This window comes from Camellia sinensis, chromosome 10 (assembly GCF_055761805.1).
Source record: "Camellia sinensis isolate YWXY chromosome 10, ASM5576180v1, whole genome shotgun sequence".
In the NCBI taxonomy this organism is placed as follows: domain Eukaryota; kingdom Viridiplantae; phylum Streptophyta; class Magnoliopsida; order Ericales; family Theaceae; genus Camellia; species Camellia sinensis.
This window is the reverse complement of record NC_138970.1, coordinates 65,848,248-65,920,336: the sequence shown is the minus strand read 5'-3', so window position 1 is coordinate 65,920,336 and position 72,089 is coordinate 65,848,248. Positions and strand designations below refer to the sequence as shown.

General features: G+C 37.5%; 1 pseudogene; it reads left to right on the top strand.

Moving 5' to 3' along the window:
• Nucleotides 1-54,227: 54,227 nt before the first annotated feature.
• LOC145801149 (syntaxin-71-like) lies at nucleotides 54,228-68,289 on the top strand (annotated as a pseudogene).
• Nucleotides 68,290-72,089: the final 3,800 nt, after the last annotated feature.

Here is a 72,089-nt window from a genome sequence, read left to right as displayed (position 1 = left end):
CGGCGAAACACTAGGGCGAACAAAACCCTTATCTAGCAATTTCTGGATCTGAGTCTTCAACTCACTAAACTCGACTGGGGCAAAACGATCAGGTGCCATAGAAATCGGCGCTGTGCCGGGCACTAAATCAATAGAGAACTCTATCTCTTGGTGAGGTGGCAAACTAACGAGATCCTCGGGAAAAAAGATCCGAATACTCACAAACCACCCTCGGTAAAACAATTTGGGTCTCATCACACTCACCACTCATAAAGCTAGCAAGTAGACCACTAAACTCATTCCGCCCTCGCGGATCATACATCGGTGGCAACACACTACCAACCCTATCCCCCAAGAAATGGAAACACTCCCTGCTCAAGGTACAAACCGTGACCCTCTGGTGGTAGGAATCAATAACAGCCCGGTATGACGATAGCCAGTCCATACCCAAAATAACATCAAAACCCTTCATGGGCATGACAACAAAAGGAAAAGGAAGCCTGTGGTTGGCGACCTCTATATCACAACCTCTAACACCTTGTTTCAAGATAAACTCACCACCAACAGGCGATACTACACATATAGGAGATGCTAACTGTGCCAACTCCAATTCCAAAACAGATGCAAATGCAGCAAACACAAAAGAATGAGATGCACCCGTACCAATCAATACACTAGCAACCGAGTTGCAAAACAGAAAGGTACCTCTCACTACTGATGGAGCCGGTACTAGGTCCTGCGCGGTAACAGCATACACGCGCCCTGTAGGCCCCTGATCCACCTGCTCACCTCTAGGAGCAAAAGACTGCTGCACTGACTGGGACGACGAAGCTCCCGGATTGGCCCTCGAGGCCTGCACAGACTGAGCTGGCTGATAACCCTGCGTCTGCCTAGAACCAGACGAGGCCGAAGTGGCACTCAACTGTGGGCAAAACCTCTTCTGGTGCCCAAGCTGACCACACTGATAGCAAGACAAAGGCTGGCCCCTGCCCTGACTCTGGCCCTGAGGTCTAGCTGAAGAAGAAGCAGCTCGCTGACCTCCTCCCTTCTGCGGGCAAACCGAAGACTTGTGACCCAGCTGGCCACACGCAAAACAAGTCAAGCCTCCCTGACTACCTCTCCCAGAGCCCGCACTCGGCGTTGGAAAGGTCGATCTAGCCAAACCGCCCTGAGACTGCTGAGGGTTAGAACCCCTCTGTCTCCTGCCGTCACCCTGACCATCTTGGCTCCTCTTGGAGCCTCTCTGCCCCTCGTCTTCCTCCTGCATCATAATCTCTATATGAGCAGCAGCATCCACCAAACGTCTATACTCCCGGATAAATGACCCTCCATCCCTCAGCTTGAGCCCACACCTCAACTTCCGCTCAAACTCAAAGCAACGGCGTTCCTCGGACGCCACCAGTTCAGGTGCAAACCTGGATAGACTAGTAAAAGTAGCCTCAAACTCGGCCACTGACAAGCCTTGCTGTTTAAGCTGGCAAAACTGCTCCCTCAGCTTCTCCCTTGCAGCTGAAGATAAAAACTTCTCTTGGAAAGCATTCACAAACGCCTCCCATGCACCACCAACACAGCCCTTCTCGTACTTCCACCATTGACCCGCATCTCCCTTCAGTTGGAAGGATGCCAAGGTCACCTTCAAAGTTTCGTCCTCGATGCTCAACATCTCGAACGTTTTCTCCATCTGTTCTAACCACTCGTCAGCCTTAAGTGGCTCTTTCGAATCCCCAACAAACTCGTCCGGGTTAGACCAGAAGAATTCCCTCTTCAAGAAAGAAGGCCCTGCCTCAACAACCTGATTCTCAGCTCTGAGAATCCCCAAAGCTCCTGCTATCTCTCAGGCCAAGGCGCCCATAGCCTGCTGATGCGCTGGCTCGGCTACATTGGCCTGGCCAACTCCTTCCTACACTGCCGGAACGTCATCCGGTAAAGGTACCTCCTGCCTACCATGCCTGCCACGCCTACCACGCCCTCGTCCTGACATCCTAATAAAGGTAACCAAGACTATTAGCACATTCACAAATGTGCCGGAGCTATAACATTCGCGTCCTAATGCATGGACAACTGTAATTCATTCCACGTAAGCACATAAACACATAAGCACTTACGAATTTCATTTCCGGATAATGATAGTCCCGAGGCGTTACTAGGGTTCCGGTTAGAAACAACATTGATCAAGTGCTTTTCCAACAAGACTCCCAGAAACCCAGGGATCCAATCAACATCCTAGAAACTATATCCCATACCCACATAGTCACATAAGCATGTTATCAATTAAGCACATAGAATATGACACTACATCTAAGTCTCTATCAAGCGAGACAAACCCATTGTGATCCTAATCACTTCCCACGTACCCAAAGTATTCGAACCCGGTACGCTCTGATACCAAGTTGTAATGCCTTCAAAAAAATACATAATACCCAACATTTTAGACATGCATTGATACAAAAGAAATCAACCATTTCTATTCATCAGAGTAATTCTTACAACTGTATTACATGTTAACAACAAAAGCAAATGCCCTATGGGCTCATAGCTTTCCAAGTTAACACTTGGTCACAAAAAGGAGAGTACTAACTCAATACATATTAAGCCCTTGGCTTGAATTTACATATAGTAAATCAAAATAAACAAAACAAAAAAAGGAGTCTTCAACTCTCATCATCATCCAAGCTATGTCCTTGGAGGTGGCATACTACCTGTACCTAAAAATAATGTCCCATAAAGGGTGAGCCAACGCCCGGTAGAGATATGCTAAACACAGTATGAGCAATGACTAAGATATTAGCAATTGATAAATGTTCAGTTTTCATAAACCAATTCATAACTCATTTCCATTTCACTTCAGTTTTACAATTTACATCAACGGCTCAGAACCTGGCTAACCACTTATATGAGACAATGACTGATATTAAACATTTCCCATTTTTACAATAGATAGACATACAAGCTGTATCCACATTTTAACAGATATGCATATTAGCTATATCAACACTTCCAATGACAAGCATATGAGCTGTATCAACACTTCCAAAGATAAGCATATGAGCTATATCAACACATTATCTGACAAGCATATGAGCTGTATCAGTGGAGTCCATCCCTTATCTCCTCCCAAACGACATTCGGTTTAGAGGTCCATCCCCTATCTTCCCCTAAACTGTGGAGTACTTCCCTTATCTCCTCCCACACACACAATGTATATACACATAGGTCATATACACAGTCAATCAAAACATAATGTTAATGTATTCTATCAACCGTCATACTCTATGACATATCCAATTGATTAGTTTTAGTTTGCCTAATCATCATGCATTGTCTACAACAATCAAAACTACCCTCCACCGGTAGCCCAAGCAATTATTTCTAAACAGATAATAAAAGCTCCAACAGATAAAATGTCAATGTTTTCAAAAGTGAGCGATTAATAAATCCAACTCCACTATTCAATCATATAATGAGTCAATTTCATTATTCCCAACTCAATTCCATATAACCATCATTTTCTCAAATTAATCATACAATTAATTTATACAACCAATTAGGGTTTTCTAACCCACTTCCCAATATTGACCCAATGGCCTATATATCAACAACCAACAACAACATCATTATTTTGAAACCCAAAATACATATTATGAGCCCAAAATCACAAAACCATGTTTAACACATTTTGAAACCCTAAGTCCCAAAATCACTCAACTACAACACTTTATCAAAACTACCAAAAAATCTATGTCAAAAACCATAAGAGTGAGTAGGAATCCCTACCTCAAAATATGACACGAAAAGAAGAAGATGGCGAAAATGAAGTTGCTCCAAACCACGAGTTTCTCGGATCAAAAGATAGCCCTCGACGATCAATAACCTTTTTGTGAAGACCCAAGGTGAGGAAAACACCCTAGCTAGATCAATACTTAGAGAGAAGTTATGGTATTAGAGAGTGGGGCTCTCAAATGGCTTTTTGGAAAAGTAAGAGAGAGAGAGAGAGAGAGAGAGAGAGAGAGAGAGAGAGAATGCAAAAAGTGTTTTTAAAATGCCCAGCAGCCAACTGATATACGACATTCCTGCTCGAGCGGAGAACACAATGCTCGAGCGTCAAGAACAAAATTTGGACACGCTCGAGCGCAAAAAGGCCTGCTCGAGCGCCAAGACACAAGAATAGAGCACATCTGCTCGAGCGCGAAAACCAGTCCGCTCGAGCGTAGATTTCCCCCTCCTAGAACTTACACCAAAAAGGTACTACCCGCTCGAGCGCCAACAAACCCGCTCGAGCGCTACCGCTCAAGCGTAAAGAAACCCGCTCGAGCGTAAAAATCACACCTGCAGAAGTTTTGCAGGGACACGAAATACTAGGGGTGTGCAATCCCCGCTCGAGTGCAAGAAGACCCGCTCGAGCGGACCGCCTAAAAACTGGGCAACAAGGAATTGAAACCAAGGCCTAACCCACCTGTAACAACCCTGCCCAAAACATCCTAAAACTCAATCAAGTGGAATTAAAGGACGACAACAAGATAGATACAACTACCAACTTCACGGAACCGAGTCCGGAATACAACAAAACAGTAAAGGGACAACCGGGATCGCTATAACATATTTTTTGTTTGGTTACCATGAAAATTGGGGAGAAAATTCACCAATTTTTTCTTGATCTTTGGATTAGAAGTGGCACAATCTTTTCTTGAAGGGAAAGCTAGGGGAAAAACATCGGCCTTGTTTGGTTTGTGTTTTGAGATGTTATTTCTAAAATAATTTTTTGGAGAAAGTTTAGAAACTTTGAAAATTTGTTTGGTTGTATATTTTGAAAATAGTTTTAGAGTTCGGGAATTTTGGATGAATTGATTTTTTTTGTAGTTGAACAGATGGGTGTGAGAGAAAAAATGATTGGAAAGGAAAGAGGAGAGAGAAAAAGTGATGATTGATGTTGAGTAGACAGAAAAGTGATTTTGGAATTTGTTTTTAAAAAAATTCAACCAAACATGTTTTTGAAATTTTTTCTCCAAAAGAATATTTTGAGATTCAAACCAAACATGCCTTATGGTGTGTGCGAGCATGGGCAATTTTTTTCTGAGGAACTTCATTGTATACATCAAGTATCGCTCATAAATGTAAAGCATAAAGCACATAAACCCAATCGAGATGTGATAAGAAAGGTTGGTTTCCTCTTCTGGACTTGCCAATTTGCCATTTTAGAGTAACCACAAGATATCTAGTGATATGGAAAGATGGATGATTGCTTAAAATAACTAGAAGGTTTTCAAATTCATGAGTGCAAATGTGATTGTGGTATTGTCATTCAAATGACTTTGGAAATTTGGGGAAGAGTGCGAAGTTAGTGAAGACTCCATAATTTCATTTTCAGATGAATGATCTCTGAGCTTCTAGGGCCATATGCATTTGACAAAGTAATGAAATTATGGGTACAAGATAACGACAAAATTTTACTAGTTGGCATGAGATCCTACCATTAAGATTTTGTTTACTAGATTTCTCAAAAAAAGAATGCATCATCAGTACAAATAAATGCTAGGTATATTAAAATTTTCTACCCATCTTTGCTCATCTAAAAACTGTAATAGAAATCTTGAATTACTAGATAAATCAAACACTTGAATTTTGGGTGCTAGGTATATTAAATATATATATATATATTTGATAAATAGGTACATTAAATATTTCTAACCGTCTTTGCTTATCTATTGACTGTAACAGCAGCCTTCAATTACTTAACAAATCAAACACATTATTTTTTCAGCTTAAACAAGGATTGTAACAATCCAATGCACCGAGTAATTGCCCTTGTATATTTTTTTAATGCTTCTAGCATAATTCTTCATTAAGAGTATGTATTCCCAACTAAGAATGTTGTCACAATACACAGAAATCCACATGATTGCAATTTGGATTACGATGCCCTTGGCATGCACATATTAGAGGTCCTTCAATTGAAGAAGAGGTAGCAAGACATGGATTTCCTCAATCAAATTGTGCCAAAGCCTGAGATAGAAAGTGGCTACTGAACTCTTGACCAAATTGGATCAGACATACCCAAATCCGTATATAACTGCCTTTATTATTCACCACCCGTGATTAATTGTTGTTTATCACTACTTACATTTCCTGCCTATTTCTTACCAAATTTTTAACTAAAATAATGAATTATCCCTTGCTAGAGCATATTACCATATTATTATTCTTAGGGTCAGATTAGGACGTTCTTTAACACAATCAAAACCACTTTCACTTTTCAATATTAACAACAAGACCAAACCATGTCAGATGATGGTGGTGAGGGAATTTAAAGACCACGGTTAATATCATAGTTGTGGTGTAGAACTACATACAACACAGTCAAATGGGCAGTTGATTTCCAGTTCAGTATGAAGTTACAGCATTCTATGAAAACTTCATACTGAAAATTACAGCTTATGCAAATTACATATATCTATGATTACACCTATTTTGATCAACTTAAACCAATTAAACCAAAAACAACACAATTTCTGCATTTAGTATTGTAACAACCCTCATTTCGACTTAGTCCCACTTGCATACATTTATGTATGATCTTGTTTTGATATGTGCATTTGTAAATCTTGTCTTGTTTTGCTCGAATGTTGCTCGCTTGCTTTGTTCTTGCCTGGTGTGTTACCGAGGTTTTCTTGAGCCTAGACACCTTCGAAACCTTTTCCACTTAGAACTATCTTGGAACCCCATCGGTTGACCTCATCTCTATCCTGGCATGTTGGCCGAGATGTCACCATCTAGGCCGAGGTTCGCGTCACCTAGGCCGAGATGTGCATCATCTAGGCCGAGATGTTAATATCTAGGCATGGTAGATCCTTGATCCTTGCACTATCGATTTTGTTCCTGGAATGGAATGACCTAGACCGAGGTGTGGCACATCTAGGCCAAGGTGTGGCACAGCTTAGTCAAGTGTTGTCCTTCCAAGCCGATGTCCTTGCCACTTGCTTGCTGGAGTCTTGTTGTTAGCCGATGTCACTACTTGCCGGAGTGCTCTTGCTGTTTTGCTTGTTGAATACACCTTGTCATGGTCTTGTCTAATCATTCAGTCACCTTTTCGAGTAGAGCCAACCAACCGGTGCCACGTGTCCCAGCAGAGGGATTAAGTCAGTGACTGTCAGGAGAAACAGATCATTTTGTGTCAAACCTTGCCTTTTAGAGAGAGAGACTCTAGGAAGGAGGAGGAGAAGTTTGAGCAAGAGAGAGAGTGAACTTCCAAGCTTGATCGTGGGAGCTTGAACCGTTAGATTCGAGTTTTGAGGTTAGAATCTTAACCTACTCTTGTTGTCCTTATTGATCATCTAGCTGCATTGCACGATCAAACCTGTTTGGCACGTCATGCATTGATTTAAAGTTAGTTTTAGAAAGAGAAAATGGTTTTCATGTGTTCTTGAAGAAAAGCCTCGTTTGATCCGAAAGTTTGCATTAAGGCTCATGTTTTTGTGTTTGTTTTGATAAGATCCTTGAGTATGGGTACCCAGGTCCATGTTTTTGAATTCATAGCATGAAATCTCAGCTTTTGTAATAGCAAGTTTTAATCTTTGCATTCATCTTCCTTATGTTCATGTTCTTCATGTTCTTCATGCTCATGTTCTCAATGTTGTCAAATGGGGGAAACCCAGATTTTCCCGACTTCGCTTTTGAATGTGGCCGTCGAGGCCACACCTCGGCAAGGAGGTGTGGGACCTCGGCCTAGACCTGGTAGTTGCCCAGCATGTTTTCCAGAAATAAGAAACGGTGTTTTGATTTGATTTGACTTAGTTTTTGAAGAATGCCGAGGTCATTTGCATGCATGCAAGACTTCTTTTGAGAAGTGCATTCAATAGACTTTGCCATGTGTTTGTAGGACTTGGACTTGCCTTGATCCCGACGATTGACGAACTATGTGAGTGGTATTTTTAATAAGGTTATGTTATCAATGTTTTGATGAGCTTTGCTTTGCTTTGTTTTGAAAGGCATTTGTTAAGCATGAATGATTGTCCTTAGTTTTCTATCTTGTATTATACTTGCTTCGAATGACCTTCTCGGAAAGTCCCTTGTGCTGGAGGACTCTAACTTTCGCAGCACATCTCATTTTGAAAGTCCCTTGTACTGGAGGACTCTAAACTTTCGCAGCACGTCTTGTCTTGAAAAGTCCCTTGCGCTGGAGGACTCTAAACTTTCGCAGCACTCTCGTGTTAAAAGGCTACGGGCCTTTGTAACGTAGGTCCCTTATGCTAGAGGACTCTAAACTTTTGTAGCACCCCCCACTACAACAAAAAACACATTTTATAGCATTTTTTTATAACATTCTTTTGAAAATGCTATAAAATGTGATGCACTTGTGGCATTTTGTAATAAAATAGCACCTGCGGAGAACATTTCAATTTTATAACATTTAATATAATTTTAATAGCTTTTCATACATGCTGTGAAATAATTCGGAAATTCAAAATTTTAATTACAATGTATAAATGCTATAAATAAAAATATAATGCTATCAATTATATTAAAATGAAAAGGCCCAGATTTTTTGCGCTAAAATCTGGCGCCCTTATTTTTCACCAAACCCACTCCCAAATCTATTTCCTATTTTTCCTTTCATTGTGATGATCAACGACAATGCTTCTAATGATTCTAGGACTACTTCTTACTCTACGATTCTGTGATTCTGTGAAGCTTTGTGTTGTTTAAAGGTAATGTTCTCTCTCCCTTGCGATTTCCTTAATCAATTATTATATATATATATATATATGTATGTATTGATTATAGTTTCTATTTTTTTTGTTTATATGAAATCCTCTAAATTAATCTCAAGTACAGCAGAAAGAGAGGATTTTGGGAATATGAAATCCTCCAAATCCTTGGCGATCTATGTCTGCAAACTCTAGGGTTCTTGAAAGTTGAGCATTCTTCAATATATATTTCAGGTCAGATTTTCGATGAGATGAGAACCGTTTAGCATTCGGATTACACATTGATTGTCAATTTGTTTTCTTTTTTGTGTTCACCATTATTGCCATTGTCATTGGCATTGTGCGACCATCTACGCTCTACAGTTTCCAGATCAGAGTACTAGTGTGTGTGTGTGTGTGTTGGTGTGACTCGCTGAGAATTGAATGTTTCATCATTTTTCATTGTCTTCATATATGCTAATTGACGGGAATTTTCTTAAGTGTAACTGTGGAAAAGTTTTTTTGATAAATTTTCTGTGTCATTAATAATGACTCATTGTTTCATTTAATATCATGTGGGAATTTGGAATGACGGTTTCATTCAGACCAGTTGCTTAATGAATTTGGAACACTTTCTTTATCTCTGTTTTGAAATGCAATACAGTTTCCTTCCCCTCCTCTCCCCTCTCCTTGAATTCATGGTTTAGGAACAATGTGGCTCTTTTTTGTGGGCTTTTTGTGAGCCAACCAATTTGGTAGCAGCCTTTACAATTTGACAACATTAGAATCAATTATATAACTTTGAAATTATCCACTTCTTAATGTAGTCCACCTTGCTTTAAGTTCCACAATATTATCTGAAAAGATAAACAGAAACTTACACCAAGGGTATAGTTGTATGAAAGCTGGGAAAAACACCTCTACAATTCTTGCTCCGCGATACTTGAAAAAAAATAAAATTGAACGCACTCCAAATTATAAAATAGAAAGAGTAAAAGACTAGATTCTTTTTTATTTTGATTTTCATTTTTCGTGATTTTGGAAATGCTTTGGACACTTGGAATCCATTGTTTAAAACATACATAAAGTTAATTATAAGTTTGAATAAAATATCTTAAGATACAATGATAGAAGAACAATAATGCGTATTTATAAGAATTAGTGTTATGTTGTATTTAAAAAAATAAATAAATATTTGAATGATTATAGGAATATTTGAATGGTGTACATTTTTTGAAAATTGTTGTGCCGCATGCCCGCGTAGTTTCTCGTGTCCATGTTTCTTAGATTGAAAGCCGTGTGAATGGTTTATTTGTTAAAAAAGGGTTTTGAATGAAAACCGCTCCCAAATAATGCTTTGTTTTTTGGCATCCAGTGGGCATGTTATGCAATGGGAGGTAGGTTCACCTTCGTCATAAACCTTCTAATGTTGACAGAAGTAGAACCCATTTCCCATGTTATCATTGGTAGTACAATTACTTGGAGACGGCAATTTCACCTACTCATTTAGTTGCCAACTTCTGATTTGGTATATTAATGTAAACTATTCACTTGGGTTGTTGGCATGGTTGAAAACGTGAAAAGCATAAACACCAGTTTTATACTGGTGTTAAAGGGGTTGCTATGGAGGAGGAAGCAATTGGATTAGCAGCTGAAAAGTTCTGAAACGTGCTTTTCATGGAACTGCATTTGTTTTGATGGATGCTAGGCATAGTCTCCTTTCAAAGAGTCCCTACGGATATGTGATTGGTTGTAAAGGCCCTTTGATGATGTGGAGGGTTGTGAGGCTTATGCAAAGATGGGTAACAAGGCCCTAAGTTCCAGACAGATTCACCATCACATTTTATAGAAAATGTTGGGAGATGGTGGTCAAGGTCATTGAATGATCTGCTTGTCTCTGACTAAAGTTAAATGTAGCGTTTATGATGAAAACATAGAAAAGATTAAAAAAAAAACTAGGTTATTTTGTATAGATACCTGCAAAGAAGGCATTGAGAATAAATTTTTTCTATGGTTATGTTATTGGTCTGAAGAGCTTTATATGAACTATTGTCTTGGAGGTTAATTTGAAACTGATACTTCTCTGACTAGCTAAAGTCGTTACTTGTTAGCAACTGTTAGACGAAAAGCAGTGAAGGAATGATTTCTGAAGAATTTCTTATGATTCTTCTGTCCATAGAAATAATTAGAAGATTGGTAATTTTTGCCGAACAGAATCGGAGAAATCCCAAAGAAACCTTGGATAGGTTGCTGGCAGTGCATGGCTTAGATTATTGTACGGCAGGAAAGTATAAGACTCTTCTTACACAGTTTTTTAAAAGGTTTTTGGAACCTTTCTCATGTTTTCACCTACATAGATTGTTTTGAATCATGTCTTGGCCTCCCAAATTTTTGTAATGTCTCAAAAGTGCAATTTCCATTTGGACCCTTAACCATGAAGTTATGTTCAATAGTAATTGTAGAAAAGCATTTACAAATTGCTTGTTATTTTGCTTTTCCTCATAAGATTGTCTTACATTATTTGTGATATCTGCTTGAAAACAAGGTCCTTTTTTGGTTGAGAATTTCAAATATTTTGCATCATTATGCTCTCCATTTCATTCTTTTCCAGCTCGTACCAACTTCAATGTTGTGCACTTGGCATTCTGATGATCATTGCTTAAGGGGATGAATGCCTGCTCTTTAATTAGATAACTGCGGCTTGTATATCTCAAAAAACTATTGTGGAATCCTATTTATTTCTGGTTTCAGGTGGGGTGCCTGGGTTCTTAAGAAGCTTGGCAAGCTGTTAACTGCCAATAAAAGGGGTGCCAATAAAGCAGACAACATGATCAACAGACAGCTTTTGTTGACGTATCTTTACCTTCTAGTTTATATATTGCTTTCATCAGGAGTAATTCTGTACAACAAGGTAAAATGACACAAACAATTCTACCTATTTTATTTGATTTGTTTCATTATTTTTGGTGTAGAATTGAATATTTTAAATTACTCTACTTCATTTGATGTTGTTGTTGTTGTTGTTTTTTTTTTGTTTTTTTTATTTTTTATGGGAATTTGATTTGACAGATCTTACTATTTTGAATTGCACAAAGCTTCTAATATACCTAAATCTATGGACTTTGCAATAAATTAGGTTTCACTTGATTGAGCTTCTCTTTCTGATGTGGTTATCCAATGTTTTATTATTAAGTTTTATGTGCATGGATGCAATTTATGAGCATATTTTTAAGTTTTGGTTTTGAAAGGGAAATTATCTCCCAAAAGTATTATTAAGCAAGCGAGGAAGGATCAACAAGACCTATAGTTTCTCCCTCGGTGAAAAATGTTATTTGCATTCCATTTTTCATGAAAGTAGTGTGCGCACAAGCACACACACATACATTTCCATTCTATGAGTATATTTATCTTTAGAGATCAAATTTAGATTACCACTTAAGTATCCATCTAACAAGAATAGTAATAAGTTAAAGAAAAACGCAAATGCAATGACATATACAAGGAATTGTAACTTTGAAAGTAGAAGATATGCTTTTGAGACAAAGCTAAGTAAAATATATGTGCTACAACAATGTTTTCCTGATTTATTTGCTAGGAAAAAAATTTGAAGAATTGAAGAGGAAAAACATAAGAAAGTTTCAATAGTAATCACCAAATTGGAGGGTTTACATAAACATAGTGTATATATGTAGAGAAAGAGGGGAGCTAACAACCATATATGAGTGACAATTTCTCTTGTTTGTCGTTGCCTTGTTACTAACTAGGTCAGAACACTAACACCCCCAACAAGAAATGCAAGTTGCTGGATTGGATGGGGTCAGGGGAAGTAGTTGCTGAAGGGCGTTGGTCTTCAAGTGATCCGAAACAGCTTGTCCATCACATTCCTATTGGACCTAATGCCATGAGAGTATGGGTGGATCTCGCAAGAGAATTTGGAGCCTATTTATGGAGGCCTACTGTTGACATGACTAACATCGAAGACGCTGTGGGTACTACAGTTGCATGGCCAACTGACAAAGTTGTTATGGGGCAATGATCGCTTCTACAGGTTGGTAATTTTTTAAAAGATTAAAAAAAATACTCTTCATGAACAATTTAAATCTTATTATATTCGTTTTTATTTATTACACCTGGAGAAATGTATTTGTAGAGAATCTAGAAATGTTTTTTTTTATGAATAGACGGGTCGGATCTAAACCAGAATCCTTATAATGCAATAGAAGTACACTTTATTAAGAGATAAAGACAATACAAAGTGAGCAGAGGGGCCATGGCCCCTCACTGTCTCTTCTATGGTCCATCCTTGCATGTAACAGCCACTAGGTTTCAGGAGGATGGCAGTGCATCCTGAGCCCATATAAAGTCAAGGTAATTGAAACAATGCCCATAAAACAAGATCATTTTGGCTTTAAAGACAAATACAGCATTATGTTAAGTAACATTCACATTTAGGACATTTCAAGTCAGTTCAAAAAGGAATTCAACTCCAGTAGACTAGGAATCAGAGTTAGTTCTTTTGTTCTTTTTCCTTGTTTTGGAATTTTAATTGATTTTTGTGAGCAAATTTATGAAGAGCAACAATAGAATATAAGATCTCCTCTCTAATACCATGTGTGGATCTAAGGTCTTGAAAAAATGGTAATTAAAAGATATCACTTTTTCCAGTTCAAGAAAGCCAATCATGACTCAACCTATGCTCAGTGGAGTTCAATACTAAACTTGGCAAACAACAAAAAGACTTCTTTCTTGCTCATAAATTGCAATAACCAATAGCAAACACATATTAAATCAATAACAGAGTATAATTCTTTATCTATAGAAAGCTGATATATCCACAAAATGCATCACAAAGAAACAGAGAATGAAAACAAAAAAAATCAATCTAAGGCAATGACACAATGCAAATACTAAAAAGATAACCATGATGATGAAGATGTAGCAAAAAAACAATACCCCACAGTTATAATCTCAAGCATCTGATTTGGGTTTTGCTTAGGGTCGTAGGAGATTAATGATTTGTACCTAGCATTTGATTTGGTTGCTGCTGCTAGTGGATTGGGTGTTCTTTTTACCTAGCATCTGATTTGGTTGCTGCTAGTGGATTGGGTTGCATCTGATTTGGTTGCTACTTCTGCTTGTTTTTGTCCTAGTGGCTTTTTAATTTGCTGCTTTTTTTGTTGCTGTTGGTGCTGATTGATTTGGTTGCCACTAGAGATCTATGTACTGCCATGTTTCTTGAGGTCAATGCTAGGGTGTGGCACTATGGTGGTTTGCCTATTAAAGATCAGGCTCATGCTTTACCTTTGCAACTAAGTAACTAGTTATATTTGGAGGCCATAATATCTTTACAATGTACAAATGACCTTATTTATACCATGAAAAATCTGCAATTAAATGGATGGAATGCCATACAACTTCGGCGTACTTTACATGAGGTAAGTGATTAGTACATATCAAGGAACTTAATGACACTATTAGTATATGCAAACCAGTTATGATGTGACGGTGACAGTAGTAGAACCAAAGTTCAAAAGTTAATCCAATCATTTGCAGGAATAATGGAAGCAACACAACTTCGCATACTTTTAACAGGTTATGGTGGCATACATATGTAGCCAAGTGAGCCATGAGCCTTTAAAGAGCAATGTCAATAGTATTTTTATCCTTTAGATAAGCATTCTAGCAAATAGTATATGACTTCTGTGTTAAGCATGTATAATCCAAAATATGTGTGGCAAGGTGACAAGTTATGCCTCTACTGACAAACCAACAAAAGTTGGTAAAGCATACGTGATCAACAAATTATGCACAGCAACATGTTTATGTTAGTAAATACTTCAACTTTTTGTTAGTTGGTTTGCTCTTTTTGGGCCAAGTTCTTTTTTTTTTTTTTTTAATTTTTGTTTCTTTGTTTGTTGGTCCCTCACCAACTTTTTGGCTTGAGCTAGCATATGATTAGGTGTTCTTTCTTAGTGCCAACTTAGTTGGGATTAAGAAGTAATGCTATGATGCTTTTTGCTCTCGCCTCCCTTTATTGATGTATTGTCATGGTTTCTGTATGTTAATTTCATCAATAAAATTCCTTTTTTTCCTGATAAAAAAAAATAAAATAAAAATAAACATTCATTTTGAAAATTTTTAAAAAAAAATTCTTAATGGCAATTCTCTTTTGCATTTACTGTGTCACTTTGTATTTCCTTACATGCTTTTGAAAAGGAAAGAGAGTAGAGATATAAGCATTAGGTGTAAATATGTTGTTTATTGATATAATTTTATTTTTATTTTTCCTTTTTAATGATATACACTCTATTTTTAAACTGATTATACTTACTGTGATGTGTTGATTATTGTTTTACAGTTATTAGGTTTGGAAAGAAGATGGAATCAATAGAAGTCAGCTTGGAAGTTTGTGGGTGCAAAAAAAGGAATTTGAATGTGTTATTATGTCTTGTACATACCGACATTATGGCTTTAAGTTTTTGTTTTTATTTTTCTGAACGTAGTGAGAGATTGTGTTTTGGTACTTTATTAAGACAATGTTATGATAATTTTATTATTTCTTGAAATTTGTGGTGATGAGTTATTTTTCAACGATGATATTGTTTTGTATGTGATGGATGAAAATGTGTTTGTGGCATTTACAGGATTTAGGTTTCCAATAATATTGGTGTTGGAATGGATTTTTATTATATTTATAAATACTATATGATAGCATTTAAAATTGCTATCATAATGAGGTGTTTGTAGCATTAAAAAAATGTTATCAAAAAGTTTGTTGGCATGCTTTATTATAACATTCTTAGTTAGTTATGATATGGTAAATTGTAACATTACTAGATTGCTATTAAAACAATTTCATAGCATTAACAAAATGTTATCCTTTGGTATTTTTAGTAACTTTTAACTATTTCATAGCATTCAAAAATTGTTATAATATATTTACGATAACGTTCAACGATAACATTCGATAACTGTTATTAAAAACGATACACTTTTAATAACATGGGCAAACATAGCGTTCCAACGAATGCTATTTCTTACTTTTGATAGCATTCATCGAATGCTATAAAATGTGGTTTTTGTTGTAGTGCCCGTTTGAGACGTCTCCCTTGTTTTGTCTTGTTTTGCCACTGACGGTTTACCGCGTGGATATGGTTGCCAGAATGTTATCATTTGTAATATGTTGATGCTTGTAAGCAGCCCTTGAAACTTTGAAGATTTGTTAGATGGACGAGGTCCATCCCTTGTTATCTAAAGTTTTGACTTGTATTTTTTTGAAAGGACTTCGGCTATTATTCATGCAAACCCCTTTATTATTTGTGCCATTCACTGAGTATCCTAGCTCACCCTCTCTATATATATGTAGGTGACGAGCAGGAAGGCGATGACGCCTAGATGTGATTCTGGAGCTTGTTTCGGATTTTTGATTATGTCGGCTTGACTTGTATTTACGTCGACAGTCTTGAAAATTATGCTTCTCGATTTGTAATACTTGTATGTTGCATACGTCGGCTTGGGAAGCCTTTTGATCAAGATGTGTGTTTTGCATGCATGTTATGTCGGCAGTGAGGATGTCGGCAATCCTGAAGATTATGCTTTTAGTTGTATTTCATGTATTTTGTTATGTCGGCTTGTGAAGCCCTTTTGTAATATGTATTTTTGGTACTTCATTTTATTTGTATTTAAGTTGTAAAGCTATGTAAAGTTGTATGCCATTCCATCTAACTTATGCACTGCTCCTATGGACCACTTGTATTTGTATATTTTGCTTCCACACTTTTGAGCCCCGTATATTTATACTTTGATTGTGTGTGAATTTTGTCAGTTGGCCTTCGGTAATCTCGGATTACTGGCCATCACGCCATCAAACTACTGTAGACACCCCATTTTTGACCGTCCTCAAGACTTGGACGTCACCGCTTGAACACTCGGTGATCATCCATATTTGTGTTCGTCTTGAGTTCTCGGAGGTCTCGGCTACGCACCTTGCCTCAGGACCTCTCGACTCGACTGTTTTGTGTTTGGTTTTGCACCAAACACTTGTGCTTTGCCTTGGAGGGGCAGGGAATGGCTTGTGGGCCATCCCCACACATCACCGGCCAGGGCTTGAGGCCACCGGCTGTGTTTTTCTTCTACCGGCCAAATGTTTGGCCGGCCGGCACTATATATGGCCAGCCGGCCACCTTTTTTGGGTCAATTGCATTTTTGGCCGGTCGACTACTGTGCATCTGCTTTTGCAGATATTTTTGTGCAGCTGGCATACACTTTCACCCCCTCCATACATATGGAGGGATTGCCCTCTTGTTAGCTTCCATTGGAAGCTTTACAAGACCATTTTGTCTACAAAAGAGAGGCTCTTCTCTCTTGTTGAAGGGTTAGACAAAATTAGACAAGTTAGGCATTATTTTTCAGAGCTTTGAGTTCTAGGGTTAGGGTTTGTGTATATCCTATCTCTATATCTCTCTTTCTTGGTGTATTTGTGTGTGTTTTAAGCCTTAGTATTGCACACAAACACCTACTACTACACCTTTCTCTTGGAACTAAGGTTCTAGAGGGTTGTTTTTGAAGTTTTCAAGCTGGTTTGGACCTAAGGAGACTGCTGGCCCACCATTTGTGAAGAGGGTCTACAAGGGTAAGAAACTTGTCCCTTTTCTCCCATTTTTGCATAGCTTATTTACCTATCTTGCATCTATTTTTGAGCTTAGTGTATAACATATAAAAGTTGTGTTTTTACTCGCTCTAAGTAGTTGTTTAAGGGTGTTTCAAGCTTTGGGGTTGTTTGACCCCTCTTAAGCCTTGAAAGGCTCCATTTTGTGCCATTTTGGTTGAGCTCCGGGATCATTGTGTTTGGGCCTCCTCACCACTGAAATCTTGAGGGATTTCAGAGGTGAGGATGGTGCCTTGAGGTCCCAAGAAGGAGAGGGCCACCCCCTCTCCTTGTTGTCCTTGAAAATGATCATTTTTTTTGCCTCTTGAGGGAGCACCTAGCTTAGGCTCATGTTGACCATGCCTTGGCTGTTTTTTTTACGCTTATTATGCTATGATATAGCATTGTTTTAATTTGGTTTTGGTACACCATGTTTGCTTAGCATACATGCCTTGTAATGCCATTTTGTTGCCTTAACATGCCTTAGGTTGTAAACCACTGTTCTAGCATGCTTTAGGCTTAGCTTTGTGAAGCTTTCATGTTTATTTTGCCATGTTTAAGGTCTGTCTTTAGTTGTTTGGGTCGACTTTAGCATGCATTGCATAGCCTCTTTGCATTTTAGCTTGTAGGCTTCAAGGGTGTGAGTGTGTAGCATGCATCCTTGCCTCATTTCAGTGGTTTGGAACCACTTGCCATGTTATTTCAGCCCACTTAGCATGCTCGTGTGGTTGCATTTGATGTCCCTTAAGTGTGTTCAAAGGTTGACATTCCATGCTTCATGTTTAGCCTCTTTGGTGCGCTTGCATGTTTAGGCCTCTTAGATATCATCTAAGTAGTCTTTTGGCTTTGTTTTAACATGCTAGAAATCTGATTTTAGTTGTTTAATGCATGCCATGTTTGGTTTTGTCAAGGGTAGTTTAATGCCCCTTAGCTTACTTTGAGTTTTGGGACCTTGGTTGCATGCCTTGGCTTGTCATGTTTAATTGATTTGGTATCATATTTAGCATGATTTTAAAGCTTCCAATGTATGCCATATGTCCGTGATTATTCCCCTTGAAGTGTGATTAAAGGATATCCTTTGATGCTTAAGTGTTTAGGTCTTAACATGTGCATGCGTGTATGTGTGTTGGCCCTCATGTTTGAGCACTTTGGCCGCTGATTTAGGCTTGTTTGAGAGTGGCCTAATTTAGTTTAAGTCTGTCTCCTTGCTTGTTTGCATCCTCCTCTTGTATGTCTGCTTGCATACTTGCATGTACACATTGCATTGCCTATGTTCCATACTAGCTCACATGCTTAGGATTGCATTGCATTAACATGCATGCTATACCTCTTGAGTTGAGCATGATAGAGGTTGAGCCCCTTTGCTTGTTTATTTGCATTGCTTTACATTTGAAATTGAAGTTGCACACTCGATTCTTTGGGCCATCATGCATCGAAATGCGTGATTGGTGGCCCGAGAATCGAGGATCATGTCCCTTGAGTCATAAACATGATAAGGGATATGGTTGGTGCATACATTGCTTGAATTGCATTGCCATGCAAAGCTCTGTCCTCTGCTGCTGTCAAACGGATTCTGTTGGAACCTTTTGCCGATCGACTTCACAGAGTGCCGACCGGCAATCCATCGGTGGCCGATGGATTCATTTTTGGCCGATCGACACCAAATCACAGCCGATAATGATTCCCTCCAGCTGGTGGCATTCCCCAACATCTAGTGAGCACATACTGAGACTTTGGCAGTCTTCAGAGAAGCAGAGCAGGGAAAATAGAGGCGGCTTGTGCATGGCACTGGACTTCTGAGCAAGACCCGAGCATGCGTGCATTGGACCCTCTTCCCGAGGCCCCTTTTTTATTGTTTTTCTTAGCTTAGTTAATTTGTTAATTAATTAGGTGATTTGTAATAATTAATTAGCTTGCGAGTTAGTTAATTTGTATTATTCTTTCGGTCCCTCCGAGCGAGGGCGAATTTGTAATAAGTGTGGGTGAGTGTGTGCATGTCTTCCAACCCCCACTTCTTTCTCCCTTTTACTTACCTGCTTTGATGGTTAGTAATAGGTCATGTTTAATTTAGCATACCTTATGCTATGCATGCGTGCATCATTCATCAGTATTGCATGCACCGGGCTCGGCGCATCATGCTAACTGTATTAGTATTTCAAAGCCACTTCTAGATTAGCCAAGCCTATTCTAGTGACATTTTGTATGCGTTGCATTAGGCACTTAACATGGACTTGGATCATACATTGATTTGCTAACGAGTTCCCTGTTTTGGCTTGGAGTACTATGTAAGTATTTATACTTTAGCATACCGCATGCGTGTGGATGTTGACATGACAGCATGCTTACCATGTGGTTAGATGCTTATGTGTTATAAATTGCCTGAATGCCTGTGGGTGAAGGTTGGATTGTCTGAGTTGGAATAGCTCATTGAAATCCGTGTTTTAGCCTACTTGCGAGTAGCAAATTCCAAAACATTTTTCAAAACAAATGGATATGCAATGCTTATTTCCAAATTAGGCGATCTAGTCTATACTTTTGTGCTGTGCGCATAACATAGTAATTCTAGGCTAATAATCGGGATAAGAACACATAATGTTTTCAAAACAAGATATCATGGTAGTAGAGGCCGATCTTTGATCGGGCGAAAGGGGGTGCTCATAGCTGACCTTCCCCAATCGTACCCAAGTTCCCGAGCCGAGGCAACTTTGGTGATGACGGACACGTGGCGTTGGGCAAACGAGTCAGGGTTTCCTAAATTCCCCCAAAATAAAATATTTAGGAGGCGACTCTGTATTTGGCAAAGTAGTCCCTGTTTGGCACTTCTTTCAAAATCTGTTTTCTCAAAACGATTTGCCGGATTTGGACTCTTTGGTTCAGATTTAGAACCATGACAATTTGAGAGTCTGAACTGTAGTAGACCCACAAACAAACAGAACGGGACTCATCCTCCCGGGATGTTCGGGGATGTCTACAACTACTAGGGGCGGTTTGGGGTCGTGACAGAATGGTATCAGAGCACAAGTTCCTTAGTATACGTTATTCACACACTTTGAGTCCTAAAGAGCATAGTATTGCATCATATTGCTTGCTATGTGGACAAGGTGTGCATTATCTTGGCATGCTTAATTGTTACTGCCTGCGTGTTTATTTGTTTATTTTGTTTTAAAGTCGCACTCCTCATACTCATAGCATCATAAGGAGAGGTAGACCTCCAGTTGGCCGAGATCAGTCCGAGGACAGATTAGACAGACTGGAGAGGTTGGTTGAAGGTTTGGCCCACGAGTTAAGGCAGACCAGACAGCAGTACGCTAGTGCTACCTCGACTCAGGCCGAGCAGACAAACAGCCGAAATGCAATTCCGCCTCCACCTCCACCTCCTCCAGTACCACAAGTGTCCCCACAGCCAACTTTATATGGGGACGGCACGATAGCTCTGATCAGGGAGTTCAAGAAAATGAAGCCACCAAGATTCCAAGGGGGTATAGAACCGATGATGGCCGAAGCGTGGGTTTTGGAAATGGAAAAGCTGTTCGAGATCTTTCCCAGCACCGACACCCATAAGGTGACATTAGCAGCTTTTACACTAGATGACGACGCCCGCAGATGGTGGATGATGGTTCGAGAAGGCAATCCAGACTTGACCTGGACCCAATTTTTGGAGTCGTTTTACACCAAGCATTTTCCTTTAAGTGTTCGAAACCGCAAGGCTACCGAATTTCAGACTTTGACGCAAGGCAATAGAACAGTAGCTGAATATGACCGTGCCTTTACCGAGTTGGCAAGGTACGCACCCCACATGGTTAATGATGAATATATGAAGGCTAGGAAGTTCGAAAGTGGGCTCTGTGGACCGATACAAGACCGGGTTAACATGCTCAACATGCCGACTTACGCCAAAGTATTGGACAAAGCCATTCTAGCCGAAGCTAACTTGAACAGATACTAGAGTTCGGGAGAGAGCCAGAGGAAGAGGCAGAGTTATGACAATCGCCGAGCACAGTTTGGTACCAAGAAGAAAGTGAATGTTTGCAGTTCCAGCAACCCAAGGCAGGAAAGTGGAACTAAGCCGACCTGTTCTAGTTATGGGAAGCCACATTTCGGGGTTTGTCGTCGGGCGTCTGGGGCTTGTTACGAATGTGGTGAAATAGGTCATTTTGTGAGGGACTGTCCAAAGACAAGGGCTGATGAAGGTAAGAAAGATGAGAATACCTCGGGTTCCGTACAAAAGGGTAACATTGGGAAAGGATAGATGAGGCAAGGCAGAGTTTTTGCACTGGTACCAGGAGACACTCAGAATGCTGAGACAGTGGTGTCAGGTATACTTCCAATTTTCTCTCAAAATGCATTTGTATTGATTGATTCGGGTTCTACGCATTCATTCATTTCTGCTAAGTTTGCCGAGAAGATTAATAGGAAACTAGAACCCCTCGACTATGTGTTATCTGTATCTACTCCATCTGGGAGATCTATGAATGTTGCATCCATCTATTGAGCATGTGTTGTTGTGATTGAGAATGTTGAATTGTTAGCTTATTTAATGCCATTGGACATAACTCATTTTGATGTTATATTGGGGATGGACCGATTAGTGGCAAATCACGCATCTATAAATTGTGTTTCTAAGAGTGTCACGTTAAAGCCCCCAAACCTAGCCGAGGTCACGTTTCAGGGAAAAGGTGTAATATCCCCACCTTACTTAATTTCATCCATGAAAGCCTATAGGTTGGTCCAAAAAGGGTGTCAAGGTTACCTGTGTAGCATATTAAGTAATTTGAATGGAAGTGTTGAGTTAGCCGACGTCCCAGTGGTCAGTGAATTCCCCGACGTCTTCCCAAATGATCTGCCTGGTCACTTAGTTGATAGAGAGGTAGAGTTTACTGTTGACATCATATCGGGAACCCAGCCCATCTCTAAAACACCCTTTAGGATGGCCCCCGCCGAGCTTAAGGAATTGAAGCTTCAACTGCAAGAGTTGCTAGATAAGGGTTTTATTAGGCCAAGCACTTCACCTTGGGAAGAAGAAGGATGGAACACATCGTCTTTGTATTGATTACCGGGAGCTGAATAAGGTAACCATCAAGAATAAGTACCTATTGCCGAGGATAGACGATCTGTTTGATCAGTTACAAGGAGCACGAGTCTTTTCCAAAATTGACCTTAGGTCGGGTTATCATCAGCTTAAGGTTAAAGCCGAGGATGTTGAGAAGACCACTTTTCGAAAGAGATATGGCCACTACGAGTTTTTAGTAATGCCTTTTGGAGTGACCAATGCCCCTGCAGCATTTATGGATTTGATGAACAGAGTCTTTAAGCCATATCTAGATGAGTTTGTGGTTGTTTTCATCGATGATATATTGATCTACTCCAAGAGTAAAGCCGAACACGAGGAGCATTTGAGACTTACCTTACAGACTTTGAGGGATCGGAAATTGTATGCTAAATTTGACAAGTGTGAGTTTTGGCTTTCCACTATTTCATTTTTGGGTCATGTAATTGATGAAGAGGGTATTTCGGTCGATCCTAGTAAAATTGAAGCCGTTGTGAATTGGCCGAGGCCGGTTAATGTGTCCGAGGTTCGTAGCTTTCTGGGATTGGCTGGTTATTACAAAAAGTTCGTAAAGGATTTCTCAAGGATTGCAATTCCGTTGACACAACTGACTAAGAAGAGAGTGGCTTACGAATGGACTAAGGATAGAGAAGCAGCCTTCCAGGAGTTGAAGACGAGGTTAGTCGCAGCACAAATTCTGGTACTACCATCAGGCAATGAAGAGCTTCATGTTTACAGTGATGCTTCGCATAAGGGTCTGGGTTGCGTATTAATGCAAAAAGGTAGGGTTATAGCATATGCATCTCGTCAGTTAAAGTCACATGAAAATAACTACCCCACCCATGATTTAAAGTTAGCAGCTGTGGTATTTGCTTTGAAGATTTGGCGCCACTACTTGTATGGAGCTTCTTGTTAGGTTTTTACGGATCATAAGAGCTTAAAGTACTTGTTCACTCAGAAAGAATTGAATATGAGGCAGAGAAGATGGCTTGAGTTGTTGAAAGACTACGATATGCAGATTCAATATCATCCAGGTAAAGCTAACACCGTAGCCGACGCTTTGAGCAGAAAGGCGGTTGGAAATTTGGCATGTCTAACCACGATCTCAGTGGAGCCGACTATTGTTGAGGAAGTAAAGACAAGACAAATGGAGGATGAATTCTTCAAGAAGGTAGCAGATGAGATTGTCACAAAGCCGAGATCAGGGTACACCATAAAAAATCAAGTGCTCAAGTTTGAAGGAAGATTGTGTGTGGCCGACATCCCAGAGTTGAAAAGGAAAATTTTGCAGGAAGCTCATGGTTCCAAGTTTGCTGTTCACCCAGGGAACACCTATAGCGATCCCGGTTGTCCCTTTACTACTCTATTGTATTCCGGACTCGGTTCTGTGGAGTTGGTAGTTGTATCTATCTTGTTGTCATCCTTTAATTCCATTTGTTTGAGTTATAGGATGTGTTGGGCTTGTTTCGAACAGGTGGGTTGAACCTTGGTCTGAAATCTTGTTGCCAGGTTTTTGGTCGTTCCGCTCGAGCGGGTCTTGTTGCGCTGGAGCGGATATTGCACGCTCCCAGTTTTTCATGTCCCTGCAAAACTTCTGCAGGTGTGATTTTTACGCTCGAGCGGGTTTCTTTACGCTCGAGCGGTGGCGCTCAAGCAGGTACTCTGGCGCTCGAGCAGGTAGTACTTTTTGGTGTAAGTTCTGGGAGGAAGGAATCTACACTCGAGCGGACTGGTTTTCGCGCTCGAGCGGATGTACTTTATTCTTGTGTCTTGGCGCTCGAGCGGGCCTTCTTGCGCTCGAGCGCACCTAGTTTTTTGTTCTTGACGCTCGAGCGTAGTGTTCTCCGCTCGAGTAGGAATGTCGTATATAAGTTGGCAGCTGGGCATTTTAAAATCACTTTTTACATTCTCTCTCTCTCTTACTTTCTAAAAAGACATTTTGAGAGTTCCTCTCTCTAGAAACTCCCTTCTCTCTAGGGTTTGATCTAGTTAGAGTGTTTCATTTTCCTTCGGCCTTTGTAAAAGTTGAGTTGATCGTCGAGGGCTACACTTTGATCCGAGAATATTGAGTTTTGGAGCATGTTGAGTTTCTTCATCTTCTTTCCTTGAGCTCCGAATTTGAGGTAGGGATTCCTACTCACTCTTATGGCCTTTGACATAGATTTTTGGTTGTTTTGATGAAGTGTTGAAGTTGGGTAAATTTTGGGACATAGGGTTTCAAAATGTTAAAAGAGGATTTGTTATTTTGAGTCTAAAATGTGTATTGTGGGTTCAAAATAATGATATCGTTATTGGTTGTTGATATTTAGACCATTGGGTCAATATTGGGAAATCGGGTGGAAAACCCTAATTTTGGGAAAATTGTGATTTTATGGAATTGAGTTGGAAATAATGAAATTGGTTTATTATATTGTTGAATGGTGGAGTTAGATTTATTGATGGCTCACTTTTGAAAATATTGATATTTTATCTGTTGGAGCTTTTATTATCTGTTTAGAAATAATTGCTTGGGCTACCGGTGGAGGGTAGTTTTGATTGTTGTAGACAATGCATGATGATTAGGCAAACTAAAACTAATCAATTGGATATGTCATAGAGTATGACGGTTGATAGAATACATTAACGTTATGTATTGATTGATTGTGTATATGACCTTTGTGCATATACGTTGTGTGTGTGTGGGGGAGGAGATATGGGATGTACTCCACGGTTTAGGGGAAGATAGGGGATGGACCTCTAAGCTGGATGTTGTTTGGGAGGAGATAGGGGATGGACTCCACTGATACAACTCATATGCTTGTCAGATAATGTGTTGATACAGCTCATATGCTTATCTTTGGAAGTGTTGATACAGCTCATATGTTTATCTTTGGAAGTGTTGATATAGCTAATATGCATATCTGTTGAAATGTGGATACAGTTTGTATGCTTATCTGTTGAGATGTTGATACAACTAGTATGTTTATCTATTGTAAAATGGGAAACGTTTAATATGAGTCACTGTCTCATATAAGTGGTTGGCCAGGTTCTAAGCCGTTGATGTAAATTGTGAAATTGATAAGAAATGGAAACTGAAATGAAACATGAACATAGTGGTCATGAAATGGAAATGGGTTATGAATTGATTTATGGAAATTGAACATTTATCAATTGCTAATGTCTTAGTTAATGCTCATACTGTGTTTAGCATATTTCTACTGGGCATTGGCTCACCCTATATGGGACATGATTTTCAGGTACAGGTAGTATGCCACCTCCAAGGACATAGTTTGGATGATGATGAGAGTTGAAGACTCTTTTTGTTTATTTTGTTAGTGTTACATGTATATCAAGCCAAGGGCTTATTTTGTATAGAGTTAGTACTCTTCTTTTGTGTAACCAGGTGTTGACTTGGAAAGTTGTAAGCCCATAGGGCATTTACTTTTGTTGTTAACATGTAATACTATTGTAAGAACTACTCTGATGAATATAAATGGTTGGTTTCTTTTATATCAATGCATGTCTAGTGATGGGTTTTAATGTTATTTTTTTGAGACATTACAACACCAAAATGTATCAGGATGTGAAGCAGACATTTTGGTGGCCGAATATGAAAGGAGAAATAGCCGAATTCGTGTCGTAGTGCTTGTATTGTCAAAAAGTGAAAGCAGAACATCAAAGGCCAGCAGGACTTCTTCAACCTTTACCGATTCCTGAGTGGAAATGGGAGCACATCTCCATGGACTTTGTGGTTGGTTTGCCGAAGACACAAAGGGGTATGGATTCGGTTTGGGTTATTGTGGATAGACTAACTAAGTCAGCACACTCCTTGCCTGTTAAGACTGCCTTCAACGCCGATAAGCTTGCTTTGTTGTATGTGAATGAGATTGTTAGACTTCATGGAGTGCCGATGTCAATTGTGTCAGACCGAGATCCGAAGTTGGTTTCCAGATTTTGGCAGAGCCTACAAAGAGCTTTCGGAGCCGAGTTGAGGTTTAGCACAGCTTTTCATCTCCAGACTGATGGGCAAACAGAGAGGACGATTCAAACACTTGAAGATATGCTTAGACTATGTGTATTGGACCTCCAAGGAAGTTGGGGAGTACATTTGCCTTTGGTGGAATTTACCTACAACAACAGTTATCAAGCTAGCATTGGCATGGCGCCTTATGAAGCACTGTATGAAAGAAAGTGTAGGCCGCCGATATGTTGGACCGAGGTAGGAGACAAAGCTCTTCTTGGACCCGAGTTAATTCAAGTGACAACCGAGAAGATTAAGCTCGTTCAGCAAAGAGTCAAAACCGCATAGAGTCGACAGAAGAGTTATGCCGACCAGAGAAGAAGAGAGTTGGAATTTGATGTTAGGGACCATGTGTTCCTAAAGATTTTGCTGATGAAAGCAGTTACAAGATTTGGGAAGAAAGGAAAGTTAGCACCCCGTCACATCGGGCCTTTTGAAATTCTTGAGAAGGTTAACCTCGCTGCTTACAAACTTGCCTTGCCGCCAGGTATATTCGAGATCCGCTACATGTGATCGACTATTTCGGAATTGTAATTAATGAAGATTTAGGCTACGAAGAGAAGCCGATACGGATCGTCGATAGGCAGGTGAAACAGTTGAGAAGTAAGTCGATACCAATGGTGAAAGTTGAATGGAAGGACCATTATGGTGAGGATGCTACATGGGAAATGGAAGAAGAAATGAAAGTCCGACATCCAGAATTGTTTTTGGAGCAAGGTAATTCAAGTTTGGGGACCAAACTTCTTTAAGGAGGGTCAGATGTAACAACCCTCATTTCGACTTAGTCCCACTTGCATACATTTATGTATGATCTTGTTTTAATATGTGCATTTGCAAATCTTGTCTTGTTTTGCTCGAATGTTGCTTACTTGCTTTGTTCTTGCCTGGTGTGTTACCGAGATTTTCTTGAGCCTAGACACCTTCGAAACCTTTTCCACTTAGAACTATCTTGGAACCCCATCAGTTGACCTCATCTCTACCCTGGCATGTTGGCCGAGATGTCACCATCTAGGTCGAGGTGCGCGTCGCCTAGGCCGCGATGTGCATCATCTAGGCCGAGATGTTAATATCTAGGCGTGCTAGATCCTTGATCCTTGCACTAGCGATTTTGTTCCTGGAATGGAATGACCTAGACCGAGGTGTGGCACATCTAGGCCAAGGTGTGGCACAGCTTAGTCAAGTGTTGTCCTGCCAAGCTGATGTCCTTGCCACTTGCTTGCCGGAGTCTTGTTGTTAGCTGATGTCGCTACTTGCCGTAGTGCTCTTGCTGTTTAGCTTGTTGAATACACCTTGTCATGGTCTTCTCTAATCAGTCAATCACATTTTTGAATAGAGCCAACCAGCCGGTGCCACGTGTCCCAATAGAGGGATTAAGTCAGTGACTGTCGGGGGAAACAGATCATTTTGTGTCAAACCTTGCCTTTTAGAGAGATAGACTCTAGAAAGGAGGAGGAGAAGTTTGAGCAAGAGAGAGAGTGAACTTCCAAGCTTGATCATGAGAGCTTGAACCGTTAGATTCGAGTTTTGAGGTTAGAATCTTAACCTACTCTTGTTGTCCTTATTGATCATCTAGCTGCATTGCACGATCAAACCTATTCGGCACGTCATGCATTGATTTAAAGTTAGTTTTAGTAAGAGAAAATGGTTTTCATGTGTTCTTGAAGAAAAGCCTCGTTTGATCCGAAAGTTTGCATTAAGGCTCATGTTTTTGTGTTTGTTTTGATAAGATCCTTGAGTATGGGTACCCAGGTCCATGTTTTTAAATTCATAGCATGAAATCTCAGCTTTCGTAATAGCAAGTTTTAATCTTTGCATTCATCTTCCTTATGTTCATGTTCTTCATATTCTTCATGCTCATGTTCTTCATGTTGTCAAAGGGGGGAAACCCAGATTTTCCCGACTTCACTTTTGAATGTGGCCGTCGGGGCCACACCTCGGCAAGGAGGTGTGGGACCTCGGCCTAGACCTAGTAGTTGCCCAGCATGTTTTCCAAAAATAAGAAACGGTGTTTTGATTTGATTTGACTTAGTTTTTGAAGAATGCCGAGGTCATTTGCATGCATGCAAGACTTGTTTTGAGAAGTGCATTCAATAGACTTTGCCATGTGTTTGTAGGACTTGGACTTGCCTTGACCTCGACGATTGACGAACTATGTGAGTGGTATTTTTAATAAGGTTATGTTATCAATGTTTTGATGAGCTTTGCTTTGCTTTGTTTTGAAAGGTATTTGTTAAGCATGAATGATTGTCCTTAGTTTTGTATCTTGTATTATACTTGCTTCAAATGACCTTCTCAGAAAGTCCCTTCTGCGGGAGGACTCTAAACTTTCGCAGCACATCTCGTTTTGAAAGTCCCTTGTGCTGGAGGACTCTAAACTTTCGCAGCACGTCTTGTCTTGAAAAGTCCCTTGCGCTAGAGGACTCTAAACTTTCGCAGCACTCTCGTGTTAAAAGGCTACGGGCCTTTGTAACATAGGTCCCTTGTGCTAGAGGACTCTAAACTTTTGTAGCACCCTCGTTTGAGACGTCTCCCTTGTTTTGTCTTGTTTTGCCACTGACGGTTTACCGCGTGGATATGGTTGCCGGAATGTCATCATTTGTAATACGTTGATGCTAGTAAGCATCCCTTAAAACTTTGAAGATTTGTTAGATGGACGAGGTCCATCCCTTGTTATCTAAAGTTTTGACTTGTATTGTTTTGAAAGGACTTCGGCTATTATTCATGCAAACCCCTTTATTATTTGTACCATTCACTGAGTATCCTAGCTCACCCTCTCTATATATATGTAGGTGATGAGCAGGAAGGCGATGACGCCTAGATGTGATTCTGGAGCTTGTTTCGGATTTTTGATTATGTCGGCTTGACTTGTATTTACGTCGGCAGTCTTGAAAATTATGCTTCTCGATTTGTAATACTTGTATGTTGCATACGTCGGCTTGGGAAGCCTTTTGATCAAGATGTGTGTTTTGCATGCATGTTATGTCGGCAGTGAGGATGTCGGCAATACTGAAGATCATGCTTTTAGTTGTATTTCATGTATTTTGTTATGTCGGCTTGTGAAGCCCTTTTGTAATATGTATTTTTGGTACTTCATTTTATTTTTATTTAAGTTGTAAAGCTTGTAAAGTTGTATGCCATTCCATCTAACTTATGCACTGCTCCTATGGACCACTTATATTTGTATATTTTGCTTCCGCACTTTTGAGCCCCGTATATTTATACTCTGATTGTGTGTGAATTTTGTCAGTTGGCCTTCGGTAATCTCGGATTACTGGCCATCACGGCATCAAACTACTAGGGGCGGTTTGGGGTCATGACAAGTATACTAATTCACTCTCCTATTTTGTACAGTTGACTGAGAAAGCAGCAGCACAGCCAAAACTAATCTTAATTTTCGCTCAAAGATTATTCCTTGAATTCATATGACCAGTGTAATCAACAAACCAAACAATCAAAATGAAACAGATTATAGAAGATGGAACCATCAACACAATTGTGATAAGATAAATAAGAGAAACACTTGGTATCCCATAAACAAAAACCATCAGCCTCATTCTTTTACTAGAAAAAATGCAATTTGCTCAAACCCTGAACTAAAGTTATGATTTGTAACTTCTACTACTCTAGTATAATAAAGAATCCTTTTAGCCAAAAAGTCAAAAAAAAAACCACTAAAAAAAAACTATTATCTCTACTTTTTTTCCACGTCTTTTAATAAAATGCCAAAAAAAAAAAAAAAAACTCTAAAAAGTCAATTCTCAAAACAACCCTTAATTTAACCCAGCAAAGATATTAACTTTAGTCAGTACTACTACTATTTAAATCCCAAAACAAGAGTTAGCAAATCAAGGCGGAATCAAATATGCACGTCAACAATCACAAACCCAAAATGGTTATTTGATTCAACTCCATTAGACCATCTCCAACGGTTCACCAAACCTGACATCAAATTTGAAATTTGGTGAAAAGGTACTTTTTGAAGCTCCAACGGTTTCACCAAACTGGTATCAAATTGAGAATTGAACAAAAAAATTATCAAACTGAGAGCAGGATACAGATTTCAGCAAATTACTGTTTGTGACCGTTGGAGGAGAGGAACCGGTCAACCAGTCGGTTGCCCGGTCGGTTGACCAACCGGTCGACCACTAAAAGGTTCAACCAATTTAAATGAGTAGGTTCAAACAATTCAAAAAATATATATATATATATATTTTTGCCTTACCGGTTGACCACTAAAAGGTTCAAACAGTTTAAATAGGTAGGTTCAAACAATTCAAAAAACAAAATTTGCCTTACCGGTCGACCAACCGGTTGTCCCTGGAGCAGATTTGATGAAAATCAACCATTGGAGCATTCTGTATCAAATTGAGAAAATTGTCATTTTTTTACTCAGATTTGATGAAAATTTAGGTGAACCGTTGGAGATGCTCTTATACAAATAAAAAAAATTGACAACTGACACAACCATCATCATTATCTTTAACTCAATCAATCAAAGGGTAAAAAAACTAGTCTTAAAACAGGATGAACACACACACACACACATATACATCAAACCCTCTCACGCTACACAGAAACGAAGATTCTCAAAAGAAACCATTGATCAACCAAAAATGCAAATCAGAATGAGAAAATATATAATGATCATACAATCGATGAACAAATTAAACAAGAACACAATCGAATAAAAAGGCACATAAGAAAATTATATGAAAAAACATGAAATTTGACAGTAACAGTTAATGAAAGGATGATTGGTGACGATGGTGAAGATTTCTACTGAAAAATCATACCTTTGCAGAGGCCGATTACTCGTAAACGATCAACTCGATATACAGAGACAGGTATCTGTTTCTGCATATCTTCTTCTATCTAGAGAGAAAGAGAGAGAGAGAGAGAGAGAGAGAGAGAGAGAGAGAGAGAGAGAGAGAGAGAGAGAGTGTGTAAAGAAAGTAATCTCAAGGAAGAAAATGGTGAAACATATGGCCCTGTTTGGCTAGTTGGGTTTTAGTCTTTTTGGGTTAAAATGGATAAAAATAAAAAAAATAATAAATTAAATTAATTAATAGGATAAAATGTTATATTAAATTCATAATTATTTGATTTTTTTTTATAAAAATTACATTTAATTATAAAATAATTTATTATTTTTTAAAATATAAAAATTTTAATTTATTAAAATAGTCAAATTTCTAAATAATAACATCAAGCTGTTCCAAGTTTGGAAAGATAAGAAAAAGCCGAAAAGTTAAAAAGTTACTCAAAAAGTTAAAAAGTTAACACTATTCATCAAAAGTCAACAATTACGGCTGCACAACTTCCAATCCTAATTTTCCCCTACAAACCAATTTTTACAATTTTTTAATACACATTTTCCCATAAAAAGTCAAAAAATTAACCCAAACATCTATATTTTTTTTCTCAATTTTTTAGTCCAAAAAAACAAAAAATATACTTATTTAAGACATCCCAAACTACCCCTTAAGTTGGGTGCTTTTTGCCTAGTTGTCTACAAAAACAAATATTAAATAAATAAAGACGATGTGAAATTGACTGGACCGCCCACCGCTAATCCAAAATTATTATGGTATGTATAATTCATATTCTCTTGATTATTAATAAATATTATTTTTTATTTTTTATTTATAAATTTATATATTTTGACTTATTGTATAATTCATATTCTCTTGATTATTAATAAATATTATTTTTTATTTTTTATTTATAAATTTATATATTTTGACTTATTTAATTATAAAAATATATTAGGTAGCTTAATTTGATACTTCTAGATTATGAAAATGTTATTTTGCCCATAAGAGAGGAGCTGAATTGCGATTTTGTGTCAATTTAATACTTGGTTTGCACTTGGGATAAAAAGTTTATAGTACAATCCTGCTAAATCCACCCATTTATAATATATTAATTATAGTTTAATATTATTTTAATTATAAAATAAAGTTTAAAAATGTAGAAATTAAAATATATATATATATATATATATTAGGTTTATATTAAAATATTTGTTAAAAATCATATTTATTTTATTATTAAATTTTGTTAATATTTCAAATTTAAATAATAAATAAAATCTAAATAATTTAATATCCATTCATGGCAAAAATAAAAAAAAAAATTTAATAGCTCATATCTATTTGGTTAAGTGGACGAGTTTGAGCTTTGAAAATATTTTTAGGACTGAATTTGAGATAGCTAGATTAGACCCAAAGTTTTGTTAGGCCAGCATTTAGATGACACATATCATCTAGTTATATTGCATAAGCTCGGTCCAAACTCAGCCCGAGGTTTGTCCATCCCTACTTTTATTCCATATAGGCCCTTTCTATACCACATTCAAAAGATGTGTATTTTTACGATTGTCATAATTGAGGGATTAATATGTATCGATTTATAAATGGGATAAGTGATATTTGCTAATAATTGAGGGGGTCTTAGTGTAATTATTCTTAAACATATTAATGGCGTTAATGATTATTTGTCTCAATTTATGTATAAAAAATATTTGTAATATTTAAAAATAAAAAATTCTAGATACTCATAATTTAAATTTTAAAATTCATTTATAATGACATGGCAATAGAATTGAGTCTTATATAATTAAATTTGTAAAAAAAAAAAAAATAACATATATAGCTGTGTTATTATTAATAGAATTATGAAATTTAAATTGTCAGTCTCAATTTCTTAGGTAAGAACATGTAAAAGTGTTTAATATATAAAAAGTATATTGAGTGTTTTTAATATTTTATATTCTATCTACTTCATTAGCATGACTCATTCAAATTACATGCTCAAAAAATGACTTATTTAAGTTTTCGTGGAAAAAAATTGATTTAATCTAATTTTTTGATTAATTTAGCTTGGTAAATTAGTTGTGTTTGGGAATAACTTTTGGCCTTTTCTGGTATGGATGTGATAGTTGTGAGAAAAAAAAGTAAAATGATTATGATTTGGATGTGATATTTTATATGATTAACTTATTTAGCTTATTTTATCTTTTTATGCTTATTTAATCAATTTAACTATTGTGAAACGAGGCTTAAATTGTATATACAAAATATAATAAATGAAGATTTTGTCAAGTAAATAATCTTAAAATAATTAGAAAAAATTAGAGATGTGTTCTTGTTCAAAAGTATTTATAAGTATTTAAACTTTAGACATTTAAGACTCATCTTTAAGTATTTTTTAGTAGTGTTACTTTAATTTAAAAAATTAGTTTTATTTTTCAAACTCAATAATGTAGTAGTCTATTATAATAGTTATGGCAAACTCTCTTTCTTAGGTCTTTCTCTTTTTAATTATCAACTAATCATCTGTTTTACACATCATTACGTATAGAAAATTATTTAAAAAGTAGATTTATATACCAATTTTCTTTTTTTCAATTTACATATATAGTTCAATGTTTCACCACATCTTATATATAAACATTATGGTTGTTTAGTTCATGAATTTAGAGAGGAATTTGAAAGTAAAAAGAGAAAAAGTGTGTGAAACTTAAGTGAAATGTAATTATATTTCACTCACATTTTTCTTTTTCTTTTTTCTTTCTCTTTCCAAATTCATAAACCAAACTGTACGAGAACGTAATAATCTTCTCGTCTAATCTTGTTGATCAAGTTTGCACTCCTCCAAACTTTGTCGCTTTGCTACCTGAAAACACACGTGAGCTAGCCGGCGGGTATGTGCAAGAAACCCTCTGATACCTAAGTCAACAAGTAGACAATAGATAATAAGCTCTGTGTATTTGTGAATGAGAATTGTCATACCTCAAACTAGATGTAGTAATGAGCTTTTATAGATTCCACGTGGCACAATCCTAGCAGGACTCTAGCTCTCCTTATCAGAGTCCTCCTAGGAATCACATCTTTAAGGATAATGCTCATCTTTAAAACACCTTCCTCATTGCTTGCTAAGTGATATGGAACACTCCACTCGGTTAGTTATACCTAATCAAGCTACTTTACTTCGTTCTATAAGTGACCGGGCTAAATGTAGCTCGGCCTTCATCATTTACTCAACACGTTACCTCGGCCCGCACATAGATAGAGGGGTCCAATCCTACTGACCGTCCTAACAACTGCTAGTCTAGGACCGAGCTAACTGGGAACCTGGCTCGGCCCAATGCACGGCCCAACATCAGAAGACGATCTTTCCTAGCTCGGCCCAATTTGCACACAAATTACCCTCTCAATTGCCCCTTAATTCTATCTGTATAGCATGATTAGGATTATTGTCCTCTCACCAAGCTAAAAATGCTCAAATCAGCCAAACTAGAAAAGCTGCTCGGTTTCTTTGTACGGTTTCAAGAAGTCATTGTCAACCGTACCGCACATTCCTTCATTATGTTCATCCATCTGCCTGGCACGTCTGACACAACACCATACCTGAGATATGTGGCATACCTCTGTTGGCTCCTTATCTCTATCATAGCCATCAAGCACTGGTCTAAAAAATTTGAATCGTCCCGCCCTTTGCCTCCATTACATATATACAACCCATATACTCGAATAGTCACACATATTGTTCATCCTTTTCAAGCCTCCCTGCAACTCAAACCTCACACTCTCATTTTTCGCAGGTTTCTTGTCTAACATCGCTGTTGTGCTGGACTTTACTTTGGTACGAGCACCATCTCTGTCTACCTTGTTGTGCTGGTGCACTCTCTCTATTAGGGCTTCCATAGTGAGGGGCGGAGTCATTGTCACTAAATCCCTCAGTTTATGGCCCACTGGCAAACCCCGGTTGTACTGCGAGATAGCTAGATTGGTGGGGCAATTGCTTATCTGGTTGAAGGTCTCCCAATATCTGTTGTTGTAGGCCTTTAATGTTTTCTTCTCGCCCATGTCAATGGCGAGCAATTGATCAATCTTAACTGGCATCTTGGTGTTTGTCTTAAACTTGGTAACAAACGCCTCCTCAAGTTGCGCCCAAGAAGTAATATTACCTTCTGGCAAATTTTCAAACCAAGTCAAGCCCAAATCCCCACGGCTAGATAGAAACAGAATGCACATCAGAGCCTCGTTCCTTTGGTGTATGGTTATAACTTGGCGAAAGTGGCTTAAATGCATATAAGGATTTGACTTCTCGTCTTTGATCGTGAACTTAGGTTGGTTGAAGCCCAAGGGCAGTGGTGTGTTCTCTATCGCCAGAACGAACTTCGAGCTATGCAACTTTGCCGATGCCTTATCGTATGGTCCGTAGGCAAGGCGCGGTACTGGCATTCTAACCTCAAAGCTTCCATGCGTCCTAGGTGTCAATCACTGCAGAGCCAAGATCCTTTGAGGGTCATGGATCTGGACGTCTTCTCTACTTCGCGCCCTTTCTTCCAGAATAGATCACAGATCTATCGATCTGAGCATCTTAGTGTACCGAGAGGTGGTTTGGTAAATGTGTAAGGGTCGGTAATTGCTTCCCTCTGTGCAAGACCTTTCCATCCTCGTTCTCTCAGACCTGGAGTAATGAGTCATCAAGATCCTTGAGCGTGTATCACCTGTCCAGAGGCTCTTACTATCGGAGTGTATAGGTGTGGCTTGCCTATCTCGATCTCGGAGCGGCAAGAACGAGTTCTTCCTTCTCAATTTTCCACCACTGTTGCACCTTTACCCTTCATCTGGCGTTTCATGCCCTCCATGTCAGCTGTCATTCTCTTTATCAATTTGTCTTGCTCCCTTACGTAATCCTCCAGAACCTGGGCATCCATCATTCACCGCTGTCCATTTAGGCTTCGAGAGTGACGAGGACTTAAGCCCCATTTTTCTCACACGCCCCTATGTGGGTTCCGTCGCTGGGGGTCTAAATCCATCATGGGTGGAACAAAAGGCAGATCATCGCATCTTTTATTCCCTTCAAGAGTTTGTCCATCAATGGTAGACTGAGGCAAGTTTTCGTTGTGTGCCATTGAACTCAGTTAAAGGAAAACTCAATAAAAAGATTAGTTTTCTGTAAATCCTTTCCACAGACAGTGCCAATTGTACAAGTAGGAAATAATCTTCTCGTATAATCCTATTGACCAAGTTTGCACTCCTCCAAACATCGTCACTTTGCTACCTAAAAACACACGTGGGCTAGCAGGTGAGTATGTGCCAGAAACCCCTCCAATGCCTAAGTCAGTAAATAGACAATAGACAAAAAGCTCTGTATATTTGTAAGTGAGAATTGCCATACCTCAAACTAGACATAGTCATGAGCTTTTATAAATTTCACATAGCATAATCCTAGTAGAACTCTAACTCTCCTTAGCAGAGTCCTCATATGAATCACATCTTTAAGGATAATGCTCATCATTAAAACACCTTTCTCACTGCTAGCCAAGTGAGATGGAACACTCTGCCCTGTTAGTTATACCTAACTGAGCTACTCTACTTCGTTCCACAAGTAACCGGGCTAAATGTAGCTCGGCCTTTATCATTTGCTCAACACGTTACCTCGGCCCGCACACGGATAGAGGGGCCCAAACCCACTGACTGTCCTAACAACTGCCAGCTCAGGAGCAAGCTAACTGGGAACCTGGCTCGGCCCAATGCGCGACCCAACATCAGAAGACAACCTTTCCTAGCTCGATCCAATTTGCACACAAATTACCCTCTCACAAACACACCCATTATTATAAGTTCTGCAACCTTCCATTGTCCTTCCTTGAAGTAATATCATTTGTGTATGGCCATTGAGTTCACCAAGCAACACATATACAACATGCATAAATAACTCCAACAAACAATTTATAGCAATAACTATGATAATATAAAACTAGCAACTATTTGAGTTTTGATTTGTGTTCGGCTTGTTAAAAATTCATTTAATAGTGACTCATTATGTAAACAAGTGATGTGTGAACACTATTTTAAATTTGTTAAGTTTCAAGCCAAAATTGAATAGCTTACTACTTGACTCAAGAAACTTATATGTACTTGTGGGGACAAAATTTTTGAATGACAACACGTGGCCGAGGTGTCACCGAAGTGTCAGCCGAGGTGTCACCGAAGTGTCAGCCGAGGTGCCACATATCCTAGTCATGATGCTGAGATCATCTCGGCTAGGCCGAGGTTATCTGCGAAGAAACTGGAATCCGGGATAAGCGGATAAGGGACAAGAGTCCTAAAATGAGAGAAGACTTCAGTTTGGATTAAGATAAAACTCTTAGCTAGTTTATCCTAATCCTACTGGGAGCCCAAGATTAGCAGTAATCCTGAGTCCATTGAAGTTAGGCTTCTATTAGGGCTAGGATTGTATTGGCCATAAAAGTTAGGCACCCTCATGGGTCTAATGTATGCTTTTTATGTTCTATCTAGTGAGTTAAGCACTATTAGTTATCTTTGAGAGATATTTGATTACTGACTTGATCGTCGGAGTGCCCTCGGGTGGATGAACCACCGCCGGAATCTCTTCTTTCAGTTACAGGTCGTTCGGGCTTAATCTATTCTGCCGGTGCTCTCCAGCTAAGTACTAATTTGGCAGTGTGATCGAAAAATCACTCACACAATTTGGCGCCGTCTGTGGAAAAAAAAGAAGAATAGATAGCCAATGACGGACAAAAAGAGAAGGTTGGGGACGACACCCCTACTAAAAGTGGGAAACATATTGACCTTGACGTCGAAGAAGACAACTACAACGAAGAGACTTGTGATAAGAATCATGAAGGAAAGAACGTCGGCCAGGAGGGCGGCGTACAGAAGAAATCAGACCGAAGCAGGTATTATAACAAGGACGATCTCCAAGTATGGAAGGATAGATGCCTGTGGAGGGACGACAAGATAAAGGGAATAGCGAATAAATTGGCAGACCTGCAAACGGTCGTCAATTTCCTGATGCAAAGCAACGTCATGCAGCCACTGTTCTCGCTACAAGATACGCCGATTCCAGCGGCCAAGAAAGGTGCCCAGAAAGGGGGGCAGAAAACGGTTCCTGCAGTCCCTCAGCATGGCGGGACCAAGGGACATTCTCACCGGCCTTCGCGGGAGGTCGGGCATGGAGAATCCTAGAAGACACAATTTCGGCCTAGATGATTAAATCCGAGAAGAGAAGAGCTTAGCCTAAAGTGAGCAAATCCCAGATTCCAGAAGACAAGATCTCGACCTAGATGATTAGGTCCGAGAAGAGAAGAGCTCAGCCTAAAGTGAGCAAATCTCAGATTCCAACAAACAAGAGACCAAGGTCATATTTAACACTTGTTGAAACTTGAGAAAAGTTTACAAGTCGAAGTTAAACCGAGATTATGTTTAATACTTATTGAAACTTGAGAAAAGTTTACAAGTTGAAGTTAAACCGAGATTATGTTTAACACTTGCTGAAATTTTGAGAAAAGTTTACAAATTGAAGTTAAACCGAGATTATGCTTAACACTTGTTGAAACTTGAGAAAAGTTTACAAGTTGAAGTTAAACTGAGATTATGTTTAACACTTGTTGAAACATGAGAAAAGTTTACAAGTTGAAGTTAAACCGAGATTATGTTTAACACTTGTTGAAACTGGAGAAAAGTTTATAAGTTGAAGTTAAACCGAGATTGTTTGTTGAAATTGAAATTTACAAGTTGAAGTTAAGCTGAAGTCAAGATTGGTTTAACACTTGTTGAAATTTTGAGAAAATTTACAAGTTAAAGTTAAAGTCGAGGTCATGTTGAGTCAAGATTGGTTTAAACACTTGTTGAAATTTTGAGAAAATTTACAAGTTAAGGTTAAGCCAAGGTTACGAGTGAAAGAAATATCTACATACTTGCCGAGATTACCATATTGCCAAGACTTGGAAGAAATTTGAAGACAGAAGTCTTGCTAAAAGTGAAGTATCGACTTGTAAATAACACTTGTGAAAATATTGTAAAAAATATTTTCAAGTGTTAAGCCGAGGCTGAGATAAAACCGATTAATAGGTACAACCGAGGTGTTACACCCCGAGGAAATTGCACAGTTAAAGTGTATTTTGAAGATGTGCAAATTATTCTAAGTATAGAATCATACATGAGTAAAAAGAAGACACATACAACCACGTTGAAAGAAGAAATCAAAGAATGCATTCAAAAAAGGAAAGAAGGAACTTTGGCCTAACATTGAAGAATGATTGTTTAGATTACAAAAAGGCTGGTGTGAAGTACGCTGGTGTCAGACAGTGGTAGTAAGCAAATAAGTAAAACGAAAGCCTCACCGGAGAGAGAGAATGAAACTGGTTGCAGAAAGCTTTGCAAAAGCAACAATGGAGGATTTGAGAGAAAAAGTTTTAACAAGAACGAAGATGCAGAAGTGAAAAGACGGAGAGAGAGTTGATTTTGATCAAAAGCATGAAATGGTGGCAAAATGGCAATTATAGTGCCTTAGACGACGTGCTTGTCAGACAGCAGACTCAAAAGTGATACGACTTGATAGCGCGTATCAGGTATGGTCCAGTAGGGGAAAAACGCGTGGTAAAAACAGTTGAAATACTGTGCGTGCCAGCTCATACGCGTGCTGAAACTCTGGGAGTTATTGATTCAATGAAACAAATACCTCGGCTAGGAGGACGGTTTCGGCTGAGAAACTTGAACGAACTTGGACGTTGGTTCTAAGGCATTGATGAAAGCAAACTATAGGTCTTGGTCATATTGAGCCGACGAGTTCTGACGTCGGCAATAGATGATGAAGCGAGCTTAGCCGACGTGCTAAATGGAAGAAATGATATAGGTTCCATCACCTTAGGATGCCGAGGTAATAGAACGTAGGGGGCAATTGTGGGGACATAATTTTTTAATGACAACACGTGGCCGAGGTGTCACCGAAGTGTCAGCCGAGGTGCCACGTGTCCTGGTCATGATGCCGAGATCATCTCGGCTAGGCCGAGGTTATCTGCGAAGAAACTGGAATCTCGGATAAGCGGATAAGGGACAAGAGTCCTAGAATGAGAGAAGACTTCAGTTTGGATTAAGATAAAACTCTTAGAGAGTTTATCTTAATCCTACTGGGAGTCCAAGATTAGCAGTAATCCTGAGTCCATTGAAGTTAGGCTTCTATTGGGGCTAGGATTGTATTGGCTATAAAAGGGAGGCACCCCTATGGGTCTAAGGTATGCTTTTTATGTTATGTCTAGTGAGTTAAGCACTATTAGTTATCTGTGAGAGATATTTGATTACTGACTTGATCGTCGGAGTGCCCCCGGGTTGACGAACCACCGCCGGAATCTTTTCTTTCTGTTGCAGGTCGTTCGGGCTTAATCTATTCTGCCGGTGCTCTCCAGCTAAGTACTAATTTGGCAGTGTGATCAGAAAATCACTCACACAATACTATATAAAAATCAAGCTACTCAAATTCAACTTATATTTGACTCGTTAAAAATTGACTTGCTGTATGAAAAAACCAAACTCAAACATAATTTTAAGCCCAAGTTATCAAATCAAACTTAAATAACCTACTACTTGACTTGACTCGGCTCATTTTTAGCCCTATATAAAACTTGCAAACTTTAGTGATTCGAAAAAAATATGTAAAAGTAATCAGGACATTTGGTCTAATGGTTGTGTAACACTTATTGTGGTGTAAGATTTTGGATTCAACTCCTATAAAGAGCAGTTTGATATTTCTTTCATGGTGATGTAGTAGTAGAGAGAGTGTTAGGTTTAGGCTTTCCTTTGTTAACTTTCGAGGTCATATAATTGCTCTTCCATTGATTTGACCCCAAAAAAAAAAAAAAAAAAAAAAAGTGTAAGTGGATGGTCCTATTTTGTTGTCCTCAATTTTGCAATTTTTAAGTCATAAAAATTTATTTATTAGAAAATAGTGAAAGTTCATTACTTTGTACCACATAAATTTTTTATTTTATTGTTTCAAAGGCCTCAAATTGAAATTATTAGCTTTAAATCCGAAAAGTATCCCAATTTTGTAATTGGCCTTTAATTTTTCAATTATTAATTCTCAACTGAAATAGTGTTTTTAAAACAGTGAAGCACTAATAAATGTTAAATATTGATCTGATGAACTGTTTGGATCTTCTTCTTTTTTTATAGACTCAAAGGTCTCATTCTAGTGTAAATTATATAAAGGCCCAATGTAATACTTCAAAAAAAAAAAAACTCATTATTGTACTTTTTCCAAACGTAACTCTCCAATGTAACACACTGAAAAACTCATTAGTGTACTTTTTCCAAACATAACTCTCTAATGTAACACTCTAAAAACATAACACTTATAGCGATCCCGGTTTCCCTTTTCTTTACTTGTTATATCCGGACTTAGGTTCCGTGGAGCTGGTTGTTGAGAGTATGTTGTTTGCACCCTTTAATCCTTATATTGAGTCTTGGGTTGTGTTGGGAAGATTTGGAGCAGGTTGGTTGAGCTTAGGAACCAAGTCTAGTTGCCCAGATTTTGGCTTGTCCGCTCGAGCGGGGGTTTGGGCGCTCGAGCGGGGAATACACCCATCCAGTATGTCCTGTGTAGTGTTGGACACTCGAGCGAGGGATTGGCCGCTCGAGCGGGAGGTTGTGAGTGACGCTCGAGCGGGGAGTTGGGCGCTCGAGCGGGGACCTGTCTGCAAAAACTTCTGGGAGTGTGCATCCGCCGCTCGAGCGGGTGTTTGGCTGCTCGAGCGGGAGTCTGTGAGTGGCGCTCGAGCGGGGGTTTCCACTCTCAAGCGGGGCGAATGTTATAAAAATCCGAGACCCGACTTTCTGGATCATTTTTCATCTCCCTTTTGATTCTAAAACCCTAGAACCGTCTTCTCCCTCTCCTTACACACCTTCTCTCTTAGGTTTGATCTACTTAGAGTGTATTTCTGCCCTAAGTCCTTTGTTAAAAAGATAGAGTGGGACGAGGGCTTCCGTTTAATTTGAACAATCTTGGGTTTGGAGCACTTTGGTTTTTCGTCATCTTCTCCATTCGAGTTCTTCGCTTCGAGGTAGGGATTTCCTACTCCATATTATAGGTTTTGTTCTAAGTTTTGGTATTTTGATATGTTGGGGGTTGTTTGGTAATTTTGGGAAAAACCCTAGTTGTTGTAATAAATTAATTTATATAATTAATTTAGGGAAAATTGGGGAATTTAGTTGAATTCATGGAATTAATGAATTTATTGATTAAGTGGTGTAGTTGGTAGTTTAATCACTCACCTATGAAAATGTTGGAATTATGTTAGTTGACACATTTAATTCCTGTTTAGAAATAACTGTTTGGGGCTATCGGTGGAGGATAGTCGTGATTGTTGTAGACATTGCATGTTGATTAGGGAAAACTGAAACTAATCGCATTGGTTAAGTCATTGATTTAGACTGTTGAATTAGTACAGAAAATACATGTATTGATTGTGTGTTGTATATGACAAGTGTTTAATACATTGTATATGCATTTTTGTTTGGAAGGAGATAGGGGATGTACTCCACGGTTTAGGGGAAGATAGGGGATGGACCTGTAAACCGGATTTTGTTTGGGAGGAGATAGGGGATGGACTCCATTAGCATCACTATTATGTGTGCTTATTGATATTGAAGTGTTTTTACATGTTATTGATACAACACTAAAATGTGTATCAAACGAGAAGTATGAAGTGTTTTGACATGAGCCTGGGTCTCATTTGTTTTGTTGATATTGAAAGTAATGTGAATATGATATATAGTTCACTGTAGTAAGTTTGGCCAGGTTCTGAGCCATGTTGATAATAATGGAAAGTGAAATGTGTCTTAGACATTAGTGTCATGAGACTGTATAATCACATAATTGATTATCTCGGTTAACCATCTATTGAATGCTATTGCTTTATTCAATGCTTATATTTGGTTTAGTATATTTCTACTGGGCTGTGGCTCACCCTATATGGGAACATCATTTTCAGGTTCAGGTGATAAGCTACCTCCAAGGACTTAGCTTGGAAGGATTTGACTTTTGGATTTTGAAGACTATCTTCAGTTAGTTGTTTTTATTTGATAGTACATGTAAACATTCAAGCCTAGGGCTTTACTTGTATTTGAGTTAGAACTCATATTTTTGTGTCCAAGTGTTGGCTTGGAAAGATGTAAGCCCATAGGGCATTTAATTTGATGTTACATGTAATGCTTTTATTTAGTAATACTCTGATGAATGAGATAATGAATTGTTTTCTTTAAATATTGCATGTCAATGATAAATATATAATGGGTTTAATTTGAGGGCGTTACAACACTCCAATGTAACACACTAAAAAAACTGCTTCGTATACTTTTCCCAAACGTATCAATGTAACCTTCCAAAAAAAAAATTCTTAGTGTACTTTTTTCAAACGTAACACTTCAATGTAACATGCTAAAAAAATTCCTTAATGTATTTTTCTCAAACGTTACACTTCAATGTAACACACCAAAAAACTCATTAGTATACTTTTCTCAAACGTAACAATGTAATATTTCAAAAAACTCTTTAGTGTACTTTTTCAAAACGTAACATTCGAATCGATGTAACACACAAAAGCTCCTTAATGTACTTTTCTTAAATGTAATAACATAGCATTCCAAAAAAAAATTTAATGTATTTTTTCCAAACGTAACACCCCAATCAATATAACATACAAAAACTCTTTAGTATACTTTTTTCAAACGTAGCACTGCAATGTAACATTCTAATATAACACCAGAAAGTCACATTAACAAAAATGTAGATTTTCACGCTTAACAACCAACACTTCTGCTACCGATTCCTCCAAAAAGAATCTTTCACACCTTACCTTTCTATTCCCATCCCAAAAAATGAATCAAAAAATTGAAAAAAAAAATGAATCAAAATAACATCAAATCAAATAAATATAACTTTCCAAAACAAAAAGGACTAATTGATTCATAAGAAAACTCTTAGAACTAAACATTCCCCCATATGGGATTTATGGATAAATTTTCTTTTGTAAAATAGTGAATTTCATTGTTTCAAATTAATGTGTTTTGGGACAAAAGTTTAAAAAAATAATAAAGAAAATGAAAGAAAAGAACTTGTTGCTTTTTCCTTTTAAATTTTTCCTCAAAATAACGAAGTTTTGAAACATTACACAGTGCAACACAGGCAATACACTATGAGAATTCCTTCAAGTTTTGCTCACAATTTTCCACCTCCACAATTACCTTGTGTAAATCCAAAGCTCCTTCTTTTTCTTTTCTTAGAATGTAATACAGGCAATACACTACAGATGATCAGAACTCTTTCAAGTCTTGCCCTTAATTTTCCACCTCCACAATTACCTTGTGCCAAAGCTCCTTTTTTTCTTTTTCTTTTTTTTCTCTTCTTAATTGTTTTGCAATAGACAATATCATATCTATAATCTGTTCAACTTTAACTAAGAAAAATAATAATGAAAAGTTCTCAATCCCCCCTCCCCAAATTTAATAGATGGTTGCACCACAAAAAACATCTCATTGCACCTAATTTCCAATTGTACCATACTCAAATCTAATTTATCTCCTAAGAGTAACTCCAAGACTCTTCTAATGAAATTTACTAATTAAAATAACTAACCCTTAACGTTCTTTTTCTGACTCCAACAGAACTCTAAATGGGTTGAAATTTTGCATATTGTCAATTTGACTAGTTAATGGAGCATCTCCAACGGTAATAGGCATTTTACCTATCTAAACATTACTATGAAGTATACATTTTACTTTGCCTATCAATTGTTTCATATTTCTACTCCAACCATGCTCTGTATTTTAGCTATTAATCCAAATACTATTAACTTTATAGAATGCCACATTAGCAACAAAGATGGAGGGAAACAATCCTAATGATTAAATACATTTTGCTTAGCTTTGAAGGCTAGCTACATGTAGCTAGTGAATGTGAGTTGAGCTAAAATGCCTAATCATATGTTTAGTGCATTGGAGTTGAAAAAAGTGAGTCATGGTAAGCATTTTGACTAACAAGCATTATATACCTAGTGGGTTGGAGATGCATTTTATTTTGCCTATCAACTGTTTTATGTTTTTACTCCGACCATGCTCTTTATTTTAGTTATTTATCCAAATACTATTAATTTTATAGAATGCTACGTTAGCAACAAAGATGGAGGGAAATGATCCTAATGATTGAATACATTTTGCCTAGAATTGAAGGCTAGCTACATGTAATTAGTGAATATGAGTTAAGCTAAAATGCCTAATCATATGCCTAGTGCATTGGAATTGAAAAAAGTGAGTCACACTAGGCATTTTAACTAACAAGTAGTATATGCCTAGTAGGTTGGAGATGCTCGTTAAAAACTAGCTAAATTGATTAGTCAACTCCCGCCTTTGATTGCCATTGTCGCCACCTTTCAATCACCAACCTCTTATCATTTCCCACTCTACTGATAACCTTCATCCCTTGTTGTGACCCCACTCCCCAACTTCTATCCCTACTAGTGGCTCTCATCTCTCACAATGACCCCCTCATTGCAACCCCCTACCCCAACCCCCCTCCCCTATTGCAACCCCATCCCTAGCCCCCGCCACTATGGTCCCCCTCCCAAATCTAGGTTTTGAACACTTTTGTTTTTATTAAAATTAAATTTGATGGAAAAAAATGAATAATTAAAAATGCCCTAGCATGTTAAGTTGAAAAATAATATGCAAGCTCACTTTTTAGATTCAACGATGTGTAAGTGATATGATTGGTTAATGATTAGAGAAAATATGAAAGAGAGTGTTATCTTTAATATCTTGATTGTCATATTACTAGGCTTAAAAGTTGAGTATGATTTAATCTTGAATAACAATGCTCTAAGTTTATTCCTATTTTTATTTGTATCTGTTTATTTATTTATTTTGAATTGGAAATTAGAAGGATGGTGGATTTTAGAGTAAAAGTTGACATTTTGGATAGAAAGAAAATGAAGGGACCATAACCCTTTTATTAGTGGAGGAGGGTTGTCCCAATGTCAAAAGTAAGCAAAATTCCAATTAGTGGTTAATAGAATATTATTATTACCTATATATATTGATTGGATTTGTAATGTTTAATTGCTTAGCTACTTATTGGCATGGTGACCTCTAAACCTAACTTAGAAGAAACAGATGCATGTGCAAGTTGGTTACCATCCAATGAACACCAGACTTGGCCAGAGACTAGTGTAATTAATTACTAATTGACTCACAAGAACTTTTGTAAGTTGAGGGATAGGCAAATATAGGTCTGACCTGGGTTAAGACTGTAGTTGTATTGTGTAACAAGAGGATATGTAATATTTGAAATTTAGTTTGGCTTGATATTTGGCCTAATTTAACCATTTTAAATTGAATTTTATATCTTTGAATTTCAAACTTGACCACATAACTCAATAGATATGAGCTATTATTATTATTAAATTATACTGAATTTATTAAAAAATAAATAAATCATACAAGTTTTGTATAATTATATAAACTTCTCTATTAATATAACTAAAACAACCAAAACTAATATAAATAATGGATAGATATATAGATAAATAAAATAAAATATATATTTCAACGTAAAAGATATAATAATATTATTTTTTCATCTGTAAGACTAACAAAATACTAATAAAAAGATAACAAATTATTAAGTGAATTAAAAACTTAATAATATTCAATATAATTATGTTAATCGTGTGAGATTTAATGCATTTTTTCTAACTCTTACTAGAAGTTGGTGTAATTTAATTTTTTGTCAATCTATTTATTTGTAAGTTTTTTTCTTAAAAAACATAAATTACACTAACCTACCTTAAGATTTGGAGAAAACATTGCAAGTCTTATTATTTTTGCATAATTATCATGACTTTCTTTTTAATAAGGACAAAAGGGATCGAAAAACTTACCCAAAAGAAAAGAAGATTGGAAATGATTAAGATGGTGTGAAAGCACAAAGATGAATAATAAAAAATATATATTTAAACATAATATAACAATATCATTTTTTTCATTCATATGATTAACGAATTCTTGTTGAAAAGTGAATTAAGCGTAACGTGAATTAAAACCTTAAAGGAATCTAATGTAGTTATGTCAAAATTGTGAGACTATGTATCTTCTTAAACTTCAAGGGGGTCAATTTAATTTACCCATAAAAAAAAAATTAAAAAAGCATAAGCTTCAGACTAGAAAGTATTACAGGAAATTATACTTTTGGCGATCAACTTTGCCAACTAAAAGAAATTTGGTCGTCAAAAGTTATACAATCAGCGACTAAAAATTACTTTGGTCGGCGTTGTTTACGATTTTAGCTACTAATTTTTTTTAGTAGCCAAAAAATTATTATTGGCGACTACAAATAAATTTAGTCGCTAAATATGACACAATGGGCGACTACAAAAATATTGGTCAGCAGTAATTTCGGTTTTAGGCTACTAAAATTTATTTTAGTCATGGTACACTAATTTTGGCCAACTACAATAAATTTAGTAGCCAAATAACTAGCTTAATGTTTGGATCCGTGAGACTTACCATGGGTTGCATTTCAATTAAGGGTGAGAATTTTCAATACTACTTGAACTATATACGAAGTTAGCATGTTACGGTTAACCATTTCCAATAGACAGGTATATAATACGATCTGATATCAAAAAATATTAAATAGATCGGGTTAGTGTCAATTCTATATAAAACAAAATTGACACAGATAACATGTATAATGAAGAATTAATTACATATTTTAATTTTATCTTTTATGTAACTCCATCAAATTTGTTAAAAAGTATATAAAATAAGATTTTAAGACTAATATAAATTTTGTTGAATAGACTATTTTAATAACTATTTTAAAGTATATGAAAAGATGTACAGAAAAGTAAAAAGATGACGTGATCTAAAAAAGATAAAAAGTATATTATTTTACGTTAACCCAAACAAAGTATAATTGAAGATAATATATTTTGTCTACTATTTGAGTTAACTTAGTAAAAAATGATAATAACATATAATTTTTATAAAATAAAATTGAGTTTAAATCAAATATTCTTATGAATAATTTTATTAAATAGAAATTAGTTGTATTGAATTTAACTTGAGATGAAAAAAATAATTTTTTATTCACTTGATTTTTTTAGTTGATAGATTTTTTTCTGATATGAAATAATAAACGATTTGAATTAATGTTGACATAATTCTAATATGAATCCAAAATGAACATGATCCAACACGACATGACACGATACGACACGGCACCCATTCCAAATTTCAATGATCTATTATTTTGGGGCACTCAGGTTAAAAGTCCATTTCTGAAATTCTTGGGCCAATAGGCTGAAGCATTTTCTTTTTTTCCTTTCTTTTTTTTTCTTTTTTGTGTGTGTGTGTGTGTGTGTGTGGCCAAAATGACATTATTTGTTCAAAAGAATATCTATTTGTTCAAACTTTACCTGTCTATTTATCTATTGAAATGTCACTTATCTATACACGTGTTACCAATGTGTGCAAATTATCTATTCAAATGTCACTTATCTATACACGTGTTTAAATGTCTAATTATTTATACAAGTGCCACCTATTTGTTCAATTTATTGCCACTCACTATTGCCGCTAGCTACCACCACCGACGATTTTTCTGACGCCAATGATTTTTCTAATAACTTGTTAACAAGTGTCCTTATTACAAGAAAAAAAAAAGGGTTAGACTAAATGACATATGGCAGGAATAACCCATTATTTTGTAAGATCTTTTGTATGTATCATTATTAAAAAAATTAAATTTAAATAAGAACACTCGGATGATAAATTTAAATTTGAATTTTAGTTTTCCAAAGGTCTACACACTAAAATATCATGTATATAAGGACAAGTTTCTACAAAATGATGAAAATACTCATTCATACAGATCTGTTGAAATTGACTTTGTTTGTCCATTTCTTCAAACCATCTCTCTCTCTCTCTCTCTCACTCACTCCCTCCAAACCCTTTTTCTCTCTTTACCTCTACCTCTACCTCTCTCTCTCTCCCCAAACCCTAGACCGGATGAAAACACCATTGTAGCCCAGTTGCATTATCAGAGCGGCGTCGGTGGAGGTGGCAACATCGCTAACGGTGAAATGGACCACCGAAAAATGCCGCAGTAATTAGACCCTATAGCGATCCCGGTTTTCCCTTCATTGTTTAATTGTATTTCAGACTCGGTTCCGTGGATGTATTGTTGTCTTTTTCCTGTTTCCATCCTTTACTCTTTGTATATGAGTCTTTGGTCGTGTTGGGTAGGTTTAAAACAGGTTGGTTGTGTTTGGAAACCAAGGGTTGATGTCCATTTAATTCCAACTAGTGTCTATTAAATTTTCATAATGGTTTATTCAATTCCAATTAGTGATCCATTCATATTCCATTAGTGGGATTTTATGACAAACTTGTCCATTCATATTTCTAACTAGTGTTCATTTAATTCTAGTTAGTGTTCATTTAATGCTAGTTGGTGTTCATTTAATTTCAATTAGTGTTCATTTAATTCTAACTTGTCCTTTCATTTTCCAATTAATGGGCTTTAATAACAACCTTTCAATGCCACTTGTTCATCTCCCTTTTGATTTCAAAACCCTAGAACCATCTTCTCTCTCTCCCTACACACCTTCTCTCTAGGTTTTTATCTCCCTCTAGTGTAAATCTATACTAAGTCCTTTGTAAGAAAGGTAGAGTGGGTTGAGGGCTTCATTTTTAATCTGAAAGTTTGGCGATTTGGAGCACTTTGGTTTTTGGCCTCCATCTTCTCCATTTGGTCTCTCCATTTGAGGTAGGGATTTCTTTGTTCCTTTTCAATACTCCGTCTATAGATAGACATATGGTAGTTTTGTATTGCATGAAAATCATATCCGTGTTGGATTTGTTTGAAAATCATGAGGGGAACCTAGGGTTGGTTGTTTGAGAATGGTTTTGTTATCACTGACTGTGGTTTGGACTAATTAGAGAGTAAAATTAGCATGTTATTGTTGAAAGAAGAGAAAGCCCTAAATTATATTTTGATTTGGTAAAATAAAAAGGATTTACGGTTGAACAATGTTGGTAAAATTCTATTCTTAATATGAGTTGTGTAGAAGGTGTTAACAGTTAAGGGATTAATTATGGTATTGGGGTTATTTTGAAATGAACATATTGAATCAAGTTGGGTTATGGCTTATTATCCATGGAATTGATTTTGTAAAATGAAGAGAATGTAATTGGTTTTGTGAAAAGGGAAAAGTGTTTTTGGAATAAGTGATGGAACATGTTGACTTAAGAAAATTATGAAGTTGATCTTGAAAATAGTAAATGAAATGTTAACTCTATGTGAGTCTCGGAAAATAAATTTGAGAATTGAACTATTGTATCATGAGTGTCGAATACACACATTTGGGGGTTTTATCCTTACCTATCGTACTAGTGTCGTTGTTAGGTTTAAGGTTTGCTTGAGAGTTGAGTCTCTTTTATTAGGTGTACTGAATACATGCATCTAGAGGTTTTGTCCTTGGTCATCAGTGGAGGATGACATTGGTGTGTTGAATTATGATGTATGCGTTACACTTGTGTTGGTTAAACATTATTGAATAATTTATGTGTATGTATTACACTTGTTATTGATGCTTTGTTGTATTGAGGAATTTGTATATGATAATTGTTTATATACATTGTGTTGTGTGGGAGGAGATAGGGGATGTACTCCACGGTTTAGGGGAAGATAGGGGATGGACCTCTAAACCGGAAACTGTTTGACATTGATACAGCACTACAATGTGTATCATTTGTGAAGTATAGAAGTCTTTTTGTTTGATATTGATACAACACCAAAATGTGTATCATTTGTGAAGTATGGAAGTGTTTTTGTCTGAGATTGATACAGGACTAAAATGTGTATCTATTATGAGGTATGAAATGTTTAAAATGGGTTATTATCTCGCTTATCGCTTTGGCATATCCTTAGCTACTGTGCATATATCCGGTAGAGCAGAGTTTTAATTGTTATCGTCAGTGTATCTGAATATGTTATGGGTTGCGATGGTTACAGTTTTGAAAGGCTGAGCTGCCTCATTTGTGGATTATATACATGTTGATGATTTGTTATTTCCCTTTTATTTAAGGCATGCATGTATTGATATGAATGTATTAGGAACAAACCAAAATGCCATTTTGAGATTTTGGAAAGTGTGAAGGAAAATGGGGTATTTGTGAACATGTTTTCAAAAAAGGTCATTTTGTTGTAAGTACGGAAAATGGGGAAAGAGTAATGGGCTTGGTGAAATTGTTTTTTTTTCTAAAACTGTTATAGTCATGAAAGTTTGGAAAAATGGGTAATTAAAAGGAAAGAAGGTGAACTGCTTATAGCGTTGAATGAAATGGCTGTTTTCAAGAAAAGTTCATACTTATGTATATTTTGTATAAACTGCCACATTACTATTCTAGTATGAGATTGAACATTCATGATCATAGCTATCTGTAAGTTGTTATTGTTGAGGATCATGTTGAGATCTTTATTGGACTATATGTTCATCCCACGTTGTTGAATCTTTTTCAGGTGATAGCCAGGATGTGCTACAAGGTTTTGGATCTTCTTATTTGTTGGCCACGGGGCCTCTTTTGTGTTAGCGGAATGCCATTTATGTAAAGGGTTATACCCTTCTTCTTGACTTTTTAATGATGTAAGCCCAAGGGTAATTTATTTAGTGTTCTCATGTTGTATTTACTTGCATACGAATGAGAGCAATGTTATTCACTTCTACAAGTTGAATATACGAGTTTATTTCCGCATGTTATCTCTGAAATGGAATTAAGTAAATGAAATTGGTAATACTTCGAGTAATAAAAAGTGGGGCGTGACAGACCCTCTCTGCCGTGGAAACGGCGAAGAAGAGGAGAAAGAGAGTACCAGAGGTTCTATGGAGGCTATTCCACAACCGCGGTCGCACTCTTGCCGATACCATCATCTCTTTGTTTCCACCATTTCCGTCACCACTCGAGTGTTGTTGCCAAGGATGGTAATGCCTCGGTTATAGTGGCGATGACGCTATGTCATTTTTTCTCAGGCCAGATAACCCTTATGATTATCGCAAACTCTTAACTCACAATGTTGCTGTCATCTCTAACAATGCTCTTCCTCTCTCAACTTTCCATCCCGATTGTTGTTTCCAAGAGAAGGTCTCTCTCTACCTCCACTATCTCACATGAAGCTTTGGATCTCCTTTGACGGCATAAGTCACATCTACCACCGCCGCTGCCACATCCGCCGCTACTGCAAAGAAGTTTCTAGTGAATGGAGATCTGTATACTGGCAAATTTGAGGGAAAAAAAAAGGTAGGGTAGATCTGTACACCAGCAAATCTGTATATACAACATATATGTGTGTGTGTGTGTGTGTAGAGAGAAAAAGAGAGAGAAATAAAGGAGAGTCAAAAAGAAAAAAAAATTCAAATAGGATGATGATATTTGAAGAAGTGATTGTTTCTCTCTCTCTACTCTCTCACTGCATTACATAGATAGGATCAATCTCTACTATTTGTATAGATAAAAAAAAATTTATAGATAAAAGATTGGACAAATAAAATTTGAACAGATAAGAGGAAAAATTAAACATGTAGGAAAAAAATTAAACATCCAAAACAACCAAATGACTTCTCACCAAACTATTTCATAAAATGTGAGCTTCTTACCAACAAAAAATATTTACTAGACCTAATGTATTAAACAATTGTTAGATTGGACTTTTCAACAATTTTCTCTTTAAAAAAAAAAAAAAACTCATAAAAATCAACCCATAATCGATCTTATAATAAATAAATAAAAAGGTTTAATTACATTTTATCCCTTTATCGTTTAGCTCAAATACACGTTACCCCCTTAAAGTTTAGAAATATACACATAACCTACTTTTGTTTTGAGATAAATTGGAAAATTTAACTCTGTTAATGATTTTTGCACAAGTCAATATTACCTTTATTTTTATTTTCGATTTTCTTCATATGCCATTATCACCATAACTTTCTCTCTCTAAAATTGTCCAACACACCCCTTCTAACATACCACCATAGCTCACTACAACAATCCAACCCCTTTATACTGTTTCCCTTCTAACCCAAGACATCCACTTTATGCCTGCTACAAAGCAACCATCATCCTCTTCAAGCGTGCAAACCTTTCAACAGTAAATATTGTGGATTTGATTCACAAGGCAAAGTAATTTGTGAAGAAAACATGAAGCCCATTGTTGTATTATATATATATATATATAATTTTTTGTATGTATGTATATAATATTTTTATTCTTCCAGTAAAACTGTCAATGTTATTAATTTTGTCAAATTATTTTATTATTTGCATTATGAAGCTTTGACTGAAGTACTTCTATATTAGAATATGTCTTCAATTATAAAGTTCAAACCAATTACTCTCTTTTGTAATTTTTGATGAAAACATGAAGGCCACTGTTGTGTTGTATATATATATATATAAAATTTTTTGTATGTATACATATAATTTTTTTCTTCTTCTAGTAAAACTGTCAATCTTATTAATTTTGTCAAATTATTTTGTTATTTGCATGATGAAGCTTTGACTGAAGTTCTTCTATTGGAATATGTCTTCAATTATAAAGTTCAAACCAATTACTCTCTTTTGTCTTGGTTGGAATCTGATGAGTATTACAACAATTATTATTTGAGAACTTGACTAAAAATTAATTATTTTAGGTCATATTACCTTTTTTTTTTTTTTACATATTTTTTACAAAAAATTAAAAAAAAAAAACTTAAAAACTTTTAACTAACTTCTTAAAACAAGCCAAATCACTAATTAATTTGGATGAAAGAAGGTTCTCCAAAATATAATTTTGTGTCTCCTCCCCACAACTCCTCAGAAATCAAAAAACAAAAAACTCTCTTTCACTAGCTAACCTTCATTTTCTCTCTCCTCCCATCTCTGTGATCCCCCACAATCCATTAACTAGTAAACAACAAACAGAGAGAGAGAGAAGCACGAGTCAAGAACAGAAACCAGAGAGATGAGTGTGATTGAAATCCTAACGAGAGTCGACGCGAACTTCAAGAAATACGACAAGTACAACTTCGACAAGCAGAAACATCCCAACCTCTCCGCCACGAATGACGCTTTTGCCCGCCTCTACGCCGCAGTCGACTCCGACATCGACGCCGCTCTTCAGGTCTCTCTCAAAAAGTTCTTTTTCCTAAGGGATGCTTTTGTTTGTTTGTTTGTTTTTTTTTTTTTTTTTTTTTTTTTTTTTTTTTTTTTTTTGCAATTGGAGGTTTTTATTTTTTGATTTTGTAGAAAGCGGAGGCGGCATCGAACGAGAAAAGTAAGGCCTCTATGATTGCTATCAATGCCGAGATTCGACACACCAAAGCTCAGTTGCTTGAGGAAGTCCCTAAATTGGAGAGATTGGCTATAAACAAAAGGTTCGATCTTTTTGAAATTATTCTATTGATTTTATAGTAGAAATGTGTAATTTGATAATTTACTTTCACTTTATTGAATTTGAATTTTGTGGTTATGTGATATTTTTGAAATCATAGAACTGAGGTTGACTTCAGCTGATTGTTCAACAGTTTAGGGGAACTTATGATTCTATGTTTATGTTAGAATGTTCTAAATTTAGTTAGGTTTCAAAAATGACAGCTTGTTGAATTTTTTAAGCTTGATTTGTTAGGGCTTTGGGGTTGAAATATCCATTTTGAGGACTGTGAACAGTGACCTGTGAATACTAACTTTAGTTTTTCTGAAAATAAGGAGAAGGAAGAAGAAAAGTAGAGGAAGCAAGAAAGCTTACCCTGCTAAGGGTGATTCAAAACACATAAAAAAATTATATAATCTCCAATTCTCTAGAGCTCAATTCCATTGAATTGAGGAATTAGTATTTGTAGGATTTTAATGAAGTTTGATTATTTATCATTAAAAAAAAATAGTCTTTGTAGGATGCTATATTTCTCGTGTTTCAATTATGAATTTTGACTCACAAATAAGAATGATAAACCTTACAGATTAAAATATTGTAAACCAACTGAAAACTATAGGAAATACCCAAAAACATAACTTTAACCATAATACGACTCATTGGCGACCCTCATGACTTGTGTTCAGGAAAACTAAAAACAATTGAAATATGCTCAACTCGACCCTTAGAACCTAATAAATTACATGTAAATCTTTTTTCTTAATTTTTTTATTTATTTTTATTTTTTATAACTGGGTGTCTAGGCCAGCTTGCTTGCACCTCGACTAATTTTAGGGCTCTGAAATTAACGACCGAGCAAATCTCCAGTAGCCCCTTAGAGTGACTCGAACTCAAGACCTTGAATCTTATCCTTAAGTCTTTACTACTCGGCTAACCCCTTGGGATTTAGATTACATGTAAATTTGTATAACGATTCCGGTTTAGATCCGACCCATTTATTGCTTTTAGATCCGTGAACCCGTGTATTTAACTGTTGTTCAGCTTATTTCTATCATTTGCTTGTTGAGTTTGGCTATTGGGAGTTTTGGTTGTGTTTGAAACAGGTTGGGAGGTTAGTTTTTCCAAGTGTTGTTGCATAGAATTTTGTTTGTTCGCTCGAGCGACCGTTTCTGAGCTCGAGCGATCTTTTATAGTCTGCAAAACTACTGGAAGTTTGGCATCTTCGCTCGAGCAGTATTTGTTGCACTCGAGCGGTCTTTTGCAGGTTTGAACTTCTAGGAAGGGGTCATTGTTCCTTTGAGCGGTGATTTTGTTGATCGAGCGGTGTCACTTATTGTGTCTGTTGCTCAAGCCATCATTCTTGCGCTCGAGCGGTCTGTGCGTATATCAGTTCACGAGGCAATCATTTTCAGTCGCTTTTTCATCTCTTTTTCTCTCTAAACATTTCAAAATCCTAGATCCATACACACACTCTCTCTCTACTTATCATTTCTAGCTCCAAATACTCTCAATCTGTGCATTTCCTCACCCCTAGTCCTTTGGAGTAAAAGATAGAGCACGTCGAGGGCTTCGTTCTAATTGGAGAAGTTAGTGTTTTTGGCTTCGTCGAGTTCTACTCCTTGTTTCCTTTGGTCTTCTACTTTGGAATAGGGATTTTTTTGACTTTTTTATATGATTTTTAGCTTAATTACTTGCTCTTTAAAAATGGTTATTGATTTGGGTATTTCTGAGAAAACTTAGGGTTTTGGTTTAAAATCAAAAGCGGGGTTTTCCAAATTGATTCTTGAAAATAGTTATGGGAATGTGGATAAGGGTGAGTTGGGTGGAAATGGTGGAAATCTTTTCTTAAAATTGATTTTGAAAGAAAATGGGGTTTTGCCCTAATTTTGGATACTTGAAATTGTGAAAAGGAAAAATGGAGAATGATGTTGGATGTTGTAAAAATTGGAATAATGGTTATGTTGATGATGATGGCGGAGTTGGATGTGTAGTAGCACTCCCCTTGTAATTGTTGAAATTGTATCTTTTGATTGAAAATTTTCTATTGAATAGAAATATCTGTTTTGAGCTATCGGTATGGTCTTGATTGTTGTAAACATTGCATGAGGATTAGGTTGAATTGAAACTAATTTCTCATTCATTGTACATTGAGCATCATTATACATTGAACATTTTAAATGTATTGTGTTTTTGAGAAAAATGGATGAATACCTTTGTGAATTTGGTTAGGGGGTGTAGTTGTGGTTATGATGTTGGTCTGTGTGTCCTTGGTGAAAGTCCAGAAACTTGCGCGGTAAGGCGTTTGTAACGCCCCGAAATAATTTAACATGATCTATCCACATTAATTAACATTCATAAACGTCATGATTATAAACCTCCAAAATCTTACATAGTTAATAAGAGAGTTATACAAAAGTTCCACATGCAAGTATACATTCAATGGTCAAAATACACATGAATCTATAGCATGTGAAGTACCTAATCTCAAAACAATAAAATGCCCTTAAGGGCTTACATCTTTCAAGGCAATAGCCCGGTTGCACAAAATGGTCTCTCGGACCCATACAAGTTAGCCCTTGGCTTTACAAAAATTTACAACAAAATAAGAGTATTCTACTCTTCACAAACATATCCACGCCTTCGGCTTGGCAAGATTACACATCCTTATCTACACCAAAATCCCATAGGGGTGAGCAAAAGCCCAGTAGAGAAATCCTTAAAAAGTATATACGTTTATGTAAGATACTCAATATTAAACAAGAGGTAAATGCCATGCAATGCCATTATACAGGAAGAACTTTATTTAGATGCACAACTTAAAATCACCATGTTTTCAATAATATTATGCATTCTCATCAATTTCAAGCTTACAATACTTTTTATCAACAGGGGGTGGTAAATACGACACTGGTAATTCCCTACGCTGGTGTCTGCAAGTAGACTCTACAAGTACTACCAAATTGTCATTTTTACCGGTATTAACCGGAAGGCTTGACACTTATCCGCACAGGTTTCTGGTCTTTCACCATGGACACTCAGGCCAACTTATCAAATACAACCTACACCACCTAACCAGACTTACTAACGTATTTACCCCAGATTATTTCCAAAGTTCAATCACGATAATTCATTCTCAATGAAAGTTCAAGTTTCTTTTCAAAACAATTTTCATGATATGCAAGACTTAAATAATGCCAATGCAATAATTACCCAAATTAATACATGTCTTTCAACATGGTCCATAACCACAATTAATCCTCCATAGAGGTTCATAACTTACATTCTCCCCTTTCTTTGTCAATCCATCCATAGCCAAGCAATTATCATCAAATACCCATGTGCAACAATAAAACCACATTTCACGCTATTTCAACATTTCAATCATTTTAAACTATAACCATGTAGGGATGTCACCTTCATGTCCCAAGGTCTTCCACATGTTAAGAATTTCTTCGTCAATGTAAATATTTATGTATATTTGTATATATTTTCATATGTATATCATCACACATTTCTCATTCTCTTCACATACCATGGTTTACAACAAGATCTCCACAAACATGTATATAAACATATATATATATATATATTCGTATAATACAATATGAACCTTCATCTCCTTTGATTTAAGAAAACCCCCAAATTACTTGGTTTTCACAAAAAGAAACTAACATTATCATCTTTTAGTAAAACCACATTTTTACTCCTTAATCTCAACCCATATTTACCCAAATCTCAAGAAAACATCTTTAAAGAAAGCAAAATAGAGTTTATTCCACTAAATCAACAATTTCTAGAGCCATCAAAACCCATTTTCGAAATAGTAGTAGGAGCTCACAAAATCAACTCAAGATTTACATAAACATATATATAACTCAAAGGAAAACCCTACCTCAAGCTTGATGAAGAAGATGATGAAAACCCTAGCTTTGATAAAAGGTCCTTCAATCTTCCACCACACCAAGAGGAGCTCTAGTTTGATCTTCAAGAGTAGAGAGAGATGATGACGATCTTGACTCAAGATTTGCAAGAATTGAAGTGTTTTGGGTGTTTGAGAAGGTTTTTCTAGAGAGAAGGGAGAGCAAAATGGTCTTTAGAGTGAGAGAGTAAAGCCCTAAAATGAGATACAACTCGGCCAAAATGATACAAAAATGCAGAATTTTGGGCCCAGACCGACCGCACGTGCGGCGCCCTTCCCCATACATGTGGAGCGCCTCTCCCGCACGTACCCGCATCTCACCTACTCGCGCATATATTTCAGTATGCATGCCAAACAACCCCTGAATTCCGCACGTGCGGCCTGGCCTCTCGCACGTGCGGCCCTCTCCCGTACGTGCGGCCCCTGGTTTCCAGCCCAGAATTTCCTGACTCCATTCCCGGGCACCCCGGACTCGACCGCGCTCTCTCCGGAATGGGTGAAATTCAATCACCGAACAAAAACAAGAATAAGAACTTATTCAAAAAGAAAGAATTTCTGAACGTTTCAAACCCAACGAGAGCAAAGAGAATGGAGTGAAGAAAGAAAGAAAAGGGAAAAAGAGACCCGGTCGTCACAATGTCGATCCTTCCGGTTAATGTTGGTAAAATGGCTTGGTAGTGCTTGTATAGCCTACTGGCAGATACGTACCTAGAGATTCTCAGTGTTTTGTATCCACTACCTTGTTTTCTATATAAAATGATTTATTTCATGAATTGATATATAATCTGGCATTGCATGATTTTGAGATGGCAAACGAGAAATGTTTGGAAAACGCCATGTATGTGCATTCACCTTATAATTTTACTAAGATTCATATGTTGTGTTGCAGTATCTCTACTAGGTTTTGGCTCACCCTATGTGGAAAACAACTTTCAAGTGTTGATGATATACCTCTGCCAAGGACATAGCTTGGGAGGACTCGGAGCTTAAGGCTTCTTTTTAGTTTTTTTATGTAATTATTTTGTTCAAGCCTCGGGCTTTAATTGTATTAAGTTTGAACTCATTTTGTTGTAACCAAGCATTGTCGTGGAAAGTTGTAGCCATTAGAGCATTTCTTTATTTGATTTTATTTTTCCTCGTACTCTTGAATCCATGCCATATGCTATAGATTCAGAATTTAGGATTCGTGAATATATATTGCATATGCCATCTTTTGTAATGACCAAGGATATAATGAATAAAAGTGATGAGGATATTGATCAATTGTAGTACTGTTATGTGATGGGTTAGTGTTAATTATTTCGAGGCATTACAACTTGGTATGAGAGCTACCTTGTTTGAATACTTAGGGATCATGGGAAGTGATTATTACTACAATGGGTTTTCTTGCTAGATAATATTAGGAATAGACCTGGTATGCTATGTGATAACATGCTTATGTGACTAAGTAAGTATCTGATTTAATTTTTTAAATATTGATTGGGTCTACGAGTTTCTAGAAGTCCTATTAGAAGAGCACTTAATCACTGCTATTTCTAACTGGAACTCTAGTAATGTCGTGGGGACAGTCACTATCTAGAAAGGATGTTCGTTTGTGTTTATGTGATTAGGTGCTTATGTGGAGTGAATTAATTGCTGTCCGCCACATTAGGATGTGAGTGAATTAGCTTCGGCACATTTGTGAATGTGCTAATTTGTTGTGTCACCTTTATTAGGATGTTAGGACGTGGACGTGGTAGTGGTAGGTGTGATAGGCCTAGACGGCAGGAGGTACCGTTATCAGATGAAATTCCGGCGCAAGAGGAAGGAGTTGGTTAGGCCAATGTGGCCGAGCCAGGAGGTCAGCAAGCCATGGGCGCTTTGGCCCGGGAAATGGCTAGTGCTTTAAGGGAATCGATGGACATTCTTAGAGTTGAGAATCAAGTTCAGACCCATGTTGCCAAGATACGGCCTTCTTTTCTAAAGAGGGAGTTCTTCTAGTCGAATCTGGACGAGTTTTTGGGGGATCCTAAGAAGCCACTGAAGGCAGATGAGTGGCTAGAGCAGATGGTGAAGATGTTTGAGATGCTTGACATCAAGAACAATGGTCTGAGAGTGGCCTTGACATCCTTCCAGTTGAAGGGAGATGCAGGTCAATGGTAAAAGTATGCGCGTAGGCACATTAGAGTGACTTGGGAGGCCTTTGTTAACGCATTCCAAGACAAGTTCTTGCCTCCCACTGCTAGGGAGAAGTTGAGGGACCAGTTCTTGAAGTTCAAGCAACTAAACACACTTGTAGGGGAGTTTGAGGTAGCTTTTACTAGCCTTTCTAAATTTGCATCGGCGCTTACGGCGACGGAGGAATGCCGTTGCATCGAGTTTGAGAAGAGGCTGAGGACCGGGCTCCTTTTCAAGGTGGTCGGGTCTATGATTAGGGATTATGATCATCTTGTAGAGGTGGCGGCTCACTTAGAGACTGTGATTCAAGCGGAAGATGAGAGGATGAGGGGCTCTAGACAGAGGAGTCAGGAGGTTCAGGGCGAGGCATGGGACAATAAAAGGTAGAGAGGTTCCACTCCACAGTAGTTCTAGGCAGCACAGTTCAAATCCATCTTTCCTGTACCAAGTTCTAGTTCAGGGAGAGGAATTCAGGGTGGGATCACTTGCTTTAAGTGTGGCCAATTAGGCCACAGGTCTCCAGTTTGCCCGCAGAGAGAAGGGTAATAGTCTACGCCGTCTGCGGCTAGTTTTCAGAGCCAGAGTCAAGGTAGAGGGTAGCCGCCTACCTGTTATTAGCGTGGGTAGTTGGAGCACTTGAGGAGGTTTTGTCCTTAGGCAGGTGGCACATTTGGTGCATCTGGTTCAAGGCAGACACAGAGCCATCAGTCTATCTAGTCAGCTTAGGCCTCGAGGGTCACACAGGGAGCCTCTTTGACTCAGTCAATTTACCAGCCCTATGCTCTGAGGGGTGAGCAGTTGGAACAGAGACCTACAGGGCTTGTGTATGTTGTTACTACGCCAGATCAGTTGCCAACACCCTCTATTTTGAGAGGTAACTTTTTGCTGTTCAATTCGATTGCTAATGTGTTGATTGATACTGGTGCATCACATTCCTTTATTTTGTTTGCATTTCACATCAATTTTAGGGTTAGAAGTTGCCCAGTTAGCGTCTCCACTCAGGGTTGAGTCTCCAATTGGAGGTAAAATTGATTTGGACAGGGGATGTCGTGGTTGTGAGATAGAGGTTATCGGGCGCTAACTTTCTTTTGCATTTGTATTGTTAGACATGTCGGGTTTTGATGTTATCATAGGTATGGATTGGTTGTTTTCGTATCGTGCCGTTATTGATTGTTACTGTCAGAGATTTACGGTGTGCACCTCGGGTGGTGACTATTTTTATTTTCTGGGGGACCGAATTGATAGAATTTTATTGCCAATTTATGACCCTCGTGGTAGGGGCGAGCTTAGTTGTCCTCTTACAACTCTCTTGGGTGGTGAGAGTGACAAGGTCCGAGTTGAATTGTCGAGGGTAGTTTGTGAATACCCGAATGTCTTTCCCGAAGATCTTACTAGTTTACCACTCCACCGGGAGATCGAGTTCTCCATTGACTTAGTGCTTGGCACGCACCGATTTCCATGGCACCGTATAGATTTGCATCTGCAGAGTTGTGTGAGTTAAAGATTCAACTCCAATAGCTATTAGATAAGGGTTTATTTTCCCTAGTACAACGCCTTGGGGAGCACCGACTCTCTTTGTTAAGAAGGATCGCACTTTGCGACTGTGTATTGATTACAAGAAGCTGAACTGGGTAACTGTTAAGAACAAGTATCCATTGCCTCGCATAGATGATTTGTTTGACCAATTGAAGGGGTTTTATTATTTTTCCAAGATTGATTTGAGATTGGGTTATCACCAATTGAGGGTGAAGGAGGAAGATATTCAGAAAACGGCATTCCGTACGCGATATGGCCACTACGAGTTCTTAATGATGCCTTTTGGCTAACTAATGCACTGGCTTCGTTTATAAATCTAATGAATTGAATTTTTTGTGAGTTCTTAGACCGTTTTATGGTTGTCTCTGTTGACAACATCTTGATCTACTCACCCTCCGAGGAGGAACACGAGAAACACTTGTGGGTTGTGCTTCAGTTGCTTAGAGCCCACTGTTTATATGCTAAGTTTGGGAAGTGTGAATTCTGGTTAAAAGAAGTTAAGCTCTTAGGATATGTGGTATCCAGGAAAGGAGTGACGGTAGACTCTTCTAAGATAGAGGCAGTGCAAGATTGGGAATAACCTAAGAATGCCTTTGAGGTCTGGAGTTTCTTGGGCTTAGCCAGGTAGTGCCGACGTTTTGTGAATGATTTTTATAGATTGGCCTCACCACTTACTAGATTGACAAGGAAGGGGGTTAAGTTTGTGTAGAGTGAGACTTGTGAAAAGTCATTCCAAGAGTTTAAGATTAGACTCACCGCTGCTCTAGTATTGATTATTTTGGAGAGGGGTTTGGTTTATTCAGTTTATTGTGAAGCGTCACGGGAATGTTTGGGTTGTATATTGATGCAAGAGGGGAATGCAGTAGTCTATAGTTCATGGCAGTTGAAAACTCATGAGAGAAACTATCCTACTCACGACTTACAGCTAACTACGGTGATATTTGCCTTAAAAATGTGGAGGTATTATTTATATAGCGAGCGATTCGAGGTGTTTTCCGATCACAAGAGTTTGAAATATCTATTTTCACAAAAAGATTTGAATTTGAGGCAGAGGAGGTGGATGGAGTTTATGGAGGATTATGATTTTGAGTTGCACTATCATCTGGGAAAGGCCAATGCAATGGCCGATGCCTTGAGTAGGAAATCTGTAAGTATTGTAGCGAATATTGCCATCCGGGAATGGGAGATGTTAGGTGCTATTGGCGAGTTTGACTTGTATCTTAGTGAGTCTGTTGAGTAGGCCGATTTGTTTACTGTAACCTACGCTTATGAGCCGAGTTATAGAAGTACAAAGGGGTGATCTCGAGGTGGAGGCTATCCGAGGGAAGATATCCAGTGGGAGGGTAAAAAAGGGCTTGAACGTGCACTCTGACTCGAGTGTGAGGTATTTGGACCGCCTTTTCGTACCAAAATCTTGTAGAGATGAGATACTTCGAGAGTTCCACCATTCATGTACCATGACCTTGGCTGCCAGTTTTGATGGAGGGGAATGAAGAGAGACGTAGCCTTGTTTGTTTCGAGATGCCTTACTTGTCAACATGGGAAGGCTGAGCATTAGCGACCAGCGAGTTTGTTGCAACCCTTACCTATAGTTGAGTGGAAGTGGGAGCATGTCACGATGGATTTTGTTATGGGTCTTCCGAGGACTCAACGGGGTAATGATGCCCTGTGGGTAATAGTCGACTGGGTAACTAAGTCAGCATATTTTGTACCATTGTGCACAAGTGACTCTATTGATTATCTTGCCGACCTTTATGTTAGGGACATAGTTCGACTTCATGGGGTCCTAGTGACTATAGTTTCGGATAGAGATGCTCAGTTCACGGTTCGATTGTGGCAGAGCCTACAGAATGCCTTGGGCACTAGATTAACGTTTAGTACCACCGCCTATCATCCTTAAATTGATGGGCAATCCGAGCGAACCATTCAGATCTTAAAGGACATGCTTTGGGGTTATGTTTTGGATTTTAAGGGATCGTGGGAGAGGCATTTACCTTTAGTGGAGTTTCCTATAACAACAATTTTCAGGCGAGTATTGGTATGGCGCAGTTTGAGGTCTTGTATGGCCAATCGTGTAGATCTCCAATGTATTGGGCCGAGGTGGGTGACGCACCTATGTTAGGTCTTGAAGTAGTCCGGGAAACGATTGAGAAAATAGCACTCATTCGTAAGAGATTGGCTTTGGGTCAAAGTCGCTAGAAGAGTTATGCCAACTGTAGAAGGAGACCGTTGTCTTTTGAGATAAGAGATCACGTGTTCTTGAAGATATCACCAAGGCGAGGTTTGATGAGATTTGAGAAGAGCTGGAAGTTGTCTCCTAAATTTATTAGGCCATTTGAGATTTTAGAATGGATCGGGGAGGTAGCTTATCATTTGGCCTTGCCGCCCCAGCTTTCGAAATTCATGACGTGTTTCATATCTGTATGCTCCGGAAGTGTGAGCCTAATCCTTCACACGTGTTGGATTGGACTGAGTTAGAGGTACACGAGGATGCCTCGTATGAGGAGAGACCGGTATGGGTTTTAGACTCTCGAGACCAAGCCTTGCGAGGCAAGACTATTCCATTGGTGAAGGTGTTGTGGTGACACCATGGAGTTGAGGAGGCGACTTGGGAGCGTGAGGCAGAAGTTCGTGAGAAGTATCCGGACCTATTTGTTAATATTTGAAAATTATGTTGAAAATCTTGAAAGTGTTATAAAATATGAACATTGTATATGTTTTGAAGAAATTGAACTGTGATAGTTGGTGTTGAGAAACTCGCTGTATCCGTGTTACAAATTTAGATGACGTGGGAATTGTTTCATTTTCTTTAAATGTTGGTTGATTTTAAATTTTGGGGACAAAATTCCTTAAGGGGGGAGATTATAACAATTCTGGTTTAGACCCAATCCATTTATTGCTTTTGGATCTGTGAACCTGTGTATTTAACTGTTGTTCAGTTCATTTCCATCATCTTGTTTGTTTAGTTTGGCTATTGGGAGTTTTGGTTGTGCTTGAAACAGGTTAAGAGGTTAGTTTTTCCAAGTGTTGTTGCCCAAGATTTTGTTTGTTCGCTCAAGCGATCATTCCTATGCTTGAGCGGTCTTTTACAGTCAGCAAAACTACTGGAAGTTTGGCATCTTTGCTCGAGCAGTCTTTGTTGCACTCGAGTGGTCTTTTGAAAGTCTGAACTTCTGGGAAGGGTCGTTGTTCGTTCAAGCAATGATTTTGGTTGCTCGAGCGGTGTCACTTATTGTGTCTATCGCTCGAGCGACCATTTTTGTGCTCGAGCGGTTTGTGCGTATATCAGTCCGCGAGGCAGTCATTTTCAGTCACTTTTTCATCTCTTTCTCTCTCTAAACATTTCAAAACCGTAGATCCATACACACTCTCTCTCTACTTCTCATTTCTAGCTCCAAATTCTCTCAATCTGTGCATTTCCTCACCCTTAGTCCTCTGGAATAAAAGATAGAGCACGTCTAGGGCTTCGTTCTAATCAGAGAAGTTAGTGTTTTTTGCTCCGTCGAGTTTTACTCCTTGTTTCCTTTGGTCCTCTACTTTGGGGTAGAGATTTCTTTGACTCTTTTATATGGTTTTTAGCTTAGTTATTTGCTCTTTAAAAATTGTTATTGATTGTATTTCTGAGAAAACTTAGGATTTTGATTTAAAATCAAAAGAGGGGTTTTCCAAATTGATTCTTGAAAATGATTATGGGAATGTGGATATGGGTGAGTTGGGTGGAAATGGTGGAAATCTTTTCTTAAAATTGATTTTGAAAGAAAATGGGATTTTGCCCTAATTTTGGATATTTGAAATTGTGAAAAGGAAAAATGGAGAATGATGTTGGACGTTGTAAAAATTAGAATAATGGTTATGTTGATGATAATGGTGGAGTTGGATATGTAATATCATTCCCCTTATAACTGTTGAAATTATATCTTTTGATTGAAAATTTTCTATTGAATAGAAATATCTGTTTTGGGCTATCGGTATTCTCTTAATTGTTGTAGACATTGCATGAGAATTATGTTGAATTGAAACTAATTTCTCATCCATTGTGCATTGAGAATTAGTACACATTGAACATTTTAAATGTATTAGATTTTGAGAAAAATGAGTGAATACCTTGGTGAATCTGGTTAGGGGGTGTAGTTGTGGTTATGATGTTAGTCTGTGTGTCCTTGGTGAAAGTCCAGAAACTTGCACGGTTAGGTGCCGATCTTTTTGGTTAGTACTGGTAAAATGGCTTTGGTAGTGCTTGTATAGACTACTGGCAGATGCATACCTAGAGATTCTCTGTGTTTTGTATCCACTGCCTTGTTTTCTATGTAAAATAATTATTTTCATGAATTGATGTATAATCTGGCATTGTATGGTTCTGAGATGGAAAATGCGAAATGTTTGGAAAATGGCATGCATGTGCATTCACTTTATAATTTTGCTAAGATTCATATGCTGTGTTAGAGTATCTCTACTGGGCTTTGGCTCACCCTATGTGGAAAACAACTTTCAGGTGCTGATGACATGCCTCTGCCAAGGACATAACTTGGGAGGACCTGGAGTTTAAGGCTTCTTTTTGGTTTCTTTATGTAATTATTTTGTTCAAGCTTCGGACTTTACTTGTATTGAGTTTAAACTCATTTTGTTGTAACCAAATATTGTCTTAGAAGGTTGTAGCTATTAGGGCATTTCTTTATTTGATTTTATTTTCCTTGTACTCTTGTATCCATGCCATATGTTATAGATTTAGAATCTAGGATTTGTGAATATATATTGCATATGCCATCTTTTGCAATGATCAAAGATATAATGAATAGAAGTAAAGAGAATGTTGATCAATTGTAGTACTGTTATGTGATGGGTTAGTGTTAATTATTTCGGGGCGTTACAATCTGTCGAGCTACTTCCAAACAGACTTCATATTATTATAAATGGAGACTTTCAAAACTTCCATGGGCCCCTTCCTTTTGACTGAAAAAGCGTCTTGATAACCATGGTACCCATGGCCTTTGTCTTAAGCTTCTAAAGCCTATTAGATTTGTTTAACCATTTGACGGATGTTGCATCAATAATAAATCTTACTTTCAAGTTAAGGGGCTTTCGACAGAAGAACTTGCTGCCCGTAATGATTTGGTCCTTGCTGCCCAAACAATCTGGAGGTTGGACAGGTTCAGCTTCCCGCACAGAAATCAAGTTTAATTCAGGTGATTGGTTGCCTTTATTCTACTCTTTTTTTTCCCTTCTTTTTTCTTTTTTCTGGGAGGCTCTTACTTGAGATTTGTTGTTCAATTATTTGTTTCATTTGGATCATAGATGGACAGTTCAACAGTGAATACTTCCAGCAAACAGAAGAGTCCAGCCAATTCAGGCAAGAATATGAAATGCGGAAAATGAAGCAGGCATGTAATTCTTTAGAGTTGAATACCTCTCTTTTTTAAATTGGAGGGAAATATGATTTTTTTTTTCTTTCTGATGAGGATTTGTTCTTCTGTGGTTTCTGCATTCATTGTTCTATTGATTCCAAATAAAAAACAAAAATAATGTGTTTTACTTTGATGTTCACACAGGACCAAGGATTGGAAGTGATATCAGAAGGTTTGGATACATTGAAAAACATGGCCCATGATTTGAATGAGGTTTGATGCTGCCTTGTGCATTTGTATATGTTGTTTTGCCCCATTTTGTGCACATCAATTTATGACTTTGCAATTCATACAGGAAATGGATAGGCAAGTTCCTTTGATGGACGAGATTGACACTAAGGTTTGAGAACTCATCCTGTCCTGGTAATATCTGAAGCTACAAGTATTCTTAAATTATTAATGGTGTATTTCTTCACGTCCTACAGGTCGACAAGGCAGCATCTGACCTTAAGAACACCAATGTGAGACTTAAAGCTACCGTTAACCAGGTGATTGAGCTGCCACTGTATTTTTTGTAGATTTGCATTGCTTAGAGAGACAGAGAGAGAGAGAGAGGGAGAGATTTAGCTGTGCTACGTCGTAGATCTCTTTGCTAGATTTGACATAAAGTTTTGATTTGTTTCAGCTGAGGTCTAGTTGAAATTTCTGTATTGATATTATACTATTGTGCATAATTCTTGGGATTACTGCCTATCTATACAAGTAAGTTTCACTTTCTCTAAAAAATGGAAAGAAAATGTTTTATCTAATTCTTGGTAATAGCTGACATGCTTAATGGACTCTAGAAAATAATTTCATGCATGGGTGAACTTATAGTTAGAAGCTAATAATTGAACATATAAAGCTGACTGCATGGTTATTCTAGTTGGATCTTCTTCTTGCTTGATTCAGTTTCTCCCGTTAATCTCTTTCTTTTCACTACCTTAGTGCATTTCAATGAAATAACAATTGTCAGATTGATTCTCATACTTGTCTGGGCTGAAATTTGATTGTTTGGTCAACATTTGATTTTTCAAATTTCCTTCTCATTTGGTTTCGTATTTTAAGCAGTCATTCGAAGGTTGTTGTACCCGTAATGTATTGAAGAATTAAGATGATCGATGGGATACTGTTTCTGCTTGTGATATTGGCTTTGTCTGGTATTGTTTTGCGTTGATTGAGGCCTTGTTATGTGCTTATTTTGGAGATGATTTGTTTTCCTGGTGTGTGTATATAGTGATCTCGGTTTTCTCTTTCTGTTTCTGTTGTATTCTGGACCTTGGTTCCGTGGATTTGGTTGTTGTTAAGCTTATGGTCATCCTTTATTCCCTATGTTTGAGTTTTATGATGTCTTGGGCAGGGTTGTTACAGGTCGGTTAAGCCTTGGTTTCAATTTCTTGTTGCCCAATTTTTAGACGGTCCGCTCGAGCGGGTCTTCTTGCGCTCAAGCAGAGATTGCACACTCCCAGTATTTTCGTGCTCTGCAAAACTTCTTCAGGTGTCATTTCTACGCTCGAGCGGATTTCCTGCGCTCGAGCGGGTCGCGCTCGAGCGGGCTTGTTGGAGCTCGAGCGGGTAGTACATTTTTGGTGTAGGTTCTGGGAGGGGGAAATCTACGCTCGAGCGGACTGGTTTTTGCGCTCAAGCGGATGTACTTTATTCTTGTGTCTTGACGCTCGAGCGGGTCTTCTTGCACTCGAGCGGGAATAGTTTTTAGTTCTTGACGCTCGAGCATTGTGTTTTTCGCTCGAGCAGGAATGTCGTATATTAGAAGGCAGTTGGGCATTTCTAAATCACTTTTTACATCCTCACTCTCTCTCTCTTACTTTTCAAAAACGCCATTTGAGAGCTTCTCTCTCTAAATCCTTGCCTTCTCTCTAGGTATTGATCTAGTAAGAGTTGTTTCCTCATCTTTGGCCTTTACAAAAAAGTTGTTGATCGTCGAGGGCTATCTTTTGATCCAAGAATCTCGGAATTCGGAGCTTTTCCGTTTTCTTCATCTTCTTCGTTGGGTGTCAACTTTTGAGGTAGGGATTCCTACTCACTCTTAAGGTCTTTGACATAGATTTTTGGTTGTTTTGATAAAGTGTTGAAGTTGGGTGATTTTGGGACTTAGGGTTTCAAACGTCAAAAAAGGGTTTTATTGTTTTGACTCTAAAATGTGTATTTTGGGTTTCAAAATAATGGTATTGTTGTTGGTTGTTGAAATATAGACCATTGGGTCAATATTGGAAAGAGGGGTAGAAAACCCTAATTCGTTGTGTAAATTAATTGATATAATTAATTTGAGAAAAGTGTTGTTATTGGAATTGAGTTAGAAATAATGAAATTGGCTCATTATACTGTGAAGTGGTGGAGTTGGATTTATTAATCGCTCACTTTTGGAAACATTAATATTTTATCTGTTGGAGCTTTTATTATCTATATAGAAATAATTGCTTGGGCTACCGGTGGAGGGTAGTTTTGATTGTTGTAGACAATGCATGATGATTAGGCAAACTAAAACTAATCAATTGGATATGTCATAGAGTATGACGGGTGATAGAATACATTAACGTTATGTATTGATTGATTGTGTATATGACCATTGTGTATATAGGTTCTATGTGTGTAGGAGGAGATAAGGGATGTACTCCACGGTTTAGGGGAAGATAGGGGATGGACCTCTAAACCGGATGTTGTTTGGGAGGAGATAGGGGATAGACTTCACTGATACAGCTCATATGCTTGTCAGTTAATGTGTTGATACCGCTTGTATGCTTATCTATGGAAGTGTTGATATAGCTCATATGCATATCGTTGGAAGTGTTGATATAGCTAATATGTTTATCTGTTGAAGTGTGGATAGAGCTTGTATGCTTATCTGTTGAAATGTTGATACAACTAGTATGTTTATCTATTGTAAAATGGGAAACTTGGCCAGGTTCTGAGCCGTTGATGTAAATTGTGAAATTGACAAGAAATGGAAAATGAAATGAAACATGAACATAGGGGTTATGAATTGGTTTATGGAAATTGAACATTTATCAATTGCTAATGTCTTAGTCATTGCTCATATTGTGTTTAGCATATTTCTACTGGGCGTTGGCTCACCCTATATGGGACATTACTTTCAGGTACAGGTAGTATGCCACCTCCAATGACATAGCTTGGATGGATATGGAAGTTGAAGACTCTTTTTTGATTATTTTGTTTGTATTACATGTACATCAAGCCAAGGGCTTACTTTGTATAGAGTTAGTACTCTTCTTTTGTGTAACCAAGTGTTGACTTGGAAAGCTGTAAGCATGTAGGGCATTTGCTTTTGTTGTTAACATGTAATACTGTTGTAAGAACTACTCTGATGAATAGAAATGGTTGATTTCTTTTGTATCAATGCATGTCTAAAGTGTTGGATTTAATGTATTTTTTTGAGGGCGTTACAGTGTATGTCTTTGCTCATACTTAGGACTACTGTTTTTGTACCTTTGTCTTTCAAATACAGCTTTCAGTACATCAGACATTTCTGTATTAATAATGTATATTTGTTCCAGCTTTCATTGTGTCTCCTTAATTTAAGGTATTATATTTCTATGCATATGATTAATGTTGTGACTCTTGTAAACACTACTTATGGTAGTTGTGGAACCTATAAACGGAAGAACCAAAATTGGATGAATTTGTAGGCTAGGGTTGCATTAAGTGAAACTCCTATAAAAACCGATCTTGAAAAATCTACAATTAAAGTCTAGGATATTTGTTGTTAGGATTAAATTAGGGATTGGCCCAGTTGAATGTTAAAAAAATGATTCGTGCTGGTACTAAAGAGCAAGAGTTCAGGATTTTATTGAGTTGATTTACAACAAAAATTTGTTATGCATCACTTTTTCATAAAAATCTCCTTGTGGTTTTAATCTCTTCCCATAACTCACTCTCTCTAAAACAATGGAAACATTATTAAAGTTGACCTTTCAGTTATAGCTGGGTTGTTATGTGAACAATTTCGTGTTATGGCCCTCAAACTTACATCATATGATACCATGATATTGTAGACATGCTATTTACTACAGACAACAAAGTAGTAGAATGAGCAATGTTTGGTGCTCTATGCTACAACATCCTCCTTACCATAGAAAAATTGTAAAATCGATCAGAATACTAGTAGCGTAGGATGTGGCCAGCATTCAACTGTATAACCGTTTTCTTTTTTTAAAGCCTAAGAAGAGTTGTAAATTCAATCCAAATAATATTAGCATAGGATGTAGCCAACATTCAGTGGTGTTTGCCCACTTTTCTAGCTGAATAAAAATGATTGTCTCTTGGGTCTTCTTTTCCCTCTTGTTTATGGCATTTAATGGCTATTAGATGTTCCAAGGAATTAGCCTTTTCTTTGTTTCTTGGTGTAGAGGGTCCAAATGTAAGCATTGAAGAAATGGATACTACAAACGTTTAGATGGAAATGATGGAGATTACTATGACTAA